The sequence below is a fragment of the Populus alba genome, chromosome 7 (assembly GCF_005239225.2).
Source record: "Populus alba chromosome 7, ASM523922v2, whole genome shotgun sequence".
In the NCBI taxonomy this organism is placed as follows: domain Eukaryota; kingdom Viridiplantae; phylum Streptophyta; class Magnoliopsida; order Malpighiales; family Salicaceae; genus Populus; species Populus alba.
This window is the reverse complement of record NC_133290.1, coordinates 9,239,052-9,311,140: the sequence shown is the minus strand read 5'-3', so window position 1 is coordinate 9,311,140 and position 72,089 is coordinate 9,239,052. Positions and strand designations below refer to the sequence as shown.

Below are 72,089 nucleotides of genomic sequence, written 5' to 3'. Positions count from 1 at the left end.
TATTAAAAGTGAACAAGATAACAAATATAAAACATGTTAGTATCCAACGTTAAGGTCCATGTTAAGTTTATATTATACTTATTCTTACACCATTAGTGTACCCTTTTCACCTTGACATAATTAACTTAGCTAAACATAATGAAAGAAAGAAACATAAATGAACAAGATAAGAACATAAATGAGAAACAAGTTAACTAAGTAAAAGAAAGGAAATGAAGTGCATAAACTTGATATTAATGAAAGCAAAACATAAGCAATACAAAGAGAGAAAGCAAGAGCATGATCTTGATCTGGAAACCAAGATGCCTCAATACATGGTAAGTGCCTCCTTTTATAGGCCAAAATTTGGAACTATTGATTTGTTGACTAATTGATGAGTGGGTGGCCACATCTTGACTTGATAACAATCCTTATCTTCTTGTCTGAACAAAGACGTCATTGCTAACATCATAATTTGCCCAGAATCCTCAGGAATGTTCTAGGAAATTGTCTCAGCTTTCCAACAAAAAAAAGATGAGGTCATTTGGACTTCTAGAACTCAAGATATGGGCTGAACACTAAATAGTGTCTGGGCTGCAGGACAGCTTCGGACTTCTTCGTTGTTCCTATAATTTGGACTTGAAAACGGCCTTCTTAGATCTTGGTGTCCAAATGAAAGTTGTAGGCCTATGTTTTACCTTTCCATCCATATAAAATGGACCTAAATCCGAGATCTAGAGCTCCACATATGATCCAATTACCGAGCAATGTTCCGGTTTGGACTGCACCATCATCTCTTTTCTAAGTTTGGCCATCTCTTTGTCCTTTAACTTTCAATGCTTAAACTCATCAATCAATCCTTTTATTTATGTGATAGTCCTGCATTTAAAATGAGCATTTACCATAAATTAAGGTATCTTATAATATCAAACATGTTATTATAAAACATGCTTTCGTTAAGGAGTTATTGATACTTCAAGTGCAAAATGATGATATAAAACCTTGATAAACATGCACTTTTAAGTACTAATCACACCCCCCAACCAGCTTATTACTAGTCCCTAGTAATCTAAAGCGTTAAAATAGAGAAACAATTTGCAAGTTTCACAAAGCAAGGCATTCATCATTCAACTTCCATTAATCTATCCAGATAAACAAACTCTCATTAAATTTATATTCCTGCTTCATACTTCTTAAACAAGATATTAATAAACCTTCTTTTTATATGCTCAATATATGAAAACATAGATGATGGGGCTTTTGTTGGAAGAAAACAATATTATGTTCAAATGTTTAAGGTGAACTTCCTTGGGTTGGGATTATTATTATTATTACTTTTTTTTTCTTTTTTTTTTTTTTCTTTTTTTTTTTAATATATATACACATACAACTTAAAACACAATGTATCTTTAACCCATGTAACGAGTTTTAGGCTAATGACTCCCAGACCAGTTGGTCTTAGGGCATTAGGTGTTGAGACACCCCTATGAGCTTAACAACTCAGGTTGCAGATACTGATACGTAGATAGTGCAATGTTTGATTCCCTTAAGCTTTTCTCCTTAACCCATGTAACAAGCTTTGGGCCAATAGCTCCCAAGTCAGTTGACATTAGGGTATTAGGTGTTAAAACACCCCTTCGGGCTTAATTGCTTAGGTTAAGGAGGCTACGAAACCAAACTTATCTATGTTTTTATTATCATCAATATTATCAATTTTTTTTTTCAAATTATATACTATCCCTTTCCCTTAGCTGTTACCTTAAACAAAAGAACATAAATGATGTAATAATCCAATGTGCAACCCACAATCATATGTTGATGTGTGTGTGTGAAAATGAAGGTTTAATAATACTTGTTAAATGAGTATATGAGCAGAATCAAGTGATAACAATGTGAGAGTTTGTAAACCTGAATATTTCAAGAAGTATTATGATAGACCTTGGTAATGAAACTTACTAAGATGCGTCTCTAGAGTCAGTAAAATTGATTCCATACTCTGCCATCCTAATAACAATTTTGTCAAATGATTTTAATAATAGCAACTACAGTTAGTAAGTTAGTTTTTTTTTTTTTAACTACTACCCTCTCCCCCCAACCAAAACGAGACATTGTCCTCAATGTCCTAAGGTAGAAAGATAGAGTATAGAAGACATCACCTGAAACAACGAACAATGACAAACCTGAAACACACTTAAACAAATATAAGAAGTAACAAAACAAAATACTATGTTATTAATAAAACCAAAAGACACAAGGTTTCACAGATGAAGGCTCAAATCTAATCTAAGCTTTTTACGGCTTTCCTTAGTTGACCAATTTAGGCGACTCATGCAAGGATTAATGACAGGGATGAAAGATTGTAGTTGATCAATCAATTGTTCAGCAGTAGCAGCAGAGATTATGATTTGTCGTGCCGAAGATGTTAGAAATTCTTGTTCCACAACTTGATCAAGGAAAGACAATAACTTATCATAAAAACCATTAACATTTAACAAACCTATAGGTTTATGGTGAATGTGCAGTTGGGCCCAAGATGAAATATGAAAGATCTCTTCCAATGTGCCCAGACCACCTGGTAAGGTAATGAAGGCATCAGCATGGCTAAACATGGCGTTCAGTCGATCAGACATTGTTGGGACCTGTAGTTCCTCTCCAATTGTTTTTCCAATGATGTCCCCATTTGCTAAAGCTTTGGGGACAACCCCCAAAACTTGACTACCTCCTAAAAATGCAGCCATTGACACACCTCCCATTAACCCAAGGCTGCCTCCCCCATACACTAAATGAATCTTTCTCTCAGCTAGTACCTGACCAAGATGATTTGCTGATTCTAAAAACTCTTTTTCTTTCCCAGGACTGGATCCACCGAAAACACAAATATTTCTTATTTATGACTTGAGGAACCTGCCATTTCTACACACTTTTATATTTGATGAATGTATGGGATGAGTAAAAATGAAGGGAAGGAAGAGAAGAATTTATAGATGAAAAATTGAAAATGCAATCATACCACCTATATGTAGGCTAGTTGTAGTCTCACACACTCTCTCTCTTTATTAATTATTTATTTTGAAAAAGCATGTATGTACAGGTAGTTGTGATTGTGGCTCACATCTTCTCTTGGTTTTACATCCAAGAACGGCTTAAACGCCCTCTATGGGTCGGGGATAGGCTTCCCATCCAGTTTTCTTAAAAACTGGCAAATAGGGTCTTTTTTAGTTAGATTCCCAAGACTAAGTCGATCATGTTCTTTATGGAATTGTGGCCATAAATCATGAATTACACGATGCACATCTCCACTAGGATGCGTCTCAAGGGTCAACAAAAGATTATCTAAAGACCCCTTACTCAGGCCATCCTTAATGAATTGTATCTTATCTTCACGGTTTACAGATACCATTCCTAAAGAACGACACGTCGCATTACAAGTCCATCTGGCACATCTATGACAGACTTTCAGTCGTTTTGCACGACGTTTCTTTGCAAAAGTGCTTTTACCTGTTCCAGGCATGTGTGAAATGAAAGAATTGGAGGACTCACCTGATAATCGGACCTTTGCTTCAATCAGCCAATGAATATCTTCAGGAATTCCATGATTCATTAACAACCTCAATCTTGCCCACCTAGCACGGTAAATTTTTGTAATCGCATTCTGAGGCAGAGCGGGAAAATACTTTTTTTAATTTTTCAAGAGTGGTGTCCATTTTTCAAATGAGAATTGGAGAAGAGATTCAAAGAAGGGAGAAAGAGCTAAGAATTGTACAAATATATACAGATATCAGTTATTTGGGAAACTGAAAGAACCGACTTATGTCACGGAGTACCGTTATCCGCCATTTGACCGGGGTGAGAGACTAGCAAAACAAAAGTCACACTAAAAAGCAACAAAAAAAAATGTGAGAAAAACAAAATAATCAACCTTTATCAATAAGATTATTCAAACCAATGGATTCATTTTCACTAGGAAACTCATCAAAGTAAGCTTTTAAACGATGTTCATTTACCTTCAAAACATTGTCATTCTTTGGATTCTCAATATCAAGGGCCCCATAAGGATACACATGTTTCAAAATAAATGGACCGCTCCATCTTGATCTTAGTTTTTCAGGAAATAAATGGAGTTGAGAATTATAAAGCAAAACTTTTTGACCAGTATCAACTTTTTGACAATTTTCACAAGTTTTGCAGAATGCATGTGTGTCCTTGAACATGGTGGGCCAATAAAATCCATTTTGTAAGATTTTTGGAGTCGTCTCTCTTGATGAGAATTGACTCCCACATGCTTCAGAATGACAAAGTTTAATGACATTACTTACCTCATTGTCGGGAATGCATTTTTGAAATATTTGATCAGGATAATTTTTGAATAAGTAAGGGTCATCTAAGTAAAAGTTCTTCACTTCGTTCAAAAACTTTCCTTTGTCTTCGGTACTCCAGTGAGCTGGCAAATCTCCCGTTGCAAGAAAATTGATATTTTTAGCAAACCAAGGCATTGAACTGAGAGAAAGTAAGGATTCTTCAGGAAAGTAATCATCGATTGGTGGGATGTCGAATGTCAAATCTGTTGTCACTTTTGACACAAGATCAACATCAATATTTTTGGTGCCTTTTTCATCCGTGATGTCTTCCTGAGAATAAATCATTTGCAAATCTTCAGATTCATCCAACTCAATTTTACTCAAAGTAGATTCAAGTTGATCATGAACTAATTCTTCAATAAGATCTACTTCTTGTAAATCATTATCATCTCCAGGTTGCTTGCAAATGTTAAAAATATTCATCTCCAATGTCATGTTTCCAAAAGATAACTTCATGAGTCCATTCCTACAATTAATCAATGCATTAGAAGTTGCAAGAAACGAACGTCCTAAAATAATAGGAAATGAATTACATGCTTCAACAGGTTGCGTGTCCAAGACAATAAAATCCACAGGATAAATGAATTTATCGACTTGTACTAACACATCTTCAATTATTCCTCTAGGCACTTTTACAGATCTATCAGCGAGTAAAAGAGTTACAGAAGTTGGTTTTAACTCACCTAGATTGAGACTTTGAAAAACTGAATATGGAAGTAAATTCACACTAGCTCCAAGATCAAGTAAGGCTCTTTCAAATTTATGTTCTCCAATAAAGCAAGAAATTGTAGGACAACCAGGGCCTTTATATTTCAAAGCATTATTGTTTTGAAGAATGACACTTACTTGTTCGGCTAAAAAGGCTTTCTTTTTCACATTCAGTTTTCTCTTCACAGTGCATAGATCTTTCAAAAATTTAGCATAGGAAGGTACCTGTTTAATAGCATCCAACAAAGGTATATTGATCCTTACCTGTTTGAAAATTTCAAAGATTTCAGAGTTGTGATTGACTTTCCTTTGTTTGGTCATGGCATGAGGAAATGGAAGTGCTGGCGGGGAATCAGCCTTTTCTTTGCAATGTTCAGGTTCAACCCCTTCCTTACCCTCAGAGATAGACTCATCATCTTTCTCAAAAGGTTCAAGAATGGGTTTTTCAATAACCTTACCACTACGAAGAGTGATGACTGATTTGACTTGATCCATGTGTTGGCTTCCAGAACCACTTGCATTTGCATTGTATTGCCCCTTTGGATTTTGCTGTGGTTGAGAAGGAAACTTACCTTTCTCTTGGAAACTGAGAGCAGATGTTAATTTTGCAAGAGCATCTTTAAAATCGGTCATGCTTTGAGCAAGTTGAGTGTTGATTGTCTCCTGCTTTTCAATGAATGCATGCAATGTTTCCTCAAAATTTCTTCTAGGAGGTGGAGCATAAGGAGGTGCATATCCATGAGAATTTTGGAAATTATGGTGTGCTTGAAACGGTGGCTGTGAAGTTTGTGCATTATTACTATCACTCTTACAACTGAAATTTGGGTGATTTCTCCAACCAGGGTTATACGTTTGTGAGTATGGGTTATGGTTGGGTCTTTGGAAACTGTTTAAAGCATGGGCTTGTTCATGGAGGCATTCCCTAAAGAAGGCAAAGTTGGACAATCATTGGTTGCATGCTCATTTGTTTCACAGATTTGACACACAATGTCTTAAACAAATTTTAATTGACCACTCTTTTTCAATTCTAGTGCCTCGACTTTTCTAGCTAAAGATGCAAACTTGGCTTGGAGGTCATGATCTTCCCTAAGGTTGTGCATACCTCCAATAGATGTATGAGGTTGAGTTTTACTTGGTGCCTCATAAGTACCTATGGTATCCCAATTTTGAGCATTTTCGGCTAGCAAGTCTAGGTACTCCATTGCTTCATTAGGGTCTTTATCTTCAAAGGTTCCATTGCACATCAATTCAACCATTTGCCTATCTCTAGGTGTTAAACCTTCATAAAAATGTGAAACCAATCTCCATGTTTCAAAACCATGATGAGGGCAAGTATTAAGCAAATCTCGATACCTATCCCAACATTGATAAAATGTTTCTTCTGGTTTTTGAGTGAAAGTGATGATTTGTCTTTTGAAAGAGTTTGTTCTGTGAGATGGAAAAAACTTCTTTAAAAATTGTTGTTGCATATCATCCCAAGCATGAATGGATCCTGGTCTCAAATTTTGTAGCCATGTTTTAGCTTTATCTTTTAATGAAAAAGGAAAAGGCTTTAATCTGATAGTGTTCATGCTACAATTTGAGTCATTATAGGTATTACAGACCTCCTCAAATTCCCTTAAATGCAAGTATGGATTTTCTAAGTCTAAGCCATGAAAAGATGGTAAAAGTTGAATAATGCCTGGCTTAAAATTAAAATGAAATGCATCAGGAGGGAAAACTATGCATGAGGGTGCACTTGTTCTTGTGGGATTCATATGGTCTCTAAGTGTTCTCATACGGTTATTCTCATTATTCTCATTATGAAGTGATTGATTATCTTCTTCGACCATATTTTCTGAAAATGATGAGGATACCCTACAAAGTCGACCACTTAATGTACGTGACCAAACTCTCATGCACGTGTAAAAAAGAGAATAAAAGGAAGAAAAGAAAAGAGAAGAAAACGAAACAAAAGAAACAAAAGTTAAATAAAATGAAAAGTGAAAAGAGAAAATAAAATAAATATTATAATTTATACAAGAATTTACCTCCCCGGCAACGGCGCCAAAAACTTGACACAACCAAAAGCTTGATGTCTTTTCCCAAGTGCAGGAGTGTCGAAGTAATAAATAACCCGGCAAGACCGGGGTCGAATCACAGAGAGGTTAATTGTATAAATTATAAATAACAACGCAACAATAACAATAATAACGATAATAATAACAAAAGTAGTACTAGTAATAGTAATAGTAATAATAATAATAATAATACTCAGTACGTGGCGTTGTTATACCTGAGAATGATCTAAAAGATCGGGTCACAGGTTTCCAGCCTATATACTAAGTTTATGAACAGATAATAATAACAACAACAACAACAACAACAACAACAACAATAATAAAGAAGAGAAGGAAGAAATTAATGAGAACTTTGAGTTGAAAGATTAATGTAAGGATTAAACAACGATAAAAATAAATGTCAAGGTTAGAGGATCCACTAATGGTACTTCAAACAAGTATAGTATAAACTCTTATTACTCAATTGGAAACCACACATAAAGGAGGTTCCAATCAGATTATAAATTGTTAACATGATTACATTAGTTATCTTATTCGAATAAAGCTAATACTTGTAAATGTTGGCAGGCATTCATGATTATAACTTATGTTAACAACAAATCAAGTCCCTTTCATAGCTCAGGTGTCGGTTATACCATACAGTATGGGCTATGAAAGTACCAAGTATTTGTTGTACCAAGTGTTATACAACATAAATCTAGATTAACCATTTAACAAGCAAAGTATTAAAAGTGAACAAGATAACAAATATAAAACATGTTAGTATCCAACGTTAAGGTCCATGTTAAGTTTATATTATACTTATTCTTACACCATTAGTGTACCCTTTTCACCTTGACATAATTAACTTAGCTAAACATAATGAAAGAAAGAAACATAAATGAACAAGATAAGAACATAAATGAGAAACAAGTTAACTAAGTAAAAGAAAGGAAATGAAGTGCATAAACTTGATATTAATGAAAGCAAAACATAAGCAATACAAAGAGAGAAAGCAAGAGCATGATCTTGATCTGGAAACCAAGATGCCTCAATACATGGTAAGTGCCTCCTTTTATAGGCCAAAATTTGGAACTATTGATTTGTTGACTAATTGATGAGTGGGTGGCCACATCTTGACTTGATAACAATCCTTATCTTCTTGTCTGAACAAAGACGTCATTGCTAACATCATAATTTGCCCAGAATCCTCAGGAATGTTCTAGGAAATTTTCTCAGCTTTCCAACAAAAAAAAGATGAGGTCATTTGGACTTCTAGAACTCAAGATATGGGCTGAACACTAAATAGTGTCTGGGCTGCAGGACAGCTTCGGACTTCTTCGTTGTTCCTATAATTTGGACTTGAAAACGGCCTTCTTAGATCTTGGTGTCCAAATGAAAGTTGTAGGCCTATTTTTTACCTTTCCATCCATATAAAATGGACCTAAATCCGAGATCTAGAGCTCCACATATGATCCAATTACTGAGCAATGTTCCGGTTTGGACTGCACCAACATCTCTTTTCTAAGTTTGGCCATCTCTTTGTCCTTTAACTTTCAATGCTTAAACTCATCAATCAATCCTTTTATTTATGTGATAGTCCTGCATTTAAAATGAGCATTTACCATAAATTAAGGTATCTTATAATATCAAACATGTTATTATAAAACATGCTTTCGTTAAGGAGTTATTGATACTTCAAGTGCAAAATGATGATATAAAACCTTGATAAACATGCACTTTTAAGTACTAATCAGTGTTCATGCTACAATTTGAGTCATTATAGGTGTTATAGACCTCCTCAAATTCCCTTAAATGCAAGTATGGATTTTCTAAATCTAAGACATGAAAAGAAGGTAAAAGTTAAATAATACCTGGCTTAAAATGAAAATGGGATGCATCAGGAGGGAAAACTATGCATGATGGTGCACTTGTTCTTGTGGGATTCATGTGGTCGCTATGTGTTCTCACACAGTTATTCTCATTATTCTCATTATAAAGCAATTGGTTATCGTTTTCGGCCATATTTTCTGAAAATGATGAGGATACACTACAAAGTCTACCACTTAATGTACGTGACCAAACTCTCATACACGTGTAGGAAGAGAATAAAAGGAAGAAGAAAACAAAACAAAAAGAAACAAATCAAAAGAAACAAAGTTAGATATAAGAAAAGTGAAAAGATAAAATAAAATAAATATTCTAATTTATACAAGAATTTACCTCTTCGGCAACGCTACCAAAAATTTGACACAACCAAAAGATTGATGTCTTCTCTCAAGTATAGGAGTGTCGAAGTAATAAATAACCCAGCAAGACCGGGGTCGAATCACAAAGAGGTTAACTATATAAATTATAAATAACAGCAACACTACAACAACAATAATAATAGTAATAGTAGTAGTAGTAGTAATACTAGTAGTAGTAGTAGTAGTAGTAGTAGTAGTAAAGAGGACTTTGAGATGTAAGATTAATGTGAAGATTAAACAATGATAAAAACAAATGTCAAGATTAGAGGATCCACTAATGGAACTTCAAACAAGTGTAGTATAAACTTATATTGCCTAACTGAAAACCACACACAAAGAAGGTTCCAATCAGATTATAAATTGTTAACATAATTACATTAATTATCTTATTCGAGTAATGCCAATACTTTTAAATATTATTAGGTATTCATGGTGATTACTTATGTTAACAACAAATCAAGTTCCTTTCATAACACAAATGTCGGTTATACCATACAGTTGGGCTATAAAAGTGCCAAGTATTTGTTATACTATGGGTTGTTCAACACAAATCTAGATTAACTATTTAACAAGCAAGGTATTAAGAGTGAGCAAGATAATAAATATAAAACATGTTAGTATCAAACATTAAAGCCCATGTTGAGTTTATACTATTTTTATTCTTACACCACTAGTGTAACCTTTTCACCTTGATATAATAAATTTAGTTGAACATAATGAAAGAAAGAAACATAAATAAACAAAATAAAAACATAATTATATAAGGAAAGGAAAGGAAATAAAAAGCATAAACAAGAGATTAATATAACATAAAATAAAACTTGAACATTACAAAATACAAAGAAAGAGAGAAAGAGCATGATCTTGATCTGAACACCAAGATGCCTAAATGCATGAAAAATTCCTCCTTTTACAGGCCAAAATTTAGAACTATTGATTTGTTGAATAATTGTTGAGTGGGTGGCCACATCTTGACTTGGTGACAATCCTTATCTTCTTGTCTAAACAAAACATTATTACTAACGTCAGAATTTGAACCAACTTCACCATGAAAGTTCTAGAAAATTGTCTCAGCTTTCCAGGAAAAAAAATTAAGGTCATTTGGACTTTTAGAACTCGAGATATGGGCTGAACACTAAACAGTGCTTGGGCTGCAAGACAGATTCTGACTTCTTCATTGTTGTTATAATTTGGACTTGAAAACAACCTTTTTAAATCTTGGACTCCACATGAAAGTTTTAGGCCTATGTCTTAGCTTTCCATCCATATAAAAGCAAACCTAAATATGAGATCTACAACTTTAGATATGACCCAATTACCGAATAATGTTCCAGTTTGGACTGAACCAGCATCACTTTTCTAAGCTTCACCCTCTCTTTATCTTCTCAATTTTAGTAGTTGAATTCATCAATCAATTCTTTGATTTATGTGATATGCCTGCATTTAAGATGAACATTTACCATACATTAAGGTATCTAATAGTATCAGACATCTTATTATAAAACATGCTTTAGTTAAGGAGTTATTGATACTTCAAGTGCAAAATGATGATATAAAATCTTGATAAGAATGCACTTTTAAGTACTAATGAGTAATGCATGTCCGGATGTCTTGAAAGTTCTATAAAGGTTAATGATAACATATACTTGAAGAGTATATTTCAACTGAAGGTAACTTTGTGGCTAATTGACAATATAAGATGAGGTCGACACTAGAAAACCTCATGATGATTATTACCAGGATGCACACAACTAATTAGAGAACAGTTCTTGAGAGAATCCAGGAAATGAATGACTTATTAAGCTCCTTCATGATAAATTAAGCAACACCACACTTGGAGGCATGGTCAAGCTTGATAAATAATGAGAGTAGTAATCATTACGGACAACTTAGGATGGGCACTACACTTAGTTTTAAGTGGAAGACCGACACATGGTAAACTTGAATAAGCTAGTGAATCAAGAAAAATAAAGAAGGCTTTAGATAGTAAACAAAGGCACTGCATGATAATGTAGCATAAAAAAGGGGGCCTATATTTCAAACTAGGTAAGAATGCATGCATGTCATCTAACCTTCAAACATTGTATAAATAGTTTTGAATTTTATAATAGAAATTCTCAATGACATCAGGCAAGATTTTGATGAATTTGAGTAAAAAGTGAAAGAATCATTAAGTTAATGATAACAAAGAATCATGATTTTGACCTTGGAATGGGAAGAAGATGAGATAAACAAAAATTCTCAAGAAAATGAGAAAATCAACCTTGTCATCAAGAAGAGTCTATATGGCAACCATGTAATTAGGAAGCACCAAGTTTTCAACTTTGTAATCAAGAAATCCAATTAAATTTAGTCATTGGGAAGGAAAATGTTAACCCTACAATCATGAATCACCAGGAAAGTTCAAGGAGAGCTTAATCAAGCCCTATCATCAAAAAGAAAGAAAAGGAAGAACCCTGCCATCAGGAATCCTACAATCAAGAAGAAAAGAGAGAAGAACCATACTATTAGGAAATTCTCAAAGAAAGAAAAAAGTTCAAACCTTGTCATAAAAAAGAATAAGAAAAGCCTATCATCAAGAATTTAGGTTTTAGGAACCCTGTCATCAGGAATCTTAATTTTGTATTCCATAATCAAAATGTTTCAAATTCAATGAAAATAATTAAAAACACCTTTAGAGAGTTCTGGTTGAAAGAAATTGCTAAGATTCAAGATTTTTAGTAAACTAAGCTGAAAAAGAAGACACTTATGAAAAACTTGTTGAGCATATGATTATCCTAGTAGTTGTAAAATTTTAGTTCTAGTCTAAAGGAATCGTTATACTAGGATTTCAAGTTAATTGAGCTGCAGACAAAGATTTTGGTTTTAGTAAAAGAGAATCATTTGATTGGGATTTCAGGTTGAATGAGTTGTAAACAAAGATTTTAGTTTTGGTTAAAGGGAATCGCCAGATTAGGATTTCACATTAGCCAAACTGTTTTTCAGATTTTAGTTTTAGTTAAGGGGGATTGCCAGATTTAGATCTCAAATTCGCCGAACTATTTTTTAAATCTTAATTCTGGTTAAAGGGAATCGTCAAATATAGGATCTCAGGTTGACCGGGCTACAAATAGAGATTTTGGTTCTAGTTCAAGGGAATCGTTAGATTAGGATTTTAGGTTAACCAAACTATAGACAAAGATTTTGTTTCAAGTTAAAAGAGGTCACTAGATTGAGATTTCATATTAACCCAACCGAAAATAGAAATTTATATTATGGCTAAAGGGGTCTTTAGATTGAGATTTCAGATTAACCCAACCAAAGACAGAGATTTAGGTTCTAGTTAAAGAAGGTCTCTAGATTAAGATTTCATATTAACCTAACTAAAGATAAAGATTTAGTTTCTAGTTCAAAGGGATCGCCGGATTGGGATCTCAGGTTAGCTGAATTGTTTTTCAAATTTTAGTTCTGGTTAAAAGAAATTACCAGATTGGGGTTTTAGGTTAGTCGAGCTATTGTTGAGATTTGAGTTTTGTTAAAGGAGATCATCAGATCAGGATCTCAAGTTAGCTGAACTGTTTTTAAGATTTTAGTTCTAATTAAAGAAAATTGTTAGATTAAGATTCTAGGTTAACCGAGGTGTAGAAAAAGATTTTGGTTTTGGTTAAAGATGATTGTCAGATGGGATCTCAGGTTGACCGAGTTGCAAATAAAGATTTTAGGTCTAGTTAAAGGGAATCACTAGATTAAGATTGTTGTTACCTAATTTTTGATCCATCTTTTTGATAAAATTTTCAAAAAAATCCAAAAATAGCGAAAAACAATGAAAATCCAAAAAAATACGTTTTTAATATATTTGCATCATTTTCAGCATCGTCTTAAAGGAATTTAAATTTTCAAGGATCTTTGGAACGCGTTCGACTTTTAACGCGTTATTTTTAAAATCATCGATTTTCCTCATCCGAATCGATGTTGATAAGAAAAATCCAAAAAAATAAGAAAAATCAAATTGACAAAAAAAAGAAGTTGAGGGACCAAGTTTGAAAACCTAGCAATATTTTTTCCTATAAATAACAGTCTTCAACAAACCAAAAGAAGGGGGGCAATTTTGAAAGAAAAACACAAAAAAACCCTAAACCTAAACCTATCTCTAACCAAACAGCCACCCCCCCAGGCTTTGATTTTTCTCTCCCGGTTAGTTCCACCATCTCCTCCTCCCTTGCCCTCTGCCAAACAGACCAAACTAGGCCACTCCCTCCTCTTCCTTCACCTAACCCCGGCTTGAACTCTTTCTCCACCCTCACCCAAGCAGCTCACAACCACTCTGAAAAAAAAAAAAAACTAGAATCGGTCACGTGCCCCCGGGTTATCAACACACAACCCTTATTTCCAGCTTCTTCTCCCCCACAGTTGTCCCTCTCTTCTCACAACTTTCCCATCTCCACCTGACAGACCCAACAGCCCATTCTCCTCAACTAGCCGCCAGTGAGTGAGAACCCAGCCATCCCCATTCTATTCTTCATCTCCCCATAAATTAGCCTCCAAAAAAGCTAGCCACCGCCTTAAGGTAGCTCCACCGTTGCCCACAATCCATCATCGGCGTAGACCGGCCTTCATCGAAACCAACCCACAACGAACCTAACCGCTGCAGCAACCAACAGGAGTGAAAGTCGTCAGCCACCGCCGCCTCCTCTATAACTGCCAGACCTGCAAGAAGATGAAACCCATTACAAACTGACTTGTAGTGAAGTAGATCTGAAGAAGGAGAAGGGAAAGAAGACTGTGAACCAATCTTGACCAAAAAGAAAGAAAAATTTAAATCAACTACGTGTTGTGTTTTCAATTGTTTTGTAAGTCACCGCCGACGTAGGGGGATAAAAAAGAGGAAGATGAAGTTTTTCTTTCTTTGTTTCATGAAACTCTCTCTTGACATGAGCTTGCTTCTGAAGTCGTATGTTGGATTCAATTTTTGTACTGCCTCTTTTTACCTATCATATCTTTGAGAAGAAGTCTTCGACTTTTTACAAGTAGCTTTTTTCAAAAATATATGATTTGTCATTGCCTTCTTTGTCATGCTTTTGTCAAATGCTTTAACTGATCTTTTTCAAATCTACGGGCTTTCATCTCGTTTCAAACATGTAAAACTTTTCATGAAATATCTCTATTTGCCCCTAGTGTGGGGGTGTGATCCTAGTCTAGGTTTTTATAAAGAAGAAATTCATTCCGGCTCAAAAGGGGACCACCAACGATAAACTCTTTAAAGAGAGAAGGGATAAAAAAATGAATTTTTCTTATTTCAAAAATGCACATTGTTAAGATTGATAAACTCTGTTCTTATCTTGAAAGAAATTTACAGGTAATTATAGAGTGATCACTCAACTATTTATCCATGCAATTCATTATGCTATCTAGAGGTAAGTTGTACTTCAGGTTTAGCTTTGGTTTGTTTTCCTAAATTTCATCTTTGACCATTTTATGATACATTCCTTGTTACCACTCAACCTTGTATAAAAAGTGCATGATCTCATCATTTATTCAAAGAAAAGGTGGGCTCAAAGACAAACACAATATCTAGCTGACATCATGAGCCTTGATTGTCAACTAGAGAAAATAAAAGTAAACAAAATCAATGACAAAAGCATGTTAAGGCAAACAAATTTGGTTTACATTTTGAAAACTACTGAAGTTCTTTGGTCACCCCGTTTTGAAACTTGTGCACAAAGTTCTTGGTGCAAACTTCTTCTAGTGTGTGGACAGTCAGTTGTGGCAGTGCTTCATCTTCCTTCCCACCTATGTTTTCTTGTCATCTCCTTCAATCTCACCCTCTTCCATGGTGTGTACATTCATCATTGACAATTCTTGACCTAGGTTTCCCAATCCTTTATCCACTATTACTTGGGTGTGTCTCAAATGACACCCATCCTATCTTGATGAGCTTCGACAACCTTTTCTTGAAAGCATAACATGTTTCAAGATCATGCCCGGGATTACCAGCATGGTATTCGCAAGTCATCTTGAGCTTGTACCAGATGAGGAATGGTGGTTGTAGTGGTAATGTGGGATAGGAGCTATTTGTCCAATACTCAGCAGTTTGGCATAAATGTCATTCAAAGGCATGGGTAATGGCGACAGTTATTCTGCAATGTATCTTGTATTTGGTCTTTGGTGGTTATTTTGGTTGTTTGACTAGTTATTTGTTTGATTAGGGGAAAAAGGTTTTCTAAAGTTCATGTGGGAAAATGAGAGGTAGGTATTTTTGGGTTATGAGAATCCACTCTCTTACCATTGTACCCACCTTCCAAGTTATTAACGTCACCTTCTATTTTTCTTCCAATAAAACCCTTCATCTCTAATGGCTAAACTATGCATCCAGCTTTAATCCCTTACTCTATTGTTTCAGCTATATGCCATAACCCAATTTTGGGTTATTTCCCAAAAATAACTTCTTTTTCAAAATAAAAATCAAAAAATAAAATAAAGGCTGGCAATATGGAGAAAGTAGGCTGGGGAATTAAGCTGCAATTTTTGAAGAAAATTCAAGGCCTAATTGTACCCCATTGTGCCCAAAAAGGGAGAAAACAATGCAAATTCAAGGTCAAATTAAATGATTATTGGACGAATTTACATAAAAATTAAGTCCAAGGACATAATTAAATTTTTAATAGGCCAATTTGATTTTATCATGGGCCAAATTGAATTTTTAATTCTGTTTAAGAATTAATTTGGGTCCAATTAAAGGATTTAATTAAGTGCAAGGACTTAATTATATTTTAAATGGGTCAAATTAATTTTATTTTGGGTTTAATTTGTGAAAAATTAAGTCCAAGGACATAATTAAATTTTTAATAGGCTAATTTGATTTAATCATGGGCCAAATTGAATTTTTAATTATGTTTAAGAATTAATTTGGGTCCAATTAAATGATTTAGTTAAGTGCAAGGACTTAATTATACTTTAAATGGGTCAAATTAATTTTATTTGGGGCTTAATTGGTGAAACATTAAGTTTGGGAGCCTAATTTAGGCTTAATTGAGAAGATTGGAATTTTAAGAGATCAAATTTAATTTTTACCAAGTTAATTGATTGAAATTAGGGGCCAAATTGCAAGAAAATTGAAGTTTTGGGGTCAATTAGGGGTTAAATTGAAGAAATCCGAGACCAAGGACCAATCTGCAACAGGCGGCAAACTATGGGGGTTCAATTGACAAAAACCGGTGGTGAAATTGAAAAAATTAAAAGTTTAATAGTCAATTAGGGGTTAAATTGACAAAATCCGAGACCAAGGACCATTTTGTAAAAGGCGCTTAACTTCGGGGTTCCAATTGAAGTTCATCAGGGGCTTAATTGCATTAAATCAAAAGTTTAGAGTCAATCGAGGGTCTAATTAAAATCAATTGAAAGATGGAGGACTAAATTGAAATTCAGTTTAAATCCCTAATTAAAACCAAAACGGCGCCGTTTTGAATATAAAAAAAAAAAAAAAAAAAAAAATAGGACTAGACAACGCGTCGTCTGGTCACTGTTCATTGTCTTCCCCGTTTTACCCGAAGGAAACCGCGTGGGAGCCTACTTTGCAGGTGCATTTAATGCCTGATTTCTCCATCAAATCGAACCAAACTTGCACGAAACGGATCCCCTGCAGTTCCTCTACAACCCCATGAGAACAGTTCAGGATGAATGACAACACGGAGACGCCAGTGACGGCGTGAAGAGGTCAACTCAGGTAGCCTTTACCTGCAGATTTGACAACTCAGGGAGGCTACTTTGAACTGACAGTTGGCATCCTTCCCAACCAATCAAGGGCTGAAATTTTACCCCGGTGCAGACGAGATTACCCTCTTCCACCGCCTATAAATAGAGGCTCCGTTGATGATCTGAGGGAGAAGAAAACTGAACCCAAAGTTGGCCAAAAACCAGCCTTCCCTGCCCAGTTTTCCTGCAACCAGCCCTTTCTCTTCTGTCTCTCTCCGTCGTGGCCCTCAGCCACCACCAGTGATGCAACCATATTATTCGATAGTTTCACCCATATTTAACTAGTGTTTTGCCTATGTTTTATATATAAAATGCCTTGATATTCTTTGTTTTATGTTTTGAAGGCACTTTTGGATGAAAGATGCAAAAAGGAGTAAATTGAAGGTAATTGGCAGATTTGACGTTCAGTCGATGTTTTGTGCAGAACGTGAGCTCTAAAGGTCGAAATGAAGTGATTCCAGTGGCATTAAAAAGCTAACATCCATACCTTTCTGGACATCTAAGGCAAGACAATAAAATAAGGAAGAGCATGGAAATCGCAGCTTTCAAAGTCAAATCTCGCAATCTGCCAATGTTGACCTTCGGTCATTCCGACTTGAATATCTAGAGCTACAAAAGTCCAATTGATGCAAACTAAATTGTTTTGGATTCTTGACTCAAAGGCCTATAAACTTTCCAAATTTCAGCCAAAAAAGATGTCATATGAGGGAGATATGATTTTTCAAAGATGACAACTGAATTCTGCCAACAAACAGGTTTCGTGAAGAAACGAGTCCAGATTACGTTCCGAAGCATCTAAACCGACATCCAAGTTTTTATTTCAGCAATGTAGCTCGTCTAAGTCAAACCTTGAAGATTTCATGCAAAGCTATTTCTCATTTTTTAGGAAAATAGTTATTGAACTACTTAAATGTAAATTGTCTACTTAAGGGAGGACTATTTTGTAAAATAGAGATTAGGGTTTCCTAGCATATAAAAAGAATAAGAGAAGAGAAGGGGGCAGCCACCCAAGAGGAGAAAAACGCCCCCCTACTCTAAGAAACCCTAAATCATGCATTCTTCCATCTTTTTGATTAGTTGTTCAACAAACATGCAAGGCTAAACTCATTTTCTTGGTTGCAAGGACACGAAAACCTTCGGATTTCAAGAACCGTGAGATCTATTTTACCTTTTCTTTTCAGTTTATATGATGAATATGTTTGTTCTCCTAGGCTTATTTTTCCTATGATTGTTTATTTTAATTGCTAGAGCGGACTCTAAGTTATTATTGTAGATAATTTATTGCTAAGTTTGATATCAAAACCGGAGTTGTGGTATATGAACTTGTGAAGCAACTGAGTTTAATAATTGTAGCGGATCTATGTTATTAATCTGAGGGAGAACATTCGATCAAAGCAACATAAGCAGACAACTTAGTTGTTAAGATAATGAATTTATCTAGATCTTAAGGCTGCCATTGGATTAAATCATTAGTGCGGACACTGTGATTATTTGTTGGTTAAGGTTAGTTATACGGCGAATCCGTTAATTAACCAACGTTAAGAAAAGATAAAAATTCAGAATATAAACTGGAATTTCGTTTCCAGGATCAGTTCTGATTTCTATAGGTGGATGTGTGATTGCAACCAAGGTTTGTTCTCTTGATAATTTTCTGATTTTATTAAATTTTATTTGATAGTTTTCTGTTTTATTTTTCTTTAGCCTATATAACATCCAACCCCCCCAAATTGCATAACGTATAGCATAAAAATCTGAACTAAATATTCCTCGTGGGATCGACCCCTTGCTTGCTCTATACTATCTTGTGTGTTGTGTTTGAAGCTAGGGTAATTAATTTGTGCGACCGTGACATCGCAACAAATTTTGGCGTCGTTGCCGGGGAAGTAATTTTAGTTGATTCTTGTGCTTTTACTGTTATTTTTAGTTGCTGTGATTGTTATTTATATTTCTGAAGAAAAAAAAAACAGAAACAGAATTTTTGCTTGCGGCGGTACTGTTCACTTGCGGCAACGATACTGTTCAAAACAGATTTTTTGGTGGAATAGGTTTCAACCTTTTGTTTCTTGAAGGAAAACGACGTTCTAAACAGGACTAGTGGTCAACCACTAACCCCACTCTATCAAGGCCAAATTCCGCTGTTTTCTAGGGTTTTTAGGCAGTTTTAGTTTTCTAATGTAAGATTTTCGTACAATTTGCATTGTTTTCGATCTCTTGCGTGGTTGGTTTCTTTTGAGTTTTCTTGATGCTTTATGCCAGTAACCCGTTCTACTAATCAAAGTCAAGTGCAGTTAGATCTCGAAATAGAAAAAACTTTACGCAGGTTACGAAAGGAAGCTCGCCTCAACACCATGGCTAATGCATGACAACAAACACTCAAGGAGCTTGCTGCTCCTAACGTGGAAAATCAGCCATTGTGTATAAACATCGACAATAGTGTAAACTTTGAGCTCAAATCTGGTTTTATACATTTGCTACCAACATTTAATGGTCTTGCAGGAGAAGATCCTCATACTTATCTCAAGGAGTTCCATATGGTTTGTGTTGGCATGAAACCAAATGGAGTTGACGAAGAACAGGTTAAGTTGAAAGCTTTCCCTTTCTCTTTAAAAAGGGCAACAAAAGCATGGCTTTTCTCCATTCTCCCAGGTTCAATTGGAACTTGGAATGGCATGAAAAAGATCTTCCTTGAGAAGTATTTCCCAGCATCTCGAGTTGCCAACATAAGAAAAGAAATATGTGGGATTCGACAATCTCATGGAGAGACACTTTCCGAGTATTGGGAAAGATTTGAGCAACTGTGTATTCAATGCCCTCATCATCAAATACCCGATCAGCTGCTCATTCAATATTTCTATGAAGGATTGATACCTACTGACCGTAGTATCATTGATGCTGCAAGTGGAGGGGCATTGGTAGATAAGACACCCGAGGATGCACGCCAATTAATCTCAAACATGGCAGCCAACTCGAAACAGTTTGGCACTCGTGGAGACTTCACAAACAAACGAGTAAATGAGGTAAGTATTTCTAACCTTGAGAATAAAGTTAATGATCTTACTGCTCTTGTGCGTTCTTTGGCTTGTGGCAATGTACAACAGGTGAAAGCTTGTAGCATATGCTCCTTACAAGGACATACTTCAGATATGTGCCCAACAATGCAAGAAGATTACATTGAACAAGCTAATGCAGTTGATGGAGCATTTAATGGACAACCTCAGCGTAAGTATGATCCTTTTTCCCACACGTACAATCCTGGATGGAGAGATCATCCTAACCTAGGTGTTGAGACACCTCTACGAGCTTAACAACTCGGGTTGCAGATACTGATACGTAGATAGTGCAATGTTTGATTCCCTTAAGCTTTTCTCCTTAACCCATGTAACAAGCTTTGGGCCAATAGCTCCCAAGTCAGTTGACTTTAGGGTATTAGGTGTTAAAACACTCTTTCGGGCTTAATTGCATAGGTTAGGGAGGCTACGAAACCAAACTTATCTACGTTTTTATTATCATCAATATTATCAAATTTTTTTTTTTTTGCAAATTATATACTATCCCTTTCCCTTAGTTGTTACCTTCAACAAAAGAACATAACTAATGTAATAATCCAATGTGCAACCCACAATCATATGTTAAAGTGTGTGTGTGAAAATGAACGTTTAATAATACTTGTTAAATGAGCATATGAGCAGAATCAAGTGATAACAATGTGAGAGTTTGTAAACCTGAATATTTCAAGAAGTATTATGATAGACCTTGGTAATGATACTTACTAAGATGCGTCTCTAGAGTCAATAAAATTGACTCCATACTCTGCCATCCTAATAACAATTTTGTCAAATGGTTTTAATAATAGCAAAAACAATTAGCAAGTTAGTTTTTTTTTTTTTGAAGTACTACCCTCCCCCCCCAACTAAAACGAGACATTGTCCTCAATGTCCTAAGGTAGAAAGATAGAGTATAGAAGACATCACCTGAAACAGCGAATAATGACAAACCTGAAACACACTTAAACAAACATAAAAAATAACAAAACAAAATAATATGCTATTAATAAAACCAAAAGACACAAGGTTTCACAGATGAAGGCTCAAATCTAATCTAAGCTTTTTACGGCTTTTCTTAGTTGACCAATCTAGGCGACTCATGCAGGGATCAATGACAGGGATGAAAGATTGTAGTTGGTCAATCAATTGTTCAGCAGTAGCAGCAGAGATTATGATTTGTCGTGTCGAAGATGTTAGAAATTCCTGTTCCACAACTTGATCAAGGAAAGACAACAACTTATCATAAAAACCATTAACATTTAACAAACCTATAGGTTTATGGTGAATGTGCAGTTGGGCCCAAGATGAAATATGAAAGATCTCTTTCAATGTGCCCAGACCACCTGGTAAGGCAATGAAGGCATCAGCATGGCTAAACATGGCGTTCAGTCGATCAGACATTGTTGGGACCTGTAGTTCCTCTCCAATTGTTTTTCCAATGATGTCCCCATTTGTTAAAGCTTTGGGGACAACCCCCAAAACTGGACTACCTCCTAAAAATACAGCCATTGAAACACCTCCCATTAACCCAAGGCTGCCTCCCCCATACACTAAATGAATCTTTCTCTCAGCTAGTACTTGACCAAGATGATTTGCTGATTCTAAAAACTCTTTTTCTTTCTCAAGGTTGGATCCACCAAAAACACAAATATTTCTTATGTGATGACTTGAGGAACCTGCCATTTCTACACACTTCTACATTTGATGAATGTATGGGATGAGTAGAAATGAAGGGAAGGAAGAGAAGAATTTATAGATGAAAAAGTGAAAATGCAATATACCACTTATATGTAGGCCAGCTGTAGTCTCACACTCTCTCTCTTTATTTATTTATTTTGACAAAGCATGTATGTACAAGTAGTTGTGATTGTGGCTCACATCTTCCCTTGGTTTTACGTCCAAGAACGACTTAAACGCCCTCTATGGGTCGGGGATAAGCTTCCCTTCCAGTTTTCTTAAAAACTGGCAAACAGGGTCTTTTTTTAGTCAGATTCCCAAGACTAAGTCGATCATGTTCTTTATGAAATTGTGGCCATAAATCATGAATTACACGATGCACATCTCCACTAGGATGTGTCTCAAGGGTCAACAAAAGATTATCTAAAGACCCCTTACTCAGGCCATCCTTAATGAATTGTATTTTATCTTCACGGTTTATAGATACCATCCCTAAAGAATGACATGTCGCATTACAAGTCCATCTGGAACATCTGTGACAAACTTTTAGTCGTTTTGCACGACATTTCTTTGCAAAAGTGCTTTTACCTGTTCCAGGCATGTGTGAAATGAAAGAATTGGAGGACTCACCTGATAAGTGGACCTTTGCTTCAATTAGCCATCGAATATCTTCAGGAATTTCATGATTCATTAACAACCTCAATCTTGCACACCTAGCATGGTAAATTTTATTAATCGCATTTGGAGGCAAAGCGGGAAAATACCTTTTCAACTTTTCAAGAGTGGTGTCCATTTTCAAAAGAGAATTAGAGAAGAGATTCAAAGAAGGGAGAAAGAGCTAAGAATTGTACAAATATATACAGATATCAGTTATTTGGGAAACTGAAAGAACCGACTTAAGTCACGGAGTACCGTTATCCGCCATTTGACTGGGGTGAAAGAGAGACTAGCAAAACAATAGATACAACAAAACACAAAACAATGTGAGAAAAAGAATCAATCTTTATATACAGGATCGCTCAATTCAATAGAGTCATTTTTAACCGAAAAATTATCAAAATAAACTTTCAAATGATGCCCATTTACCTTGAAAACATTGCCATTCTTTGGATTCTCAATATCACAGGCCCCATATGGATACACATGTTTCACAATAAAAGGACCGCTCCATCTTGATCTTATTTTTCCAGGAAATAAATGGAGTCGAGAATTATAAAGCAAGACTTTTTGACCAACATTGAATGTTTTTCTCAGTATTTTCTTATCATGGAACTCTTTAATTCTTGCTTTATGAATTTTTGAATTGTCATATGCATCATTTCTTATTTCCTCAAGCTCATTTATTTGCAATTTTTGCAACTGACTAGCATCACCAAGGTTTGAATTGAAAGCTTTAATAGCCCAATAAGCTTTATGTTCAATTTCCACAGGCAAGTGACAAGGTTTTCCATAGACTAGTCTATAAGGTGACATACCTAATGATGTTTTATAAGCAGTTCGATAAGCCCAAAGTGCATCATTAAGTCTTAAAGACCAGTCTTTCCTATTAGGGTTCACTGTTTTCTCCAAGATTTGTTTGATCTCCCTATTAGCAAGCTCTACTTGTCCACTTGTCTGAGGGTGATAAGGGGTGGCAACTTTGTGTGTGATTCCATATTTCTTCATTAAAGAAGCAAATGGCTTGTTGTAGAAATGTGTTCCACCATCACTTATTATGGCTCGAAGGATTCCAAATCAACTCAAAATATTGTCTTTCAAAAACTTTATCACTGTTTTGTGATCATTGTTTCGACTTGGAATTGCCTCTATCCATTTTGAAACATAATCTACTGCGACTAATATGTACACGAAACCAAATGATGGAGGAAATAGACCCATAAAATCTATACCCCAATAGTCAAAGATCTTAATAACAAGAATAGGATTTAAAGGCATCATGTGACATTTTGAAATAGATCCTAATTTTTGACAATTTTCACAAGTCTTACAAAATGCATGTAAGTCCTTGAACATGGTGGGCTAGTAAAATCCACTTTGTAAGATTTTGGCAGTTTTTTTTTCAATGAGAAATAACCCCCACATGCCTCAGAATGACAAAATTTAATGACACTACTTACCTCATTATCAGGAATGCATCTTTGAAATATTTGGTCAGGACAATATTTGAATAAATAAGGGTCATCCCAATAAAAGTTCTTCACTTCGTTCAAGAACTTTCTTTTGTCTTGGGTACTCCAATGACCTGACAATTGTCCTAAAACAAGAAAATTAATAATATTAGCAAACCAAGGCATCGTAGAAACGGAAAGTAAAGATTCATCGGGAAAATAGTCATCGATTGGTGTGATGTCAGATTTCGAATCTGTTGTCAATCTTGACAAATGATCTGCAACAACATTTTCGGTGCCTTTCTTGTCTCTGATTGTGATATCAAATTCTTGAAGTAACAAAATCCACCGCACCAATCTAGCCTTAGAATCTTTCTTAGAAAGAAGATATTTCAATGCTGCATGATCACTAAAAACAACAACAGGTGAGCCAACAAGATAAGATCTGAATTTATCACAAGCAAATACTACTGCAAGTAATTCTTTTTCAGTGGTGGTGTAATTCATTTGAGCACTATTTAAAGTTTTACTTGCATAGTAAATCACATAAGGTTTCTTATCTTTTCTTTGTCCCAAGACAGCACCCACGGCATAATCACTAGCGTCACACATTATTTCAAAAGGTAATGACCAATCAGGAGGTTGAATGACAGGAGCAGAAGTAAGTAAGTTTTTAAGTTTAACAAAGGCTTCTTCACAATGTTCAGTCCATTCAAAAATATTATCCTTTGTTAGAAGGTTACTCAAGGGCTTAGATATTACACTAAAATCTGTAATGAACCTTCTGTAAAAACCAGCATGTCCTAAGAATGATCTAACATCTTTAATAGATTTTGGTGTTGGTAAGTTGGCAATTATCTTGATTTTAGATTTATCAACCTCAATTCCTTTCGATGAAACGATGTGACCAAGTACAATGCCGTTTGTTACCATAAAGTGACATTTTTCCCAATTCAGTACAAGATTCTTCTCTTCACACCTGCTCAAAACCTTTTCTAAGTTAGTCAAACAACCATCGAATGAATCACCAAAAACAGAAAAATCATCCATAAAAATCTCAACAAAACGCTCAACCATATCACTGAATATGCTAAGCATGCATCTTTGAAACGTGGCTGGTGCATTACATAATCCAAAAGGCATCCTTCGATATGCAAAAGTACCAAATGGACATGTGAAAGTAGTCTTCTCTTGATCTTCCAATGCAATTTCAATTTGATTGTAACCTGAATAGCCATCTAGGAAACAATAAAATTCATGACCTGCAACTCTTTCTAGGATTTGATCCATGAAAGGTAAAGGGAAATGATCTTTTCTAGTCATAGAATTAAGTTTCCTATAGTTAATGCACATGTGCCAACCAGTAACAGTCCTAGTTGGAATTAACTCATTTTTCTCATTCGTTATCACAGTGACTCCAGACTTTTTGGGTACAACTTGGGTAGGACTTACCCATTTGCTGTCACAAATAGGATAAATGATTCCAATATCTAGAAGCTTAATGACTTCATTTTTCACAACTTCTTTCATATTAGGATTAAGCCTTCGTTGCATTTCTCTAGAGGGTTTAGCATTTTCCTCCAAATAAATCCTATGTGTGCAAATCAAAGGGCTAATTCCTTTTATGTCAGCTATGGTCCATCCTAATGCATTTTTGTGCATTTTTAGAGTCTGTAATAACTTACCTTCTTGATGTGCATTAAGTTTGGAAGAGATTATTACCGGAAAAGTTTCATTTTCTCCCAAAGATGAGTATTTGAGATTAAATGGTAACGGCTTCAATTCAGGTTTTGGTGGTTGAACACTTGAAAGTATGGGCTCAATTGATCGTGGTAGCAATTCTTCAATTTGTGGTCTCATTTGCATGCCTTTGATTCCTGAAAGTAGACAATTTGCGAATCATCAGATTCATCAATCCCAGTTTCACTAGAAGTGGTTTGAAATTGATCATGAACTAATTTTTCAATAAAGTCCACTTCTTGTAAATCATTATCATCTCCAGGTTGCTTGTAAATGTTGAAAATATTCATCTCCAATGTCATGTTTCCAAATGATAGCTTCATCAGTCCATTCCTACAATTAATCAATGCATTAGAAGTGGCCAGAAATGGACGTCCTAAAATGACAGGAATTGAATTACATGCTTCAACAGGTTGTGTATCCAAGACAACAAAATCTACAGGGTAAATGAATTTATCAACTTGTACTAACACATCCTCAACTATTCCTCTAGGCACTTTTACAGATCTATCGGCAAGTAAAAGAGTTACAGAGGTTGGTTTTAACTCACTTAGATTGAGACTTTGAAAGACAAAATATGGAAGTAAATTCACACTAGCTCCAATATCAAGTAAGGCTCTTTCAATTTTATGCTCTCCAATAAAGCAAGAAATTGTAGGACAACCAGGGCCTTTATATTTCAAAGCATTATTGTTTTAAAGAATGGCACTTACTTTTTCAGCTAAAAAGGCTTTCTTTTTCACATTCAATTTTCTCTTCACAGTGCATAGATCTTTCAAAAATTTAGCATAGGAAGGAACCTGTTTAATAGCATCCAACAAAGGTATATTGATCCTTACCTGTTTGAAAGTTTCAAAGATTTCAGAGTTGTGATTGACTTTCCTTTGTTTGGTCATAGCATGAGGAAATGGAAGTGCTGGCGGGGAATCAGCCTTTTCTTTGCAATGTTGAGGTTCAACCCCTTCCTTACCCTTAGAGATAGACTCATCATCTTTCTCACAAGGTTCAAGAATGGGTTTTTCAATAACCTTACCACTACGAAGAGTGATGACTGATTTGACTTGATCCATGTGTTGGCTTCCAGAACTACTCGCACTTGCATTGTATTGCCCTTTTGGATTTTGCTGTGGTTGAGATGGAAACTTACCTTTCTCTTGGAAACTGAGAGCAGATGTTAATTTTGCAAGAGCATCTTTAAAATCTGTCATGCTTTGAGCAAGTTGAGTGTTGATTGTCTCCTGCTTTTCAATAAATGCATGCAATGTTTCCTTAAAATTTCTTCTAGGAGGTGGAGCATAAGGAGGTGCATATCCATGAGAATTTTGATAATTATGGTGTGCTTGAAATGGTGGCTGTGAAGTTTGTGCATTGTTGCTATCACTCTTCCAACTGAAATTTGGGTGATTTCTCCAACCAGGGTTATACGTTTGTGAGTATGGGTTATGGTTGGGCCTTTGGAAACTGTTTAAAGCATGGGCTTGTTCATGGAGGCATTCCCTAAAAGAAGGCAAAGTTGGACAATCATTTGTTGAATGTTCCTTGGTTTCACAGATTTGACACACAATGTCTTGAACAGATTTTAATTGACCACTCTTTTTCAATTCAAGTGCTTCGACTTTTCTAGCTAAAGATGCAAACTTGGCTTGAAGGTCATGATCTTCCCTAAGGTTGTGCATACCTCTACTAGATATATGAGGTTGAGTTTTACTTGGTGCCTCATAAGTACCTGTGGTGTCCCAATTTTGAGCATTTTCGGCTAGCAAGTCTAGGTACTCCATTGCTTCATTAGGGTCTTTATCTTCGAAAGTTCCATTGCACATCAATTCAACCATTTGCCTATCTTTAGGTGTTAAACGTTCATAAAAATGTGAAACCAATCTCCATGTTTCAAAACCATGATGTGGGCAAGTATTAAGCAAATCTCGATACCTATCCCAACATTGGTAAAATGTTTCTCTTGGCTTTTGAGTGAAAGTGATGATTTGTCTTTTGAAAGAGTTTGTTCTATGAGACGGAAAAAACTTCTTTAAAAATTGTTGTTGCATTTCACCCCAAGCACGAATGGATCCTGGTCTCAAATTTTGTATCCATGTTTTAGCTTTATCTTTTAATGAAAAAGGAAAAAGCTTTAATCTAATGGTGTTCATGCTACAATTTGAGTCATTATAGGTATTACAGACCTCCTCAAATTCCCTTAAATGCAAATATGGATTTTCTAGGTCTAAGCCATGAAAAGAAGGTAAAAGTTGAATAATGCCTGGCTTAAAATTAAAATGAGATACATCTGGAGGGAAAACTATGCATGAGGGTGCACTTGTTCTTGTGAGATTCATGTGGTCTCTAAGTGTTCTCATACGGTTATTCTCATTATTTTCATTATGAAGCGATTGATTATCTTCTTCAGCCATATTTTCTGAAAATGATGAGGATACCCTACAAAGTTGACCACTTAATGTACGTGACCAAACTCTTATGCACGTGTAAGAAGAGAATAAAAGCAAGAAAAGAAAAGAGAAGAAAAAGAAACAAAACAAAATAAAAGAAACAAAAGTTAAATAAAAATGAAAAGTGAAAAGAGAAAATAAAATAAATATTATAATTTATACAAGAATTTACCTCCCCGGCAACGGCTCCAAAAACTTGACAAGACCAAAAGCTTGATGTCTTCTCCCAAGTGCAGGAGTGTCGAAGTAATAAATAACTCGGCAAGACCGGGGTCGAACCACAGAGAGGTTAATTGTATAAATTATAAAATAACAAGATAACAACAACAATAACAACAACAACAACAACAACAACAACAACAACAATAACAATAGTAACAACAACAACAACAACAACAACAATAATAATAATACTCAGTACGTGGCGTTGTTACACCTGAGAATGATCTAAAACATCGGGTCACAGATTTCCAGCCTCTATACTGAGTTTATGAAAAGATCAAAGAGATATATTATATAATATAAACAGAATAATAATAATAATAATAATAATAATAATAATATACTAGTAGTAGTAGTAGTAGTAGTAGTAGTAGTAAAAGAAGAAGAAGAAGAAGATGAAGAAATTAATGAGAACTTTGAGATGAAAGATTAATGTAAGGATTAAACAACGATAAAAATAAATGTCAAGGTTAGAGGATCCACTAATGGTACTTCAAACAAGTATAGTATAAACTCTTATTACTCAATTGGAAACCACACATAAAGGAGGTTCCAATCAGATTATAAATTGTTAACATGATTACATTAGTTATCTTATTCGAATAAAGCTAATACTTGTAAATGTTTGCAGGCATTCATGATTATAACTTATGTTAACAACAAATCAAGTTCCTTTCATAGCTCAGATGTCGGTTATACCATACAGTATGGGCTATGAAAGTGTCAAGTATTTGTTGTACCAAGTGTTATACAACATAAATCTAGATTAACCATTTAACAAGCAAAGTATTAAAAGTGAACAAGATAACAAATATAAAACATGTTAGTATCCAACGTTAAGGTCCATGTTAAGTTTATATTATACTTATTCTTACACCATTAGTGTACCCTTTTCACCTTGACATAATTAACTTAGCTAAACATAATGAAAGAAAGAAACATAAATGAACAAGATAAGAACATAAATGAGAAAGAAGTTAACTAAGTAAAGGAAAGGAAATGAAGCGCATAAACTTGATATTAATGAAAGCAAAACATAAGCAATACAAAGAGAGAAAGCAAGAGCATGATCTTGATCTGGAAACCAAGATGCCTCAATACATGGTAAGTGCCTCCTTTTATAGGCGAAAATTTGGAACTATTGATTTGTTGACTAATTGATGAGTGGGTGGCCACATCTTGACTTAGTGACAATCCTAATCTTCTTGTCTGAACAAGACGTCATTGCTAACATCATAATTTGCCCAGAATCCTCAGGAATGTTCTAGGAAATTGTCTCAACTTTCCAACAAAAAAAATATGAGGTCATTTGGACTTCTAGAACTCAAGATATGGGTTGAACACTAAATAGTGTCTGGGCTGCAGGACAGCTTCGGACTTCTTCGTCGTTCCTTCAATTTGGACTTCAAAACGGCCTTTTTAAATCTTGGGCTCCCATGAAAGTTGTAGGCCTTTGTCTTACCTTTCCATCCATATAAAATGGACCTAAATCAGAGATCTAGAGCTCTAGATATGATCCAATTACCGAGCAATGTTCCGGTTTGGACTGCACCGGCATCTCTTTTCTAAGTTTGGCCATCTCTTTGTCTTTTCACTTTCAATACTTAAACTCATCATTCAATATTTTTATTTATGTGATAGGCCTGCATCTAAGATGAACATTTACCATAAATTAAGGTATCTTATAGTATCAAACTTGTTATTATAAAACATGCTTTAGTTAAGGAGTTATTGATACTTCAAGTGCAAAATGATGATATAAAACCTTAATAAACATGCACTTTTAAGTACTAATCACTCCATTACCACATACATTTACAACACCATCAAAGTATATAACCCACCAATCTGATTTTGCTTCCTCGATTGCAAGCACATCTTCATCGAGAAAGTTAAAGTTTAATGACTCATAATCTTCCATAGCATGGTCAGTCAGGTGATCGGCAATAACACTCCCTTTCATATATATTATGTCCTACTCAGCCAATAGAACTTGCCATCTTACAATTCAGCTAGATAGATAGGGCTTTTCACAAATGTACCTTAATGGGTCTAATTTGGAAATTAACCACGTAGTGTGATACAACATACACTGACGTAATCTCTTTGCAGCCCATGTCAGTGTGCAACATAGCTTCTCAATCATAGTATACCTAGACTCATATTTTGTGAACTTCTTGCTTAGGTAATAAATGGCCTTTTCCTTCCTTCTGGTTTCATCGTGTTGCCCAAGCATACATCCCATTGTTATTTCGGTTACTATTAAGTATAATATCAATGGCCTTTCTGGTACAGGAGGAACAAGCAAAGGTGGATTTAGTAAGTACTGCTTGATTTTCTCAAAAGCCTCTTCACATTCTTCATTCCATATTCCAAGGTTATTCTTCCTTAACAAACAAAAGATCAGGTCACAAGTCGTGGTTAATTGGGATATAACCGAGCAATGTAATTCAACCTTCCTAAGAAACATCTCACATCCTTCTTAGTCTTGAAAGGTGGCATAGATTGAATAGCCTTTACTTTGTCAAGATCCACTTTTATCCCTTTATCATTCACCACAAATCCCAACAACTTACCGGATTTCACCTTGAATGAACACTTTGCTAGGTTAAGCCTCAACTTATATTTCCTTAGCCTTTCAAACAATTTCTTTAATATTTGAACATGATTCTCTCCCTCTCTAGATTTAGCAATCATATCATCCATGTATACTTCAATCTCTTTGTGCATCATGTTGTGAAACAAAGTCACCATAGCCCTTTGGTAGGTGGCCCTAGCATTCTTTATACCAAATGGCATGACTTTGTAGTAAAAGGTTCCTCATGGTGTTACAAAGGTTGTCTTCTCCTTATCCTCTTACACTAGTTTTATCTAATTATAGACTGAAAATCTATCCATGAAGGAATATATCTATATGGAGTTGCGTGCTATATTTTCAACTAATATATCTATGTGTGGTAAAGGGAAATTATCTTTATGGCTAGCCAGGTTTAAGTCCCTAAAGTTCACACAAACTCTGATTTTACCTTCCTTTTTGGGTACCACCACTATGTTTGACACCCATTGTCATAACCCATTTTGGTTTATTCTCCAAATTCACTTTTCCTCTTCCAAAAAATCAAAAAAATATTCGAACTAAAAAAAAATCCAAAAAAAAATAATAACAATGAGAAGAGGATGTTAGAGCACCAAAAAATAGCTAGAAGTTGGTTGAGGAAGCTCAAAAATCCAAAGATTAAAATTTGATTGTATATTTTTTACAGATGAAGAGCCCTGTTGACAAAGAAAAATTCAATTTGAGGAAAAAAATCCAAAATCAGATGTTTATGGACTCAATTAAATTTTATTGGAGGTTTAATTGAATTTATATAGGGTTTGATTACAAAAAAAAATTGAAAAAAAATAAAGTTCTGGGGTCAAAGTAGAATTTTTTAGAGTTAATTTGGTCAAATCAGGGGCTTAATTGCATAGATATTGAAGTTTGATGGGCAATTAGGGACTTAATTGAAGAAATCCAAAACCAATGACCCAATTGGAAAAATACACCGAAATCTGGGGTTGAAATTGAAGTTCTTCATGGGTAAAATTGAACAAAATTAAAAGTTTGAAGCCAATCAGGGGTGTAGATAGAAATAAATCACAAATTAAAGGACTAAATCGTAGGGCACTATTCATCTTCTTCTCCAGCAAGGCTGGTTGGGTGGCCACCTTCCCAAGGCATTTGGCGCCTCGTTTCGTCACCAAATTGGATGAAACATACACGTAAACAATCCTGTGATACCTGACTACACGCTAGTGTAAGCCGCTCGGGCTGATCGAGGCTGCAGAGGCGGTGGCACTGCCCCAAAGTGGCCAACCCGACCAGCCATTTTTCCTGCAAAATTGACAGCTCATCATTGCTACTTTGAGCCAATGGTTGGGATGCTTTCAAGTCGAACCAAGGGATGAGATTTTGCACCAGAAGAGACAAAGTGTCCCTCTTCCACCGCCTATAAATAGATTTGATATTCATGCTCCAGGGGGGGATTTTGGGTTCAAAGACAACTAAAAAACCAGCCTTTCTCCCCAGAATTTTTCCTTTTCTGTCATTTGTCTCTTCACACTTTCTCTCCCTCCACCGTTGGAAGCTGCACCACCGTCATTTTGCCTTGTCACCAGCAGCACCGCTAACAACAACTGCCACTAGTAGCAACAGAGGAGAAACCGAAACAAATCAGAGAAGGAGAAAGAACAAAAGAGAGAGCAGAAACAGAGGTCGACGAAAACGCAGAGAAAAAAAGACCACCAACCACCCACAGCTCTCCCCAATTTGCCAACAGCACCGTGACCTGCCACCAGACCTCCGCAGCCAGAACAAAATGGAAAAGACAAAGAGCCAAAGAACGAAAGGACAGAAAAACAGAACATAGACAGGGAAGAAGATAAACACTATAATATCTTTCTCTCCGCCGCTGGAACACTTCCTGCCACCACAACACAGCCGCTTTCCACCGCGACAACAGTGTCGCCGCCAGGTAATTCTCTCCCCCTCATCTCTGTTTCTGGGTTTTCTTCTTGCATGCAGAATGTGTATTGTGCACGTTCTGCAAGCAAGAAAATAATTACCTGGTTACTATGCATGAGCATAGTAACCGAGTAATTACATTTGGCTGGTTACTGTGCCAAGCACAGTAACCAACCCGGGTTGGGTCATCAGCCTAGTCCACATGGCTGGACTGAATCCAACCCAATATAAGGTAGTTTGTGTTTTATTAGGGTCGGTCCCCACCCAATTTTGTTTCGGGTCCGGCCCGTTCAAAAAATTAAAAAGAAAAATACATTTAAAAAAACATCCATGATTTTCTTGCATATTTTTCTATCCATTTTAATTCATATCGGTTCGTTTTTTATATACTACAAAAACACCAATGCGGTATTAAAATACCTGGTTTTCGTCAAAACTTTAAAAAAAAATGTTTTTTTTTTCATTCATGCATACAGCCAAGTCTCTCAAAGCTAAAAATCATATTGTATTTTTATACAACAAAGAAAACTTCAAAAAATATATATTATATTTTAGCATGTATTTTGGCATTAATAACCAGTTTATTAAAGTCTTGAGAACTTGACCAATATTTCAAAAAAACCAAAAAAAAAATTTGTTTTATTTTAATGTCTGGGATTATGAATTTATACGTAAAATGTATTCCCGATACAAAAAAGGTAGTTCTTTTATAGACATTAGACCGGTTAGGTTTTTACCCCATAAGATAAGAACCTCCTTACTAAAGAGGGCTTTTCTTGAACCATAGGTGGACCAACATGATAAGACCTTAGATTTTTTATCAGAAAATAAAATAATGTAGCTTACCTTAGGTAGGGCGTAATTGGGGTGCTAATACCTTCCCTTTACGCAATCAGTCTCCGTACTTGATCTCTAAGACCAGTTAGGGTTCCTAGTAACCAAAAACTAGGTGGTGACTCCCATTCCATTTTTGTCACCACTAAGAGACAAAGAATTCCTTGTCTCCCCATATTTACCAGAAATATATCCATACATTTGAGGGTGGAAGATCGTTGTGACACTGCACACGTGCGACACCCATTATGGATACTTGACTACTTCCAAAAAACTAGCGTTCCATTGTTTTTCAATTTCTGCCTTTACTTTAATTAAGATCTCGGGATAAGTTCTGCTTAACTTCTGCTTAATCGACTTGCATCCTTCCACTAGTGGTATCCTATGTACTACAATATTTGTATCCAAACAAGGCATATCCTCGTAGGACCAGGCAAAAATATCTACGTAATCTCGAAGCAGTGCAATCAACTTTTCCCTCTCTTCAAGGGTGATCAAAGTCTCTATTTTCAGCTCTCGCTTGATTTCTTCATTACCTACATTTATAGTTTCAAGTTCCTCTTTAGCGGGCCTCCAAGCTTGTTCGTGTTGTTTTATTAATTTTGTGAATTCCCATATGTTTTTCTCCTCGCATTCCTCATCTTCTACAACTACTATGTATTCTTTAAAGTTTGGTCATTCATTCTCAATATAAAGTGCAGGTGTTGTTGTGGAGGATCCGCTTTCAGGGTTCCTAAAAGCGGAAAATGATGTGTAAATGCACAGTAAGATATCAAGATGAATTTTGAAAATGCATGATCTCATTAAAGGGAAAAGATTGGCTCAAAAACCAAAATAAAATCTAATTGACATCTTAAGCCTTGATTGTCAATGAATAAAAACAAAACAAAAAAAGGTAAACAACATAGATAAAATTATAATCCAACATTCATTATTGATTACATTTTGAAAACCAATGGAGCTTATTGGGTCTCCCAATTCTGGAACTTCTCTCCTTCGGCTAGCTTTCGAACGAAAGTCCTAACGGTGACTTCTTCTAGAGTGTGGATGGTTAATTACAGCAACTCTTTATCCCTTCTTCCAGATTCAATTTTCTCAACAATGCCCTTGATTTGATCTTCCTCCAGAGTGTTTATATTCATTGAAGAAAGCTTCTGAAGGAGGTTTCCATGTCCCTTATCAGGCTGCATCACATATGCGGCCTTTGGAAACAAAATCCTGATTGGAGGGATGGCTAAGGTTTCTTCTTCATGCTTCCTTCCTTAAATCCAAACCATTCTCTTCTCCCTTCTTGCACCAGTAACTCACTTGAAATCCTCCTTCTTGGGCTTATATCCAAGACCAAACCTTTGTTCTTCAATTTTCAGTTTGATTATATCAATCCATTTAAGCCTTCATTTCTCAAAGTCATATGGGAAAGGAATCTTGTGTTTCAAAAAGCTTTTAACGACCATATTGGTGGCCTCTGAGATTTTTGGCTTCCTCACCATAATGTTCTCGGGCACCCACTCGATATTCACAACCTCAAATGTATGAAGGTTTCCATCCTTGCAATCTTCAACTTCAATGAATGGAACCGCCACATTTCTTACCATTGATATAGTCTCATCAACCTTAACAGTAACCAGAACACCATTGGCAATGTACTTCAAACATTGATGTAGCGAGGAGGTGACAATTCCTGCAGAATGTATCCATGGCCTTCCTAATAATATACTATAGGAAGGGTGGATATCCATCACTTGAAGGGTTACTAGAAAGACTTGTGGACCCACAGCTAGTTCAACCTCAATTGTCCCTATCACTTGCCTTGGCAAGCCATCGTACACTCTAGCTGTCATCACACTAGGTTGCATCTACCAGCATTTCATCCAGCATATACCTTGGTAACACATTAAAGGCCAAGTCGTTATCGATGAGAACTTTACCGATGAGACAATCTTTGCATAGACCGTGACATATAAGGGCTTGTTATGTCTAGTTCCTTCAACGTCAAGTTCATCTTCCATGAAATATAAGTAATTGGCAGCATAGATCCTCCCTATTAGATGCTCCATAGTCTTTTGTTCAATATCTTGGGGTACGTAGGCCTCATTTAGTACTTTTTGCAAAGCATTACGATGCAACTCGGAGTTGTGTATTAATGACATGATGGAGATCTTGGCAGGGGTCTTCTTAAACTAATCCACTATACAGTACTCACTATGCTTCATCAATTTCAGAAACTCATTTGTTTCTTTTTTAGTCACAGGTTTATTTACCTCAAACTCGTTATCGAGGTCCAACACCTCCTTACCCTTAGCCTTTATTTGCTTCTCTAGTTCTTCAGGTGTGAAACAATGACCACTTCGAGTTAGCCCACTTATCTCAGTTCAGAACAATGGCAAAAGAGTTTTGATATTCGAGGTATAGCTATAATCTCCAAGCATCACTCCATAGTCTACTTTGTTTGCATATGAGGGCTTAGTTAATACCAATTTCGAGAGCCCATTAGTTGTTGATTGGACTCTACATTTCCCCTTATTCTCTATCATCTCTATCTCTTCATTATCTCTTACAGCCTCAATCCTTAGCTCTCCTAAAGTCAGCATTCTCACAACCTTTTGATGAAACTTAATGCATTCATCAATGTGATGCCCTTTCTTTTTATGGAATAAGCAAAAATCATTTTCCCTCATGCAATGTTCAAATGGTTTCTCCAAATGTCCAGATTGTACCAACACCTCGTACAGCCTCGTCATGGTCACTCTTAGCACCTTCTCTTTGCTACCAACCTTCATAGTATTCACTCCACTACCACATACAACATGTTTTGGTAGAGGGCTCGAATTCACATTAGACAAATCTTCAAAAGTGACCCATCCAATTTTGATAAGCTGCGATACCCTCTTCTTAAAAGCTACGCAATTTTCGATGTTATGACTCGTATTACCAACATGGTATTCACAAGTCAACTTAGGGTTTTACCAAGTAGGGAAAGGTGGCTACATAAGTGGTAATGGTAGGGGAGTTATCTGTCCAATACTTAGCAATTTGGCATATAACTCTTTTATGGTCATTAGCAAAGGTGGTAATTGTTCTTCTAGTTGTCGGTTGTCTATCCTTCGGTAAATGTTTTGGTTATTGGCCTGGAATTTCATTTGATGGGGTTGGTTTGGGACGGAGGGTTTGGAAAAATTAATGCTGGTGATTTGGGAGGTAGGTGTTTGGTAGTTTTTTCCTTTCCCTTGGTACCTGCCTTCTAGGTTATTCACCTTGATTTCCTTTTTCTTCCTAAAAAAACCCTTCTTCTCTATAGGTTCTGCAATTCTCCCACTTCGGATTCCTTGCTCAATCCTTTCAGCAATTCGCACAGCATCATAGAAATGTTGGGTTGAGCTACCTATAAGATGTTCGTAATATGGGGCCCTAAAAGTATTAGCAAACAGTGTCACCATCTCTATTTCTATTAGTGGAGGTTATACATTGATAGCTTGGTCTCCCCACCTTTGAGCATAAGCCCTCACCGACTCTTGAGTTCCTTTCTCCATGGTAATCAGATTGGTCCTATCAGGAGCAATTTCAAGATTGAACTTGTATTGCTTTAGGAAAGCATCTACCATGTCTATCCATTTCTTTATCTTAGCATTGTCCAGCCTTATATACCAGCTGAGGGCCGATCCTGTCAACCTATCTTGGAAGAAGTAAATTAACAATTTATCATCGTGGATAACTTATGCCATCTTGTTATAGTAGGAACAAAGATGGGTCTTTAGGCATTCCATTCCAGTATACTTAACAAACTTCGGCACTCTGAACTTCTTTGGAATTATGATGTTAGGCACCAAACATACTTCAGCGGCCCTAGTTGGGTCAAATAAATCATTTCCATCAACTGCCCTTAGCCCCTATTCTAGCACAATTCACTTATCATACCATTCATGATTAGAGAATCTGACGTCATGTGGATCCTCGTTTGTTAAATTCATTGTAATAGGGATTTGGATGGGTTGAGTGGGATTAGGATGCTGCTTATTTAATGTATTTGCCCCCGCATTTATAGGTGCAACAAGGATTTGAGTTACTGGTGGTGCTTCATTAGTTGAGTAGATGTTCCCTCTCTATCTCTGGCTCTCAACATTTGCTCTAGCATACTGGTCAGGTGTGCCACATCATTTTGAACTCCTTCAAGATCTCTTTGGTACTGAGCTTCTAGTTGTGACCTTTCTTCATTTTCCGTTCTTTTTCTTTGTCGAGTATTGTAGATTCTAGAAGGGAGACCTATGTTTCTTAATCTGTAGATGTGTGCATAGATGTATGAGAAAATGCATGATTGTGATAAGAATGTTGTGTACATTGGGTATGGATGCAGCCTTCTTGTGAACGAATAATAGCCACCACATTATAAAAGGCAAAGCCGCGATTCTCAATCTTCCCTAAAAAGGCATGGGTTTCAGCTAGGCTTCAACGATAGCGAATGATGTCCCCTCCCACATTCTGCATATTGATTCTAATAATTCAAGCATGTGCAGCAGCTTTGTCCATTTGCTCATCTATCTTGGTCATCTTTTCTATAAGCAACATATTGGTTTTGTTCAAAGCAGTGTTGTTTACGTCGATTTGATCCTTTTGTTTTTCCATTGCTATTAGCTTCTCATCTAAATACTTCACCTTTTCACGTTCCTTGTCAAGTTTTATCCTCATAACTTTTATCTTATTCTTCTTAACCGCTAACTCTACTTCAACACTCTCGAAACCTCTCCTTTTACTTTCTTCTTTTGCAATCCTCGTCAAACAGCTTTCTAACTCCATATATTTCTTGTTCAAATCCTCATACTTCTCAATCATATCCATCAGTTCGAACTGAACTTGTGCAAATTTTTCTTGGTAATATTCTGCACTTCCTTGGCAATCGTTAAAGTCAATCCCCATTGCTTCAAGTTCAGAGCAACTTTGCATCCAATCCAAACTCATCCCTCTTAGCTCCTTCTCACTTTCTTTCTTAGCAATCTTCTCCTCACCTAGCTTTAACTCAAGCTTTGTTATTCTTGCATCTCTAGATTTATTTGCTTATCTAGAAATGCTCTCCTTTTATCCCCTTCCAGTATCATTTCTTCCAACATTGCCTTATCTTTTCTGCTTTTGCTCAACTCTATCCAAAGTTTTTCCACTTGTCTTCTCAACTCCTCTTCATTGTTTACCCTTTCTTCTCTTAATAGGCTCTTCTACAGTTTGAGGAGATTTGGCTCCTACACAAGGCATGGCTGAAACAGCTAGGTCTCTCCATCTTGCATATCCTTTGCTTGCACTTGGATCCTTTAAACCTTCTATGTCAACCAAAACCAGATGCTTCCAATCTTGTTTGATGATCTTCAAAACTTCTTGTGCAATGGGATCTTTGAACAAACCAAAGAATTAAGCAATTCCCATAGTCCTTGGAACAAACTACATGCCCCCAAGTTGCCTTACCACTAGGGCAGGAGTATAACTCATAACCTGTAATCCCTACCAATGGCACCCAACGTCTTTGTCCACAACTCATTAGGACTTTCGCTGTCGTTACCCATAGGGCTCTCCACTTAAAATCACTATTAGGCAAACCTTCTAATTTGTCAACCCAACCTTGGTTGTCTAGATCTCCCCATTCTTCTTTTTCTACAAACTTCAGGGGTCTTTGGGTAAACCACCAAAAATTATTGAAGACAAACTTTTTTGTTTCAATATGGCTAACCATCCAGATATACAATAATTACGTGCAGCATCTCATTGCTCCATTTCTGGTCCTCCTACAATGGTTAAATGTCAAGATGGTTTCAGCTAAAATAGCAGCCACTAGATTGATTTGTGTATTCTCATACTTTACATAAGCAGAGCGGCCTCCAAACTAACTACACCCATCTGGCTTGGGAACAACACAAAGTCAAATATGCCCAAGGCAATCAATCTCTCCTTTTCTAATCCTGACTTCTTTTCCAGTTCAATTTCTAGCATCCTCCATTTCAAACTGGTAGCATTCTTTTCCAAAAACTTTTTCAAGTTGAGATTTTGAGCAATTTTGACAGTTCGGAGATGATCTTGTCAAATCTCAAAGGCAAATAAATCTGATACAAATTGTTTGGAAACTCAATCAACATCCCATATTCCTCCACAGTGGGACATAGGTCTATGCTTCTAAAAAAAAAACATCGATAGTCAGGATCCAAAAAATGAATTAAAGCTCGCACAACTAGGCTTAAAACTTCTACCCTTGTAATTTCCACCAAACATTCGTATTTCCTAAAAAATGCATCTTTATCTACATTCTGAAAATGAGTTGTTAACTTGTTCACCTCATTTATAATTCAATTCAGGTTCTTGATTAACGACATCTTCTTAGTATCGCTTCTAAGGCAGTCTCCTTCAGTCAATTGTGACAATTCAAAATTTTTCCCATACTCTATGATGGAAGATTTAGTGATGGTGGTCATTTTGTTCACAAGTCCTGCAATTCAAGATGCCTTCAGGTTAGACTTGTTTTGATGCAAAAGATATTATAGAGCATACAACCTAAAGATAGGTTCTAGTTTCTTTACGTGAGATATAGGGCAGGTTTATTACTTGGTCTCTAAAAAAAGATCTCTTGTTGTCCTAGTGATCGCCCTTGTAAAGGCAATATGGGGGTTCAGCAGATAGTGAGATGGCAAAGAGTTGGGGTTTACACAAACTTAAACGTTGACTCAAGTCATAAGGCAAGCTACCATTTCCCCACTTAACTTAAAGTTAAATGTGTATGCCCTCAAAAAGATAATAATAATAAAGTGATGCATAATTATACCATGTATGAAAGAATGTAAAGATGCATGCTAAAGCTTTTAAACAAAGTATAATTCAAATACGAAAACAAAAACCAATAACACATAGCATAAACAAATAAATTACCAAGCCCAGTCCTAAATCCTAGTGGAGTCGCCATCTTGTCGCACCCTCGTGGCGGAGCGCGGCGTCGCGGCAAACATTGATTGATTTCAGGTTTTTTTTGTGTAAAGGAGTCGCCACCTAGTATTATAGTCATGGGGAAACCTAACTGGTCTTTTAGAGATTATAAGGAAAGAGACTGGTTGCGTAAAGGGAAGGCATTAGCACCTCTAGTACGCCCTACCTAAGATAAGCTACTTGGTGTTTGGTTTGTCTTATAATTGCTATGGTGTTAGTGTTTTCTAATCCCATCAATTTTCCTAAGTTTGATTCAAACTAAATTTATTAAGATGGAAATCTAAGGAGTATCCATTTGCTTCAAAGGCTCATTTTTTCCTTAGTATTTCAAGAGTTTGCGACTCGTAAATCGCAAGGAGAAGGGATAAAAATTTAGAAATCTATGGTGCTTTAAAAGCCTATTTTTGCCTTAGTGTCTATACTCTCACAGCTCGTAAACCGTGGAGTAAAAAAAATTTAAATGTCCTCGATTATAATCAAGGCTTCTTTCAAAGATGTGTGAGGATTTATTATTCCTAGAAAATTATTTTGGATATTAACCACTCAGGATTTCTTTATCCAAATATTAACAGTGAATAATAACAAATTATTCCTAATAATATTTTGGATATTCGTCCTTTAAGGATTTCTTTATCCAAACATTAGCGGTGAATAATAGATGAATTCCCCCCAAAATAGGATTTTCATATTTTTTGAAATATTGACCAATACCCTTTGGAGTTTTACAAACATGTTATAAAATCCAGAAATGCAAGAAAATATTTTTTTTGTATTTAAGAAATCCATGCAAAAACATATTTTTGAAACTTCCAATATTTTTTGTATATAAAGAAAAAGAGTGTTCAAAACATGTTAAGGTATTAGCCGTATGCAACATACAAGAAAAATTTTAATTTTTTTTTATCGAAACACAAGCATCACAATTAAACACACAAAAAATCGCAATAAAAGCTAACCAGCCGTCATATATATTCTAAGATTTATAATAAGCTTAAAGCAATTAAAAAAAAAATCAAAGCCAACTCATCCCACGCAGTCACCAAGAACAAAAATAAAACTAGAGCAATCACTAAGAAAAACAAAACAATGGCCGGCTGATTTCTTCTCCAGCGGGTGTAAGGAAAACAAAAGGAAAGTCCCTAAATGTAAAAGTTCTTAAACATGAAAGGCAAACCCTTTTTACATGGACAGCAACTAACTCAAACATCATGGAAGAAATGGACAAGCGCTGGCTTTGTCTAAACAGCAATCAATTATTTAGAAGGAAGAAAAAGTTTCACAACCGAATGACCAACGAATGCCTATAAAAAAATAACAAAGGAGGAGAGATTGTGGCCTATACCTGCAGATCCTTTTGCAATAAATAATGACCAGAGACCAAAAGACAACTCACGTGTGCCTCTTTAGCTACTGGTAGATGATGTAAGAAACAAAGATATTGAAGTTGATGTGCTGGTGAATTAAACGTTCTTCTTTTCTTGCTTTTACTAGTTTCCTTGTCGCTTACCTCTCCTTTCTCTTCTCTTTTGTTTTCTTTCACAGTGATGAAAGGATGTATGGGAACCAAAGGCTCTATGGATCAAAGAAAGAAACCCATATGTTCCCCTATTACCTACATTTTGTTTTACTCCTTGCCTCTCTTGCGTTTCCTTCTCTTTATTTTGCTGTTTTTTTCTACTCTTTTCTCTATTTTTTCTCCTTGTTTCCTAGGTCATTAGAGGGGCTTATATATAGTCTAACATATCTCTATTTATGAAAGATTCAATGCATTAATTCTATGATGTAAATCCCTACTGATTTGCAGTAAAAAAAACACAAAAAGGAAACTTAAATATTCTAATTCTAATGTATGATTTGTTTCCAGCTTTTTAGAGGATGGTGTGGCTTCTTTCTTTCCTTCCATAGGGCCAGCTGCTCCCTTTAAAATGAAGCAATAAAAAAGTGGTTGCAGCTCCAAAAATCAAGCGTGATTATAAAGGAAAACAATAGGAATTTGCATAGAAAAAAGGAAAGAACTCAGCCGGGAAGGTTCGTGCATGAAAGAAATCAAATGGGGGAGGGGTTGTTCTTAAAATGTCAATTTTAAAAATGAGAGAAAAACGTGATCAGCTCCTGTATTTTCCTTTTCTGAACGAATCTATGTTCTTCAATTTCTTCATCCGGCAAAATTTCTTTCTAATTTTATCTTCAATCAACTTCCTTATTTTAGCACCTTTTCCATTTGTTCCTTGGTTCAAAAAAAGATTCAAATTGGCTTGCAATTGGTCTTCAACCTTTAAGCATCTTGCAATTGTGTCCCTACAAACTCGGGCAAAAAAAATCCTTCTCGCGGCAGGAATCTCTGCTTCCACACTAGATATTCAAACAAGAATATCTTGAGCTTCTGATATCAAAATCAAGTGATTCAAAAGCCCAAATTTATCTACACGTCCAAGACTACAACTTTGATAAAGGAGTAGAAGTGAAATAAAATCGTTTTAGATAACAGAATCTAGCAGTAATCTAGTTGGTCAAAAAGGGTCTCCTGGTTTAATTTAGAAACTGACAATGATGAGCGTCCCGATATGAGTAAGAGTATGAACTAAGAACAAAAATCACAAAATTTGTGATGGAAATAGAGTTTTTTAGTGCAAACTTGGGTCAGTATCCTTCTAACAGCAAAATTCTCTGCCTTTATGTTAGATATTCAAATGGGAATATCTTAAGCTTTTGATATCAAAAACAAGCAATTCAAAATCCTAAATTTTTCTACGCGTCTAGGACTACAACTTTGATGAAGGAGTCAAAGTGAGATAAAATTGTTTTAGAGAACAAAATTTGGCAATAATCTAGTTGGTCAAAAAGGATCTTTGGGTCTAATGACACGACCAAAAGCTTGATGTCTTCTCCCAAGTGCAGGAGTGTCGAAGTAATAAATAACCCGGCAAGACCGGGGTCGAACCACAGAGAGGTTAATTGTATAAATTATAAATAACAACACAACAATAACAATAATAACGATAATAATAACAATAGTAGTACTAGTAATAGTAATAATAACAATAGTAGTACTAGTAATAGTAATAATAATAATAATAATAATACTCAGTACGTGGCGTTGTTATACCTGAGAATGATCTAAAAGATCGGGTCACAAGTTTCCAGCCTATATACTGAGTTTATGAACAGATAATAATAATAATAATAATAACAACAACAACAACAATAATAAAGAAGAGAAGGAAGAAATTAATGAGAACTTTGAGTTGAAAGATTAATGTAAGGATTAAACAACGATAAAAATAAATGTCAAGGTTAGAGGATCCACTAATGGTACTTCAAACAAGTATAGTATAAACTCTTATTACTCAATTGGAAACCACACATAAAGGAGGTTCCAATCAGATTATAAATTGTTAACATGATTACATTAGTTATCTTATTCGAATAAAGCTAATACTTGTAAATGTTGGCAGGCATTCATGATTATAACTTATGTTAACAACAAATCAAGTTTCTTTCATAGCTCAGGTGTCGGTTATACCATACAGTATGGGCTATGAAAGTACTAAGTATTTGTTGTACCAAGTGTTATACAACATAAATCTAGATTAACCATTTAACAAGCAAAGTATTAAAAGTGAACAAGATAACAAATATAAAACATGTTAGTATCCAACGTTAAGGTCCATGTTAAGTTTATATTATACTTATTATTACACCATTAGTGTACCCTTTTCACCTTGATATAATTAACTTAGCTAAACATAATGAAAGAAAGAAACATAGATGAACAAGATAATAACATAAATGAGAAAGAAGTTAACTAAGTAAAGGAAAGGAAATGAAGTGCATAAACTTAATATTAATGAAAGCAAAACATAAGCAATACAAAGAAAGAAAGCAAGAGCATGATCTTGATTTGAACACCAAGATGTCTCAATACATGGTAAGTGCCTCCTTTTATAGGCCAAAATTTGGAACTATTGATTTGTTAATTAATTGATGAGTGGGTGGCCACATCTTGACTTGGTGACAATCCTTATCTTCTTGTCTGAACAAGACGTCATTGCTAACATCATAATTTGCCCAGAATCCTCAGGAATGTTCTAGGAAATTGTCTCAGCTTTCCAACAAAAAAAAGATGAGGTCATTTGGACTTCTAGAACTCAAGATATGGGCTGACCACTAAATAGTATCTGGGCTGCAGGACAGCTTCGAACTTCTTCGTTGTTCCTTCGGTTTGGACTTCAAAACGGCCTTTTTAAATCTCGGGCTCCCATGAAAGTTGTAGGACTTTGTCTTACCTTTCCATCCATATAAATGGGACCTAAATCCGAGATCTAGAGCTCCAGATATGATCCAATTACCGAGCAATGTTCTGGTTTGGACTGCACCTGCATCTCTTTTCTAAGTTTGGCCATCTCTTTGTCCTTTCACTTTCAATACTTAAACTCATCAATCAATCCTTTTATTTATGTGATAGGCCTGCATTTAAGATGAGCATTTACCATAAATTAAGGTATCTTATAGTATCAAACTTGTTATTATAAAACATGCTTTAGTTAAGGAGTTATTGATACTTCAAGTGCAAAATGATGATATAAAGCCTTGATAAACATGCACTTTTAAGTACTAATCATCTAATTCAGAAATTGAAAATACCGAGCGTCATGATATGACTAAGTATAAACTACGAACAAAAATCACAAAATTTGTGATGGAAATAGAGTTTTTTAGTGCACACTCGAGTCAGTATCCTTCTCGCAGCAGAATTCTCTACCTTCTCGTTAGATATTGAAACGAGAATATCTTGAGCTTCTGATATTGAAATCAAGCGATTCAAAAGCCCAAAATTACCTACACGTCCAGGACTACAACTTTGATGAAGGAGTCGAAATGAGATAAAATTGTTTTAGAGAATAGAATCTAGCAATAATCTAGTTGGTCAAAAAGGTTCTTGATCTGACAATGCTGAGCATCCAAATCTGACTAATAATCTACCATAAGAACAATGATCCCTAGGACCTAATAAAGATGTAGGTCAATTTTTCAACATGTCATGAGTGACAAAATATAACTAGGATGGTCAGATATCGTACGAAACTAAGTCAGAATTAGAGCCAAAGTTGGAACAAAAAATTGTGACAGCAGTAGAACCATTTTTTTTTAGTGTAAATTCTGAGGAATTTATCCAACCTTAAAGACTAGATAAAGAATGAACGAATTTAGCATTATGAACACTCCTAATCAACCTAAAAAAACCTAATGATTTTGGTAGCAAAGGGAAAGGATAAAAAGAGCAGAAAACAGCTCAAACAATGTTTCAAAAAAAATATATTTCTTTCTTTGCTTTTGTCAATTTTCTGGAGAACATAAGCTAAACTCCTACACTCAATTCAAAAGAGGTATACACCATCTCCAGCATGTGGGGTCTAAAATTGAGTAACAACAATGGTTATATAAAATAATCCTAAAGAAATGAATGCACCCTATAAGATTATTTAGCTAAAAAATTTAAAATGAAAGACATATGTCCTTTGAAATATTTTCTAGAAATTAAAGTATCTAGATCTCATAAGGAAATCTTTGTCTTAAAAATATATCTTAAATCTATTATAAGAGACAAATACATCTGTAAGTTAACTAGTTGATACACCGATTAGAAGAAGTTATGAAGTTACGAAGTTATATATATAGTCCAATTAGATACTAGTTGATAAGGGAAAATATCAAAGACTTGTTATGAGATTTATGTACTTAGCCCACACAAAACCATATTTAACTTATATGTATATTGTTAGTCAATGTATTCATGACAGCAATAAATGGATACAATTATATGTATTTTTAGATATTTAAAGGCTGCACTTATAAAAAGGATTTGGTTTACTAAAAATACATGTTGCCAAACTACAGGTACATATACAAATGTTGATCCACAGTAAAATTATTTACAGTCTATAGTAATTTACTCATGCAATACACAGTAAAAACACTCATAGGTTATAGTAATTCACTTTACAATAAAATATTGATCATTTTAGTTATATTTAACAATAATAATAATAATATGTATTAAAATATTTTTCAATAAAAAATAGAAAATTATTTTTTAAAAAAAAATTGAGAATATAACTATCAACCAAAATGAATTAATATAATTAATTTTTAGCCAACCACATATATTGTCATTATACGTAGATTAAAACTAAACCAATTTGCAAATTACAACCACTAGTTCGGACGGTTATTAACAACCGACGTTCTCAACACAAATATAATTTTTTTAATGTATTTACGATCTGCCTTAGAGTAGCAATCACCGACCAAATCTTTCGCAACTGAGTTACGGTCATTATTTCTTATGTATAAGTGGTTTCTTGGATTTCTCCAAGTTATACGCCAAGCTATAACTTGTTTTGTTCCTTAGGTTAGGTTATACAGTGACAAGAAATTAACGCCGTAAGAAAAGATTTTCAAAAGTTATCATGTGGCACCGGGGCAACTTGGTTCAAAATGCATGTTACACGTTTGTTTGACGGATCAACTCCTCGATAAACGCTATAAAAAAATTCCATAAATTATCATGTCAAGCAATGTAGTTCAAGAAACATATTGTAGATTCAGTGAATTAACTCATCAATCAACAGAGTAATTTATAAATTAAAAATAAAATTGAATTTAAATCATGTTTTGAGTCGAAGTATAACCGGCTACACCAAGGTAGATTTTATAACTATTATCCTTTATGCTGTTGTGGTACACGATCGAGCATGGAGATTTTCATGATTGTTATAAAACCGACGCCTTGATCGTTTTGGAAGTAGACAAGAACAGTCAAGGTATCTTAGGAATTTTTCAGAGCTACACCTCATAATTCATATGATGTTGTTTCTCAACTTAGATAACCCAAAGTAGCAAGACAATAATTATAAATAGTGAGTGAAATCAATTTCTTTAATCATCGATAGTTTTATTAGTTTTCACCAAAGTACCAAAATGAAATATCATTATAGCAAGATGGTAGATTATACACAACCGAACTTTTTTTTCTTGTAAAATCAAGGATAAATATATAATAAAAAGAGAAAATTTTATCAATGTTTGAAAAGCTTTAGCTACATAGGTTATAGCCTAGATATCAACCTAATTATAAGAAAAAAAATATAAGAAAACATAAGACCCTACTAATAAAGCAAGTAATACAAAACCACACGAAATCAAAATTTAAGCAAACCAAGCTTAAATGCATTTATGATTCCTATACAGATCAATACCGGTATACCAAAATAAAGGGTTTAGATTCCTGATCCAACCGGCAACAAAGTAAAACAAAAGCCATATCTTTTCAAATTGACTACTTTTCCTCAAATATCAAGATATTTTTATCATTTCATATAGTCCACACAATACTAAATGCGAAACATTATACACAAACGACCTAACGCATTAATTTGTAAAAAATATTGTTGTTATCAGTTATGATTACCGAAGGGCTATTGCTAGCAGTAATCAAGCATTAAAAGTCTAACTGTCATCTTTGTAAATTTTATACTTTGCGTATTTGCCTTTTGCCTAACTTGTCTCCGCTGCCAATACTAATCTATTGGTTAAGCAGTATGGATTTGACTGATGATGCTGGAGAATGACAAACACTCACGTTTTCGGGGGGTTTTTTTCTTACATTTAAATAGCCTGGTCTTTGCATAGATCCTGTGTATCTTGCTGCGCGCATGTTATGCTTTTGTCACTGCTGTTTTTTTCTTTTTTAACCAAAGATAATCCGTCCTGATTTGTCCAAAAGAAGTTAATTAAAGGATACCTAATATGAAAACCCAAAATATAATATTAATTGTAATCTTTTTCCAATATATCAGTAGTCATGCAATCTATTCCAATATGTCATTTGCTAAGATTTGAAAGCGAGCCTAATATTAATCAAGGGGGATCGTTTGATTTTGTTTTAATGTTGGACCGTATCTCCAACATGATACCACAATATCTCAATTAATATTTCTTGTTCAGAAAAATGAGGTGGTTTCTGGGGCATCATAGCCTTACAGGTGATTTGACTGTAGCTAATTTTTCCTTATTGCCAACTTAGGAGAGTAATTACTTTGCCCCAGTACTTTCGAAGGTATATATTTCATATTTGTGCTATCTTACAGTTAGCTGTGCCTGGCTTGAGCTAAGAGCAGCAGCATGATATGCCGTGTAAAGTATAAGTTGCCTCCAAGGGGTTAGGTTAATTTATATGTGTGTGTGTGTGTTGAGATCTTCAAGAAAGTAGTTTAAATGGTAAGGGAAAAAAAGATCATTTTTAACTCATTTGAGTCTCATTTTTTGTTTCTCATGGTATATCTTTATCTAATTAATTATATTTATGAAAATATCTTAAATCTCAGTCGTATATCTATGGATATACATATACATATACATATATAATATGAAATAAAAATATGATTTTATTGGTATATATATGGATTTAAAAGAGTTAGATTAAAAAACCGGACCAAAAGACTTGGAAAGGGTTAATTTTTGGAAGTCATGTCTTCTTCCATGCAGGCGATCCGTATGCAACTTTGAAAATACACACCTTTGGGTAGCGTGCAAGCTATTCGGTAGAAGAAGCTGAAAAAACTAGCCAAACAAGGACTTGATAAATTGTAAGGCTAAGGTGTCCAAACATACTGACCTTGTGCTAGCGTGGAAGGGCGTTCGATAATATAATAGTAGATGATTTTTAAAATATTTTTTATTTAAAAATATATTAAAATATTTTTTAATTTTTTAAAAATTATTTTTGATGTTAATGCATTAAAATAATTTAAAAACATCAAAAAAATTAATTTAAAAAAAATTAATTTTTTAAAAAACACTTTTAAAATGTAAAAACTAACAAGACCTTAATTAAGATTAAATTAAAAGAAATTAAGAGCAATTATAGTAAGAACTACTTGATTAAAAAGACTATAGCTTAATTATTGATTCAACTCAAAGACTTGGAGTTGTCAAATGAAAAATCCTAAATAGTTTTCATCATATATGTGTATAGCAAATAGATAGGACTACGCACCTCAAAATGATCCAAGGGATGATTATCTGCTTGCTAATCAAAGAGGTTTGTTCCTTTTTAAAAAAAAAATTAAGGTTGAAATTTATATATATATATATATATATATAAACATTTTGAAAAATTTATTCAAATCTTCTAAAAATACGCCGTATCGATATCATGAAAGTACATACGCTCTTAAGGTCCTGGTGAAGAAATTTGATCCAAGAATACCTCCTATCATCTAATAAAAGAATAAAATAAATTTCCATTCCAAGTCAACTCATCCGACCCTTTCCCCCGCCGGCCTCTTCCGCCAACAAAATAAAATTTGTTAACAGAAAAGTCAATCCATCCCCCGAGAGACGTAAAGAAACCACTACGAGGTTGTTGACCTTGTAAGTTTATTAATTATTTAGACAAATCTACAAAATCAAAATACTACGGCATGCCTATGGAACTTAGGATGTTTCATAGATTTGTCAATTAAGCAAAACCAACAATGGCCAGCTATAAATGCACACGCACACCCCTCCTTTCGTCTTCACTAATCACCACCATCCTCGAGCCTTATCCTCCTTTCATTTTCTTCATTTTCTTCCAAAAAAAACAAATTATGGCGAAAAGTCCTTCAACTCCAATCCATCTCATAGTTGTGTTGCTAGTAACATATTTTGTGTGCACCATGGGAAAATCAAATGCTTTGACATGCCCACTACCACCTGAACTGGCAGCCAAGCTTCATGTTGATCCAGCAGCCATAGATTCAGCATCTACTGATTACGGTAACATAGTCCATAGCAAGCCAGCTGCTGTTCTTTATCCATCGTCCATTGAAGATATTCAAAGACTAGTAAAATCCTCATACAATTGTCCCATTCCTTTTGGTATATCTGTTAGGGGAAATGGCCATTCTGTTGATGGACAGGACATGGCTCGTGATGGGGTAGTAGTGGATATGAAAAGTTTGAGAGAAAATAAAACTGGGATCAAAATTAGGGTTTCTAAAAACCATTTATTCGCTGATGTTGGAGGTGAGCAATTATGGATTGACGTGTTACACACCACTGCAGCACAAGGACTTTCACCGGTGTCGTGGACCGACTTTTTGTACCTAAGTGTTGGTGGTACGCTTTCTAATGCTGGAATCAGTGGGCAAACATTTCTGCATGGCCCTCAGATTAGCAATGTTTATGAACTAGATGTTATAACTGGTATGTTTCCCTTGTGTATATTTTCACTTTGTTTTTTCAGTAAGAAATAGGCCTCAAAAGAAGAAAAGAAAAGTGGGTTTACTTGATAGCATTGTGTTTTTTCTTGATTCAGGAAAAGGGGAGCTTGTGACCTGCTCTAAAAGAAATAATTCAGATCTATTTGACTCTGTTCTGGGAGGTTTAGGCCAATTTGGGATTATAACTAGAGCAAGGATTGCTTTAAGGCCGGCACCAACAAAAGTAATTATACAGAGCTAGGGAGTTGTGCTTCGCTCTCTCTCGCATTAACATTTCTTCAATTAAGCATGAATGAATGTTTTGACATCTGGTTATATGCGTAATAATGGTGCTAAACTCAAAGAAAGAAAGAGACAGGCATGCTGAATTTAAAAAGTTTCCAACAATTTGAATATTTCGATCAAATCTTAAATATATGAATAAACTATTAATTAGCTCCAACAATTTGTACAGCCTTTTTAACAAAATGTTAATATGTACATTGTTCTGACATATGGGGATTTTCAATTGCAGGTTAGGTGGTCTCGAGCATTTTACAGTAATTTCTCTGATTTTATCAGAGACCAAGAAAGAATAGTTAGGGGTGGCCAAAGAGATGTAGCCAATTATTTGGAAGGTTTACTTATGTTCGATAATGGCACTCCAACTGAGTGGATAACCTCCTTTTTTCATCCAACTCAGCTCCCTCAAATTATGTCCTTGGTTAAAACATATGGTATCCTCTACTGTCTTGAGCTTACCAAGTACCACTTCATAGAAGATATAGAGAGTGAAATAGACCAGGTAATATCAAGTTCATCGTCATATTAATAATTATATATCACTATCTATTTAGTATATATATTTTATAAGGTTAATTACATGATCTCTCGAAAGTTTGACAAAAACTTTTTCACATTTGAAAGATGTCTGTAATGTCATGATATTCCAAAAGATGTTGATGTAACTCAACATATTCTTAAAACGAACTGACAAGTTTTCAGTCTAATCTATATTCTATTTTATGCAACGAATATTATATAAACTAGAACAGTTGACATCATGTAGTTCAAGTTAAAAATATGTATTTTCTTGCTGTGAACATACTTTTCAAAAAAAAAAATGAATAAGTTAGTAGTCACTATCGATTCTCTTACATACATTAGTTTAATAACGAATCTGGCCATTGTTTTCTTATAGGATTTACAACAAGTATTCAAAGACTTTGCCCATGTTCCTGGTTTCATTGATGCAAAATTTGTCTCCTATCAAGAATTTTTGACGAGAGTCCCAAATGTTGAGAATGAATCACAGACACATCCATGGCAAAATCTATTTATTCCCCAATCTCGAATTTCAGATTTCAATGTAGGTGTCTTGAGAGATATTGTTCTTAAAAGAAACATCACCACAGGACCTGTCCTCTTTTACCCTTTGAACCGACACAAGTAAGTTCCCTGTGTGTGTGTGTGTGTGTGTGTGTGTGTGTGTGTGTATTACTTCAACAATAATAGAAGTTTTCCTTAAAATTTCAGATGGGATGCTGAGTTGTCTGCAGTTATACCAGATGAAGATATCTTTTATACAGCATCGTTTCTGCATACAAGTGGGATTGATAATTGGCAGGTCTACGACGATCAAAATAAAGCAGTTATTAAATTTTGTGAAGAAGCTGGTATCAAGATTGTGAAATATCTTGCTGATTACACAACCATAGAAGAATGGATTAAGCATTTTGGCTCAAAATGGACAACCTTTCGAGAGAGGAAAGCGCAATATGATCCAAAGAATATCCTATCGCCAGGGCAAAAAATATTTAATGGCGTTTAGTGTTTACATTTCTGGTCATAATCATGTATACATGTATACCAATAAATATCATTTTCTTTTATGTTTTCTTTTTTATTTTAATTTCTTCACTTCTTGTGAAAGCAGAGGAGGAGAACAGTGATAATTTCCATCATGATGTTAGACCCAATATTGCTTTTGGCGTCTTGAAGCCGTTCTGTATATTGAAGTAGGCATGCCAAGCACACTTGTAATTCATATGCATAAAGCTAAAAAGCAATTACCAATATATATATTTGTCCTCAGTGTTAAACTAGAAGTAACAAAAAGTTACTACGGTACTAGAATCTACTTTAAATTTGCGACATTCCTCGAGGCATCACTTTGAGTATTCAAAGCTCATTTCACCTTTCACGTTGATTACTTTCACATAGCCCAAGCAACTTCTTTAGCTCAGGACTCTCATCATTGGATTGCAGATCAACAATGAGATGGTGATATTGTATTGTGATGAGTATGTATTTTCTATTTAATATTTTTGTGTTAGACTCTATATCAATAAATTGAGTGTTAATCCAAACTAAACCTAACATGTTTGGGTTTAGCCATGAGTTAAGTTCAAATTATTGTTTGTTTGATAAGATGTTAGATCTAATATGTTTAGATTCTTAGTCATTAGCTAAGCCCAAGTCACTATTGCTCCAACAAGAAAGCAGGCTCAATATACTTGGGGTTCAGCCATCAGGTGTTTAATGAGTTGTCAGGTCTATGTTTTCTATGTGTGGCTACACAACAGACCTAGTTGGACTTAGAGATCCATGTTAAAACCATAAGATTCTATCTTCAGATTATTTACATAAACTATTTATATTAGGAATAATCATCTCCCTATATTTATAGATGTATAAAAGATCTCTTAAAGGGCTTACCATATTTCTCATCTTATTAATGACATGTAAGGAATATTTGTTTCTCATTAATAATGTCTAATAGATATTTTTCATCTTGGATAGACCTCGAGAAAATTCTCCTCTACTTGTCTGAATGGAAAAAATAACCCCTGGTATTGGACCAGCAATGGTCCTTAAAGGAAAGAGTGGACGTTAGAATTGAGGCTATAGAAGAATTGAGGGATGCCTCACTAGGAGAAAATAAGCAACCGACAACAAAAGTGGGTTTTACCCTAACACCAATATAATAACAATCATTGATAGAGCTCTTTCATATCCGAAGTTCAATTTTGCAATAGGCATTTCTAATGTGCTGGGAATCAGTCCTTAAATTGTAACTCATCAGTTGAAAGTGGATCCAACTATTCATCTAGTTTGCCAGGAAAAAAAAAGGAATTTTAGGGTTGAAAGACATAAAGAAATAACACAAGAGGTGGATAAGCTCCTGAATGCTAGCTATATTACAGAAGTAGGGCATTTTGTTATAGAGTTATGCCTTTTGGGTTAAAAAATGCTGGAGCTACTTACCAACAGATGGTGAATAAAATATTTAAGAATCAACTTGGGGGGATTATGGAGGGATATATTGATCACACGTTAGTGAAGAGGACCTAGAAAAGGTCTTTTTTATGTTGAGTCATCACCAGATGAAACTTGGTCCTTCCAAATGTGTCTTTGCCATCAAAGGAGAAACATTTATGGGTTTTCTATTAAGCAACAAGGGAATTGTGCCTAATCCAAAAAAGATTCAAGCCATATTAAGCATGACTCATCGATCTAAGAAGGAAGTTCAACATCTTACAGGGAAATTGGTTACTCTTAATCGATTCATTACTTGTTTAGGGGAGCATACCCTATTATTCTTCAAGACATTGAGAAACATAACTAATTTTAAGTGGACTTCATATTAACATAAAGATTTTAAGGAGCTCAAAATTTATCTTTCCTCTCTCAAGATCTTTTCCCAACCAAAGAAGAATGAAAACCTCTTTCTTTACCCAGGGGTGGCAAATACAGTTGTAAGCTTTGTTTTGGTAAAAAGGGATGAAGGAACATAACATCTAGTTTACTACTCTAGCCTCACTCTTTATAATGCTAAAACAAGATATCTAAAAGTGGATAAAGTGGCCCTTGCTCTGGTAAGCACCTCTTGAAAGTTAAAACTATACTTACAAGCTCACTAAGTCATAGTTTTAACAGATCAACCTCTGCGTCATATGCTCCATATGTTAGAGATGTCTAGGCACCTAATTAAATGGTTTATTGAATTAGAAGAGTTTGGCTTTCAGTACAAACCCCGACAAGTTATAAAGGATCAAGCCTTGATAAACTTTATTGTTGAATGTTCTTTTAAAAGTCTTATTGAGACATTTGAATCCTCACCTTTAACAACAACTTCTTCTGCTAAATTAGAAGCCCTAGTAGAACACCCTCTGATAATCCCTACTTGAAAAGTGTATGCTGATGGCCTTTTTAATATCAATGAAAGTGGAGCCAAAATTATGCTTGTCAGTCTTGAAGAACAAGTAATTGAATATGGAGTCTGTTTTGAGTTCCCAACTATGAATAATGACTCACAATTGGTGGTTGGCCAATGCCAAAGAGGGTATGAAGCTAGAGAGCCAACCATACAATAGTATCTTTATAAAGTTTAACCATATTTCAAAGTTAAAGATAAAAATATTTCAATTACTTACATTCCAATGGAAGACAATCATTGCGAAGACCTCTTGTCAAAGTTGACTAGTTCAAATCCTATCGACCTCCCTACAAATTTCTAGGTTGAAGTTTTGAATACAAATGTCTAGGTGGAAGTTTTGAAGAAACCAAGTATAGGTGAAAAAGAGTTAGTAGCTCTTCTCATTAGCATTAAGGAAGATTGGAGAACCCTAATTATGCATTATTTGCTTAATGAGGAGTTACCCTCAAACATAAATGAAATCATTCATTTAACTTGGCAAGCAATGAGGTATTGTATAATTGATAACGTCTTGTATCGATGATCTATCTTAACTCCACTACTAAAGTGCTTATTTCTAAAAGAAAGCACCTATGTTTTGAAATAAATACATAAAGGTATATATTGCCTACATACAGGTTCTAGATCCCTCGCTACTCAAGCCAAACGAGTAGGTTTTTATTAGCTAAATATACTCCAAGATGCCACGGACTTAGTGAAGAAATGTGATCAATGTTAGATGTTTACCTTAGTCTCCTATCAACCATCTACAGAAATGACCATCATAACCTCCCCCTGGTCTTTTGCATAATAGGGGATGGATATCTTAGGTCTATTCCCTAAGGCCACGAGTAAAAGACAGTTTGTCCTAATGGTTATTTATTATTTTACTAAATGGGTTGAAGTAGAGGCTGTTGTTACTTATTTTTGGATCTCACGTGCTGGAGATGGTGTATACCTCTTTTGAACCAAGTGCAAGAGTATAGCTCATGTTTGCTGGAAAATTGACAAAAGCAGAGGGAGAAAGAAATATTTTTTTGAACCCTGTTTGAGCTGTTTTCTACTCTTTTTTATCCTCCCCCTTTGCTGCCAAAAGCATCAAGTTTCTTAGGCTGATAAGGAGTCTTTATATAAATCCCTTAGAATTTGTATTTTTTTATAAAAAAAATTGATTATGATGTTGTCGTAATTTTTTTGTTCCAACTTAAGCACTGATTCTGACTTGGTTTCATATGTTATCTTACCATTCTAGGTATATTTTTTCACTCATGACATGTTGAAAAATTGACCTACACCTTTATTGGGTCCTAGGGGTCACTGTTCTTAAGGCAGACTCTCAGTCAGATTTGGATGCTCGGCATTGTTAGATCAAGAAAACCTTTTTGACCAACCAGATTCCTGCTAGATTTTATTATCTAAAACGATTTTATCTCACTTCAAATCCTTCATCAAAGTTGAAGTCCGGGACACGTAAATGAATTTGGGCTTTTTAATTGTTTGATTTCGATATCAGAAGCTCAAGATATTCATGTTTGAAATATAGCGTAAAAGCATAGAATCCTACTGCGAGAAGGTTTCCAGCCGAGTTTGGTTATAATTCTGTTCTTCAAAATGATTTTATCTAACTTTGGATCATTCATGAAAGTTATAGACATGTAAGCGTAGATGAATTTGGGTTTTTGAATCATCTAATTTTGATACCCGAAGCTCAAGATATTTCTGTTTGAATATATAGAATGAAAGCAGAGAATCCTGCCACGAGAAGGATCCTGACTTGAGTTTGCCGGTCTTTATTCAAGGGACCCGATTTAATATTTCAAGGATTTACCTGGTTAATTAAAGGCCAATTTTAAAATTTTGAAAGTTAATTGAGAACAGGGACTGCATCAGAAAACATCATAATTAGTTGGCTTTACAAAAATAAAGAGAGAACATGTGGTCTTAACATGGAGCATCAAGGCTAATATTAAGGAAACAATATGTTAAGGAGATAATTATTGAATCATATATGTTAAGAAAATAATTAATGCAATATAAAAGATCATAGATATGGGAATTGTTGGTGTTGGTTATAGAAAATAATTTTGCAGTAATTACTAAAATATTTTTTTGAATAGCATGGGTAGAGATTTCTATTTAAGTGAACCTCTAGCCATATACGGGAGGGGGGAGTTTCTTGGATCCTTGGATTATGGTGAAAGCTTTGACTGAGAGGAAAAAGGAAAGAAAGAAAAAAGAAAAAAAGGAGAAGAAATGGGGAATTCTGTAGCAAATAAAGTAGAGTTTCTGCTACTAAAAGGTAGGGATTCGTTTTGTCAAAGGAGGACCGGCAGAAACGAGAGAGAGGGGAGCTTCGCTATTAAAAGGGCGGATTTTAGAGCAGAAAAAGGAAAAACCTAAACCTATCCTCTCTAGCAAAGAATTCGTAGCCCTTCCCCCCTCGATCTCATCTTTTTAAAAACGAAGCAGCCACCCCCCTGATTTTAAAAAGAAAACAGAGATCTCTCTCTCTGGCCGTACATGGTCCCCTCTCCCTCTCATCAACACAAACCTTTTGCCCTTTCTAGTCTCCGCTCACTCTGCTCTCTTGAGGACACGGTGTCCCTGAGCCGCATCCGTAATGCTGCAGGAATGCTTCTCACCCTGGATGAGAAGAACCAACACCGAATTTTCGAAGGTGAAGCCCTTCTCCACAAGATGAACAGGTTTGACTCCCAGAAACATATTGATTTTTCTCTCATAAGTCCACTTGGAGGTGGCGGTCCTGGAAGAGTGAAGAGAAAAGAATCAGAAGGTTGCTGCCTAGTGGATGCTTAAGGCGAAAAGGCAAAAGCTGTGTCCATCGGCTTGCACATCATCTTTTACATTTAAAACAGGCCATATCAGCAGGTATGAACCTCAATTTTTTTTCTTCTTTGCCGTATGTATATTTGGGGTTTGCTATTCATTCTTTTCAAGAACTTGTTTCTGTTTTCTTTAAAATGAGGTACCTGCCATTTATTTCTTTAGTCTTAGTCTTTAACATGCGGGGAATAGAGGCATGCTGCCCAAGTTCTTCTCCTTTCGCATGAAATTAGTATGGCTATTCATCAGGTTTTTTTTTTAGCTCAAACTTTGGTGTCAGAACCTTGGCTCCCCTCTGCGCATACAAATGTATTCCATTTTCCAGTTATAGGATTTTAAGTTAGTTGGCTTTTGAACGGTTTTTTATGAGTTGTTTTAAGTTTTTTTTTTTTTTTTTTTTTTTTTGTAAATCTTACAATATATATATATGATGGCTTGCTACTTTTTATTGTAATGTTTATGTTTAATTGCGATGCTTGTTATTTAGACAGAATACATAAAATGTTTTTTTTGGCATGTTGCATACGGCTAATACCCTAACATGTTTTGAGCATTAATATATATACACACACACACACACACACACACACACACACACAAAAATATTTGAAGTTTTGAAAATATGTTTTCGCATGGATTTCTTAAACACAACAAAAATTATTTTTTTACATTTCTGGATTTTACAACATGTTTATAAAACTCCAAAGGGTGTTGGCTAATATTCCAAAAAATACAAAAATCTTATTTTGGGGGGAATTCATCTATCATTCACCATTAATGTTTGGATAAAGAAAATCCCAAAGAGATAAATATCCAAAATATTATTGGGAATAATTTGTTATTATTCACTATTAATATTTGGATAAAAAAAACCTTAAGTGGTAAATATCCAAAATAATTTTCTAGAAATAATAAGTCATCACACATCCTTGAAAGAAGCCTTGATTATAATTGAGGACATTTTAATTTTTTACTCCATGGTTTATGAGCCGTGAAAGTATGAAATACTAAGGTAAAAATAAGTTTTTAAAGCGCCCTGAATTTCCTTAGATTTATAAATTTTTTTCCCTCCTCCTTGCAATTTACGAGGCGCAAACTCTTAAAATACTAAGGGGGAAATGAGCTTTTAAAGCACATGGAATCTCCTTCGATTTCTGTCTTAATAAATTTAGTCTGAATCAAACACAATTTCAAGAGATCTACATTGGTTCTCCTTGGTACTTTGTAGACATATCTAAGGGTGTGATTCACATTGACCGAGGGTTCTTTCTTTTTAGACTTTCAGTCCAAGTTTGTTCATCATAGCAAAACGTATCCTAGGAAAACTGATGGGATTAGAAAACACCAACACTATAGCAATTATAAGGCAAACCAAACACCAAGCAACTTATCTTAGGTAGGGCGTACTAGGGGGGTTAATACCTCCTTTTATGCGACCAGTCCCTTGCCTTAGAATCTCTAAGAGACCAGTTAGGTTTTCTAGTGACCATAATACTAGGTGGTGACTCCTTTACACAACACAAAAGAAAAACCCGAAATCAATCGATGGTCGCCGCGACGCTGTGCTTTGCCTCGAGGGTGCGACAGAGGCCTTAACAGAGATAACCATTAACAACGTGTTTTCATTCATCTAAAAGAATATCATATGCCAATTTGGGCTCCCCAAAGTCTTAATTACAAATAATGGAATGTAGTTTGATAACCACAATATGAGAGAGCATTGTCAAAGGCTTCATACTGATCATCATTTGTTCTTTGTATCATATTTTTAGACCAATGGTCAAGCTAAATTGACTAACAAAGTCTTTCTTAATAGACTCAAGAAAAAGATAAAAGAAGCCAAGTCAAAATGAACAAAGTTGTTGAATTAAATCTTATGGGTTTACATAACAACTTAGAAGATGTCCACTAGTGAAACTCCTTTTCTCCTTACATATGGAACTAAAGCCATAATCCCTATTGAGATTGGATGTCCAAGCCACCGGATGGTTCATTATACCTCAAAAAGCAATGAACAAGGTCTTAGGACAAATCTCGACTTCTTAGAAGAATCTCACCTGACTGCTGCAGTTAGAAATAAAGCCTATTATCTCAAAACTACTCGATATCACAATGTTAAAGTGAAGAATAAAAGATTTAAATTTGGAGATTTGGTCCTAAGGAGATTAGAAGCTATAGGCAATTGAGAAAGTAAGGGCAAGCTAGTCCCAAAATAGGATGGTGCTTTCAAAGTCATAAGAGTAGTCAAGGTAAATACCTATTATTTACAAAAAATGAAAGGGGAAAATCCCCTTCACACCTAACATTCAAACCACTTAAAATTGTACCATGGTGAATAAAAATGTATATTTTCATTTATGAATATCTCATCTCTTTTTCTATATTTTTCCTGTTATTTCTCTAAAGGGATTGGTATGTGGTCTTTCAAAAGGCAATTGTTCTTTATTTCTCCAAAGGGATTGATGTGTGGTCTCTCTAAGGAAAATCATCCCTCAATTCTCTAAAGAGATTGGTATGTGATATCCATCTAAAGACGCGATTCCATATCATGGCTAGCAAGACTAAAGGACTCATAAGTGCACCTACCACTAAAAGTTCCTCTCTGTCTTAAAAAAAAAAAAAAAAAAAAAAAAAAAAGGGCAACAACAACATTACATAGCCAAAGCCAGACAATTACACCGTTAACCTCGCCAATATAATATGGTTGTTAAACATAAGAAGTTTGCAATTACAAATCTCTTCTAAGTATGAACGCTGAATATGTTTCAAGTATGCGTGTATGACCCCTACAAAACTAAAACTCATTTGTAATTCCCTTTCAAAAGTGTTTTTTAAGTATAGGCATTGGACCCTTACAACTTATTATGTAAGTATGGGCATTAGATCTATACTAGTTTTTATTTTTTAAATACAGGCGTTGCACCCATATTGGTTACATAAGAACTTCTTCCTTAATTTTTAGGTATAGGCATTGGACCTATACTGGTTGCTTGAAAAGTCCTACCAAAAAACTTAAAAAATATAACAATTTAAAAGACTTGGAAAATATATTAATTCAAAACAAATAAAAAATATATCCAAAGGCCTCATGGCTAAATTCAAGGCTTGAAAGCCAAAATATTCCTTACAAATAAAACAAACAAAAGGGAAGATCACATATCCATCCCAAGCTACTAGGCAATATAAACCCTTTCCTTTACTGAGGCGGTCCTAGTGGGGAAGATGTCCTCAAAGTCAGGAACTTGGCCATTAGGGAAGGACTCATTGAAGTCTACTTGTTTTCCCCTTGAAAGGTTAAAGAAATACAAGTTAGATATGGACATGAAGAGCCTATCCCTTATGGCCTCTGTTAGAAAAACAGACTCCCTAGACTTAGCATAAAACTCTTGTAAAGACTTCTTTAATGTCTCTACCCTCAATTAGGAACTTTAAGCCTTTATTTTCTCAGCCCATCTGCTTTTCGAATAGGCACATATCATGAAGGTCTAAACAATAAAAAGGAAAAAAATTCACATCTTTAAAACTACATAATACATTAGAAGAATGAAAAGACTTAAGGATTTCTCATACATGGAAGGCCATATGCGCAGTAATAGTTAGATAGCGTTGGTAATTGGAGTCAGTAAATGCATTTATATCAAACGGAAAGGTGAGGAACCTATCTAAGATGTCCATCACCTCTAGTATTCATATTCTATCCATTTCTCTCTTTTTTATTCCATTGGAACTCTTTCTCATTTAACTACTAAAATCATTTCATCTTTTATTTTCAACTTACATTCAAGATTCTATAAGATCAACCACAATTATTTCCGCCTAACCAATGCCAATACCAATACCAATCTCACTAGCATCATCATCACCTGGTAGGCATTGATGCATAGCGATCCCCTTATCCGGGACCCTAACAAAAACTAAATATATGTTAGTCGATTCATCAACCTTTCCATTTACACACAACATCCACAATTCAACTTTCCCTCCTTTTTCTCAAACCCTAGCCATATCACATACCATATAAGAGTGTCAAAAATATATTTTTAAGAGCCTATTTATTTTATTTATTTCAATCTTCCCTTTTAACATCAAAATATAACATTTTTATTGATTTTACTAACTTTCTGAACAATGTTCTTCTAAACACAGTCCTTGCCATTTCATCATTTTTCCTCATTTCAACACAATTAAACACACGTCATCAAGCTAAATATGTCAAATTAAACATCCTCCCCCTTTGATGCATAATTGGCCGAAAGCATGGCTGTGAAGAACCAAGAGTTTCCTCTTTCCTTTCATGCTAATTTCATTCAATTCACACACACATTCATATCAAAAACAGCCTATTATAATAAATTCAATAAGAAAAACCACAATTTTCCCCATTTCCTCTTTGCTCTTTATATGGTTGACTAACTTTCCTTGCCCCCACTCATGTGGTCGGCTTTTATATCATTCCAAGCTGTCTTTAGAAATTAGGATAACAAGCATAATAACCTTATAGAATTTTTTTCCTAACAACACTCATGACACCAATCGTCATGTTTAATCATGTTTCTACTCTTAAATTTCTCATCCTTTACTATCATATATCAACATACAACATAAACAAATAAAATTTCAGAATGTATTAAACTCTTTAAAATATAAAGATATGAGGTGGTAAACACCTACCTATTCCTATCAATGGTCATGTTTCTGCTAGCTTGAGGTCCCGCAGTCAATGCCTCTCCTACTCCATACAAGACCATCATTTAATATTATTCATTTCTTTTTTCATTTCTTTTTCTTATCAACTAGCAAGCATCATTATATAATTTCATGCAAGATTTTCATATCTAAATTAGATCATTATTTCACGTTTACATAGTCACTTGTTAACCCGAACCGTGTAGACTTTTCTAAGCTAATTTCTTAACCCAAACTTACCTCACTGTAATCACTTTATATAGGATTCTAATTTTCTATTATTTTTTGTTCTTAAGGTTGTCCAAATCAGCCCCTTAACACTTATTAGTAGGGTTATCATAACAACCTTGCTTTAGTTTCTTGGAGACACTTTTGATCCCTAACAACTTTATACTTAAGGTTGTCTTTCTAGCCCCTGTTTTTTTTTTTTAATTTTGGAGATGTATTTAGCCCCCCCCCCTCTAAACATAAACTTTCAAGTCTGTCACAGCAACCCCAAAGTCTCCTAAAACTTAAATCTCTCTAATGCTCCATTTCCTTATAATTTTAAGGTTGTTTCAGTTCACACAAAACTAATTTTGGCAACAGTTTCAAACAATCATAAACACAAAAGGAATAATATTCCAGACAATCCATATGGTAAAGTTGTAATTAATTATTATAGTTATAACATATATAAATATCAACTTCATCCAATGATGAAATTTCCAGAAAATTAGGTTTAACCAAATTGACCTAAAACTTGCAAACCAATTGTGTAAGAAGCATAACTTCTGTTTGGATTGTTTGTTTCTGTTCTCCACCATTCCAAATCTAGATAGCATAAGGACGAACAATATATCCAACTTATATCCTGATCCAATAGTGGACAAGGGCAAAAATGGTCAGCAATAGAGATTGTCTAAAAGTGTATTTTCCCAAACATTTTCATCTCGTGATATCTATCAAACGGAGACTGGTATAGAAGATCCCTCCAGTGATAATATAGAAGACATGGAAGATAATAACACATCCAACGGTGGAAAGTGGAGTTATAGTTGTTGTAGTTTCTGTCATCAATATGTCTTCTCTCCAGCCTCTCTCTAAACTCTCTAAACCACCCAAATATCTATATTTTATCACTTATTGACTTTTTAACCACTCTAGTTTAACATTTTGGTGTAGATTTCATCAAAGAATGAGAAGAAAAGATCAAAGAACCCTAACCCCTCTCTTGCTCTTACAAGTCACTACAAGAGAGAAAATAGAATGGTATTTATACTATTATCTTCTTGTTAATTGCACCTTTACCCCTATCTTTTTTTATCATTTGTACATAAACCCCTAACCTTCTGTTATTTGAACATTGACTCCTCTTAGTCTTACGTATTCATTTTGTCCTCATAAATTTTTCTTTCTAACAATTTATACTATATTCACTTTTCATTTCACTAATTTCATCATTTTTATCGTGATTTAGGTTTCTTTAATTTAATTTAACCCGTTTTACTATCGGTTAAATTTTTTATATTTTAATAATCTAGAAAAATTATAACCGAGGGTTTACAAGAGATCTTACCTTGTATTTGTTTTAGTTAGGTGATGATGATGTAATTTTATATATGTTGACTACCCTTTGTAATGTAATTTTGAGAATAACTTGTATATAAATGAAGTACTAAGAATGTTCGTAACTTCATTATTAAACTTTTTTCATTGGGTTTGTAATATGATATTTAAACCTACCATATTTTTATGAAATTAATATTGTATGTATTTAGTTTATAGCATTCATATATTTTGTTTTTGTCACTTATTGTAAAATAGTTTAAACCATAATTGTATATTAAGTGTGAAATGGAGAATCGGGAAGGATAGATGATTCTAATCTTGACTGGTGATGTGACTGGTTAAGGTCTAGAAAATTTGAACAATGTTAGGATGGTGATATAAATGTGTATACAAGAGTCGATGACTTGGGAATGGTATTTATTAAAAAGGAACTATGTTGAAATTATAGTGGAGCCATAAATGATATAAAGGTTGCAACATGATACTAATATATAAAAAAAAAACAATTACCTTATTTTCATGAGTTTAAGGCTCAATGAAGTTTATAACAATGAGAAAGGATGGGATGTTACAATGTTGATATGGCTTGTTGAAGTAGGAGTGTTAGTTGGTTAAGGGTTCACCTCTACATCATAATTTGAGGCGATCGAGACTCTCCTTCTCTTTCATCATAAGGAAACCTCCAGGATAACCAAAGCTGGGGTTGGCACCTTAGGACCTCTTGATATGGGAGAACGAATTCCCCCTGCCACTTTTTGACACACCTCCTCAACAGAAGGGATAGTTGTTGGGGTCTCCTCAACTTCCATGGGAACTACTCCTTTAACCCTTCTCCTACATATCAAAGGTAGGTTATCTTTAGAGGAGGAAGCATGATTGTGTGAAGGTGTGGTCACATGACTAAGCATGGATAATATGGACTCACTAACTTCAAATCTGGTGGCCCTTGGCAAAGATCCTACACATGAAAAATGCCGAAAGATGAATAACAAGAGAAAAAAATAACACGTGAAATTAAAATTACAAGAAGATCCATAAAACCCTTGTGCCATGCAATTAATCTCATACTCAGTATAGATATCATATATTCTATTACATATCCTCTCTTCCTCCTCGTAGAGGAATGATTTATCATTAACTTTGGCAAATGGTGCTCTTTGTAAATAGGTACAGCCCTATATGGTAATGTACTCGTCTTAAGGTCTAGTTATGCCCTTGAACTTCACTATCACTTATTTTCCTCCCTACTTGTACAACTGAAAGGGTTTTCCCTTGAAGGTATCTTTTATAAGCCCTCTTGGCTTATTGGAAAAATTAAACAACCAAGGGATAAAAGGTCCCCCTTCACCACTACTGATCAAGGTGCAATACTACCTGAACAATTTGACCATAGGTTCCTCCCCCAAGACCCTCATCAAATTGTCAAAAACAAATAAGACAATCCACCCATTGGAATAGAACTGAGCAAGGCTTAGTTTTTTCTAAAAGAGAATGTCATTTACAAACCCCTGAAAATGAAACAAGTACCTATACTTGTATATGCATATGAGGGTAGTAATAATGAAATTACCCCTAATAGGCTTGTTGTTGACCTGGATAACATAGTCACTAGCCTCTGTTATCAAAACCTTGTAACTCCCTGGTTGTTTAGAGTTGGCTAGGGACACTTGGTCAAAAAAACAATGCATTTAACCACATCGAGAGGCATCCTTGGAAACCTTTCATGTCCTCTAAGATTTGAAACCACTTGAGGACTTCTATCTCTTCTATTTCCAGTAGAGAAGGGTTAAGTAGTGCCAAATTTTTTTTCAGTTTGGGTTCAGTTCGGTTTTTTCAGTTTTAAGTTTATAAAACCAAAACCGAACTAAACCGATTGATATTTTCAAAATTTTAATCAGTTTAATAGGTTTTTATTCACAGTTCATTTTTTTCGGTTATTTTTTTCTGGTTTTCTCGGTTTAATCAGTTTTTCTGTTTTTTTGCTCACCCCTAAAATATAGTTTAGCCCTTGTATATTTAACATTATTCAATTCAAATAAAATTTTTAAAAGTTTCTCCATAATAAACATACGTATATGTAAATAAAATTGATTTATCTCGTAATATCTTCTTGAATTTGAATATGAGATAATAATTTATAAAAGAAACTAACTTATAAACTGCACCAATAAGTCAACTACACAAAATGGTTTACTTACTTAATCATCTTTATTTAGAATTAACTAAAAATTACAATTATAAATTCACCATTATGGTTTTGACAAGCATATCATATCATGTAGTATCAATAACCCTTAATTCATGAAGTATAGATAAGATAAACGTCACTTTTAGCGTCATTTTAACTTCGTGTTATTTGTTTCTCTTTTGAATTCAATATAAAAAAAAAACAAAAAACAAAACAATAATTCATTCGTAGTACACTATTGATGTCACTATTCATCCTACAATGTTTTTTTTATCCTCAAACTTTACTTCCTTGCTATTTAATCTTCGCAATGTTTACATCAATTCATGCATTATAATTCATTTTCATTTTGTTTTATCAGATGTGCAAAAGAGTATTTCTTCTATGAATTAAACACTAGTTTTATGAAAAAGAATTATAATTTATTGTTGCAAGAAAAAAAATTAGAAAAACAAGGACCATATTAATTATATATAAAAAAAAAAAAAAAAGTAAGCATTTCATTTTTCTTGTTCAATAGGTGAAAAAAAAAAAACTATAGTTGTATCCTTGAAGTTTCATAGTTTTATGTATATAGTCCATATTGTTTAGGAGTTTTATATTTATATCTTAAACTTTACTTTGTTTACATTTTACTCAAATGTTAAGCAAGAGCGAGAAATCAGTCAGGAAAAAAAAAAAAAAAAAGGGGGAGAGAGAGAAAATGTTCTATTGACTACCATTTTGGGCAAAAAAAAAAAAATTCAATCTTGATGCAATAGGTTTTTAAAGAGTGGAGTTCCATAGAGGTATTTAATGTATTTTCATGCTAATGTTTACCTGAACGTGTATTTTTTTTATTATGAAATAGAAAATTACATATTAATTGCTCATATTATCCATTAAGCAATTTTCTAAAGTAATATCCAATGATGATTCATTTATCTTATATTTATTTTTTCCAGATCAATATAATTAGCATGTCACAAAAATATTTTTTTTCATATGGATATTTATTATAAAGTCTCATATTAAGAAATTTTTTTATCTTTTCAATCAACTTTTCAAGATAATGCTAAATGTTGGTTTATTTAGCCTTAGTCGATCATAAAAAATAAAATCCCCAACCAAGACTTCAATAATTATTTATTTGAAAGATGAGTAGAAAATATTTTTACTATGTAATTTTGTTATGCTTTTAGTCAACTTTTAAGGATAAAACCATTGATGATTTATTTATCCATAGTTAATTTTGATTATTAAAACTCTTAACACACTATCAAAACTTGAATAATTATTTATTTGAAAATGGGTAAAATATAATTTTGACAACTAATTTTATTATCATTTTGGTCAACTTTTAAGGATTAATCTCCTTGAAAGTTTATTTGTTATATGTAAACCCATGGATGATAAAAAAAAATTAAAAAAAATAAAACAAAACAAAATTATGATTTGAAAATATTTTTTTCAATGTGATTTGATTGACTTTTAAAAATAAAACCCACTAAAAGTTTATTTATCCTCGGTCAGTTAGTGTAACCGAAAATTATAATTAAAAAAATATTTTTTATAAATGATCTTATTTTTATTATTTTTTTTTAATTTCTACGATAAAATTTATTTTGAAGTTTTTCATCCAATATTATTCTATAATAACAAAACCAAAAATGAATATTTATGAGAAGAAAATAAATATATATTTTTTAAAGTGATTTTATTGTTATTTTAAATTGAAGAATAAAAACATGTTGGTGTTTTTAATTCTATATCAATCTATAATAACGAACCTCAAACAAATATTTATGAGAATTTTTTTTTTTCAAATTGATCTTATTATTATTTTTAAATTAACTTTTAAGAATAAAATATGTTGAGAATTTATTTTTTAATCTTATGTTAATATATGATAATAAAATCATAAACAAATGTTTATGAGTGGAAAATATATATTTTTTTTTAAATAATTTTATTATTATTTTTAGATTGACCTTCTTAGTATAAACCATTGTTTTTTTATTCTATATCAACCGATAATAATAAAACCATAAATACAATACAATCATTATCAAAACAAAAACAATTCACAATATCATCATCACGCAAATAATAACTTATCATAATAAAATCTGAAACATCATGCAAATCACAAATAATATTCCAACATAATAAATCCAGATCTAATCCACCCATTCAAGAACACATATCAAGTAATTATAATCATTCAATAGATTAAAAATCATCAAATAAAATAATTTTTTTATCACAAAAATTATTCAACATGTTAAACAATTATTTAGGTTTGAAATCAACCTTATAGGGTGGCTGAAGTCGAATTAAAGCTATTGTAACACGAGTGGTAGTGTCGACACGTGGAGCAACGCGCGGCCATGGACAGCAACGCGTGAGGTTGACGTTCCGGTGACCTGGAGTGCACGTGGTGGCCTGTTTCGGGTAGAGCTCTTTTCCTTATTCATGGCTGCATAGGTCGTACGCCTTCACTCTCCCTAAAATGAAAGATATAACCACGGGAAGTTTCAATTTGTTTTAATTTTTTTTTTCAATCCCTTCCTTCTGATTTAGTTCAATCTCTTCGTTTTTCTCATTTCAAGTAGCCGACAATTCTGTTGTGGAGGAGGAGCTGTTGGTGTTAATGGTCAGCCATTGGTGGTGGAGCTGCTAGATACTGGAGAGGCTGTCACGATTTTCTCCTTTCTCCCTCATTCATTTGTTTCTTCCTTTTTTTTTTGTATGCTGGATTACTAACTGGTGGACAGAGGAGAGGCCGTTGGTGAGGAAAGAGGAGAGGGACGGATTCGCGACATGGAGGAGAGGTCGTAGTCGCGGGAAAGATGAAAGAAAAAGGGGCTGCTTAGCGGAGAGTCTGTTGGTCTATGACAAATGAGGGAATGGTTTAGCTTTTTTTATGGTGGTTCAAGGCTGGGAAAATGGTGGGAGATGGAGCTGTTGATCGCAGGTGCCTATGGTCGAAATTGGTTGGCTAGTGGTAGACGGCGGCTGAGAGGAAAAAGAGATTTTTAGGATTTTTTATTTTATTTTATTTTTGGCTTTAGGGAGAGGGGTCAAAGATGGAAGCAAAACCAAAAACTAAAAATGACTCTTTGTTTTCTTTTCTTCACATTTCTGAGCTTACTCCCCGTTCTCTTTTTGTCTTTTTTCCTCCTCTTTCACTACTCACACTTGCTCTATTTATGCTAACACCAAAGCCCTTCTTATTTTCTAACCTTTCACGACCTTTTTTATTATTATTATTGTATTTTTCCACTCATTTATTTTATTAGTTTTATTTTGAATTTATTAGAGCTGGGGTTTTCAAAATTCAAATTGATCCATTTTCTTCCCTTATATATATTATATTCACTAAAAAAGAAATTATTGATTTTCTTCTAATTTATTTTTTTTATTTTTTTGAAAAGTTTGTTAACTTGAAAATGATACCAAAATAATCAAAAACTATAAAATGATTGAATATTGGCTTAATAGTGTTGAGAATGTATTCTTTATAATTTTTTTTTTTTTTTTCTCTCAATTTTTAAAAAACATGTTGAAAACAGGAGGTCAAAAAGTTATAACCGTTGTCCTCTCTTTACAATACTTATGGTTTTTATAAGGAAAAATTCATTGTTCCCTTAGCTTTGTTTATCAAGTTTGTAAAGAACACAAAACGGGTTTTAAAAAAAAAACAAAAACAAAAACTTTACATCTTGCCAAATAAAGCCATAATTATATAAACATGAATGAGAGGATCAACTTGGTATTCATATAGATAAAAATAAAATGATTAACTTGTGATCTATATAAATGAAAATGAAAGGATCAGTCTGGGGTTCAATTTGACTTGGGATCAATGAGAAAGTATCAACTTAGGATCCATATGAAAGGATCGGTTAGGATCCAGATCAATTTTGAATTTATATAAAATGACCAATTTGGGATTTATATAAAAGGATCAACTTGGGATTTATGTGAACGGATCAAATCAACTTGGAATATTTCTATGAAAGGATCAATCTAGGATCTAGATCAACTTAGGATTCATATCAACTTAGGATCTATATGAACAAATCAACCTGAGATCTATTAAAAAAAAGGATCAATTTGGGATCTATATGAAAGGATGAACTTAGGATTTAAATCAACTTGGGATCTATATAAACAAATAGGATCAACTTTCGATCCATGCAAATGAAAAAGGATTAATTAGGGATATGTATTGATGAAAGAAACAAGATCACCCTAGGATCCACACTTCTAAAAAATGAATGGGATCATTTTAGGATCCATCAAATGAAAATAAAAAAATCGACTTGAAATCCTTCTAAATAAAAATGAAAATGATACAATAATTATATAGTTTAATTTGTCTCACCTAGCAATGAGATTTGGTCAAATATGTCTAAATTACAGAGTTTAACTTGCAATTGTTATTTGCTTCTTTTTGCTTTTTAAAAAAAAACATTACATAATGAGAAGTATTACCCCTAAATTAGAAGTTTTAAAGAAGTAAAATGAGAAGAAAAGTTCAATTTCTTCACTTCTTTCTTTATCTCTCTCTATGTTTTCAAACCTCCCTTTACAAGCTCCAATTCTTTAAAATAGGATGAATATCACCTTTAGATCATTCAAAATATCATTAACAACCTTAATCTATAAGTTTTGATGAATTTTTTGGTGGAAAAATAGGTGAGATTAGCAATTTTCCTCTCTCTTTTTAAAGTTGTTGGTCAGCCACTGGCTTCCTCAAGAAATTTAGTCTATTTTAGGTTAATTACATCAATGCTTGTAGCATATTAAATGCTTATTTTTACCGAACCACTTTAATACCGAACATTGATACCTCATCTTTGACTTATCCTATTTTTCTTTACTTGTTTCTTTATCTACTTTTTATTTAATTTATTCTAAAGCATATTTCTATAATTCCATATTTATTTTAAATCAACGATTTACACTAAAGTCCCCGAGCAAGGACCAACATATTAATCTCTAATCACATCCAAGATGATGGAAACATATGCTAATTTGATATGCAGAGAGGGAACACAATGGCTTTATAAACCCTTAAAAAATTGTATAAAAATATAACACCGCAATCATGTATGGATTCCAATTTTTTTCACTATTATAAAATTTTAAAAAACCCTAAATCTTAAATTTGAAGAATTAGAGAGAGAGAGAAGTAAAGATAGTCGATAATTGGATTTTAAAAAAATAATCAATGATGTTATTTATAAACCTAAAAGAAAGAAGAATAAATCGTTAAATTGCAGAGAGAGAGAATGGAGAAAAAATACATTGTGGTCATTGATCTACTACATCTTTATATACAGGGGCGGAGTGAAGGGGAGGCAAGTAGAGGCCCGGGCCCCTGCAAGACTTTTACTTTTTTTTTTTTTTTTTTAAGAAAGGCTGAAAAGAATGGGTTGTGATTAATGGACTGTGAAAAAAAAAAAAAAAAAGCATGCCTACGGGCTAGGAAAGCAATATGTGTCTCCAGCCTCCAGGGAATGAAAAACAAATATAAAGGGTGAATGTGTTTTTTGTCTTTTCCCTCCCTATGCTACAATATAACCCTAATATAAATTGTTGTAATTCCAACGCAGCCACTCAAAACAAAAACAAGAATAAAGATTCTAAACAGAATTTTTATGCGGAAAGATTGAAGCAGAGTATTGTTTGATTTATCTCTTAGTAAACAAAACAAGGTATGTAATTGGATATCGATAACTCAAATTTAAAATATATTTTTATTTTGTTTTGAGATGTTTATTAAGAATTTAATAAGAT

General features: G+C 34.3%; 1 protein-coding gene and 1 long non-coding RNA gene across 2 annotated transcripts; one reads left to right on the top strand and one right to left on the bottom strand.

Annotated features, from left to right (window-relative positions):
- Positions 1-50,189: 50,189 nt before the first annotated feature.
- LOC118045583 (cytokinin dehydrogenase 3) lies at positions 50,190-52,961 on the top strand. Its single transcript, XM_035054248.2, has 5 exons — positions 50,190-50,839; positions 50,952-51,079; positions 51,371-51,640; positions 52,037-52,284; positions 52,372-52,961. Exons 1-5 carry the CDS (start codon positions 50,242-50,244, stop codon positions 52,664-52,666), a joined length of 1,539 nt encoding a protein of 512 aa, XP_034910139.1. The 5' UTR covers positions 50,190-50,241; the 3' UTR covers positions 52,667-52,961.
- Positions 52,962-64,577: 11,616 nt separating this feature from the next.
- LOC118045581 (uncharacterized) lies at positions 64,578-69,460 on the bottom strand. Its single transcript, XR_004687012.2, has 3 exons — positions 68,595-69,460; positions 65,040-65,072; positions 64,578-64,948 (listed from the first exon to the last, which is right to left on the bottom strand). It is a non-coding gene; the product is annotated as an uncharacterized lncRNA (long non-coding RNA).
- Between the last annotated feature and the right edge of the window lie 2,629 nt (positions 69,461-72,089).

Coding starts and splice junctions, on each gene's coding strand:
- LOC118045583 (XM_035054248.2), top strand. CDS start 50,242: ATGGCGAAAAGTCCTTCAACTCCAATCCATCTCATAGTTGTGTTGCTA. Junction 50,840..50,951: donor TGAACTAGATGTTATAACTG/GTATGTTTCCCT, acceptor TTCTTGATTCAG/GAAAAGGGGAGCTTGTGACC. Junction 52,285..52,371: donor TACCCTTTGAACCGACACAA/GTAAGTTCCCTG, acceptor TTAAAATTTCAG/ATGGGATGCTGAGTTGTCTG.